The following is a 71504-nucleotide window of genomic DNA, read 5'->3' as shown; positions in this document are numbered from 1 at the left end:
CCTTTGGTGATCGCGCCTTTGCTCATTCTGGGCCATCACTGTGAAACGATTTGCCTTTTGACATACGATCAAGCCCAAATATTACTATTTTTAAATCTATTAAAGCTAAAGACATATTTTTTTAAGAAAGCATATGACTTGTTTTAATATTTTTAATCATTTATCGTTGTAAATATTATTTTAATACTTTTAATAGTTTGCCTTTTTTATATTTTAACTTATACGATTTTATCTTACCTGTAAAGCGCTTTAGAATAATTTTTTTATAATTTTAGCGCTATATAAATTAGATTATTAATCCGGTGGATAGCGTTATCCACCTTTTGAACAACTGGGCCCTGCTGGTCACTGTTCCGTCGGAAACTCAACGAGAAATGAATGGAATGTTCTCCTCTGACTCGAAGAAATTTATTTACATTGCTCCTTCGAATTCGTGCCGACTGAAAACTTCTCATTGCGCTAGTCACGATTACTAGAAAAGCTAAATGGGTGCATCTGAAGGTGCAGTGTAAGCTCTCGTAAGCTCTCTTTATCAGTCTCAGGGTAACACTATTTCTCCAGCTGTAAATCATCTTGAACTTTTATTTCGGAGACTTTTATCAACCAACATCATTAGAAAATCTTGGACTACGGTGAATATGATCAAGTTGTGCACAACCTTAGTAAAGTGTTTTTACTGATACAAATCAGACTCGTTAACTGGTCGATTACAAGAACTTAAAAGAATGGAAAATCCCCATCATAACCGAGAGCTTTCAATTACAAAGTTTGTGCTGCCTCGTCCCCAGGCGTCCTCCTCCTTGGTCGTGCACGTTTCGCTTGGCGTTGTGGGCCTGATGAGGAAGGGAAATCGGCTCGCTCTTGGCCATCAATCCCCGCGCTTCCTGCCTAGGCCTGTTTTCCCGCCTTACCGTATTAACCGGCCGGCGCCTGGGGATGAGGCAAGAGCTTGAGTGACAATTCAAACGGGGTTTTACAATGGTGGTCTTAACGTGGTGGTGGTGGGGGGGGGGGGGTGGGGGGTAAGAGGCATTGTTCCTGTTGTTTGCTCTATTTCTCTGCAAGGGTAGCCGAACCATTTCTGTGAGACCTTGAAAGAGCTGCTATCCGACCCACGTTGAGAAAGAGTAACAATTACAGGACAACTGACAGAAATTATTGAGACAATTGGCAAGAAAAAGTTTATTTGAAACATGCTGGCGAATTTACACAGCTATGTTGCGTTAAACAAATCAGTCTTGTCCGGCATAGCCCTGTTCATCCAGTACACAGTTGCACCAGCTTCCAGCCTGCCCTCCAATAGGACACACACTAAAAAGAAGAGAAAATCATATTAGAATCATTAAGGTCAGGGGTCCGAATCCCGAATTGGAACCTGAATACTTTTTGGGCTTTTCTTTTTAAGCCGCTTAATTTGACGTGTACCTGGACCATGCTATTCCATTTCAAAAGACAATTTTTCCATTTTGTACTTGCCTGTCACTGTTCTTTGCATTTGCATGAGTCTTAAGCATTCCCCTTTAACGTAAACGTGTAGTTTAGCCTGTCAATGAATGCGCTAGGGTATGCGCCAGATTTCTTTCTCTGAAATTATTTCGTACCCATAAATTGCATCAAATTAGCGATATATTTGGAATTATTTTGGATTATAACTCTTAAATTGTCTTAATTTTTTGAATATCTTTCAGGGATGTTTAAATGAAATGCTTTTAGGGAAAGTGGAAAGCGAAACGTTACCGTATGTTAAATTGGTTTTCTTGTTTGTGATGCATTTCTTTACGCATTTCAAACGATTTTAATACACTTCTCCTGAAATATTTTTTAAAATTGGAGTTGCTGATAGCAAGTTAAGTGCTGCGAAGTAAGTTATAAGAATAATAATAATAATAATAATAGTAGGAACGGACGGAAGGTCAAAGGAATGTTTCGGATGTTCACATTTTCAGATGTGAAAGATATGATTTTCTCTGGTACTTAAATGTTTGTAATTCGCTTAGTTTATAAAAAAATTAGTGAAATTGACGAATGGAAGCAATGTAACCTAACATTCAAACCTAACATAGCACGTTCAATTCGGTTGCAAAGCCATCAGAAACACCCATTTATGACGTCAAAAAGCTCAAAGCTCGTTCCATTCCAGCGCGCGGTCGTTATGAAACGTTTTCGTGGAGCCGTCGCAGATAATCTTCGTAGTGCTTTTGCTGTACATATTCCCCGCTTAAGGCTCAGAAAGTAAAATTTCTCCTTAAATTTAATTGGTAATGAATAATTATGAAAGCGAATTATAAGAAGGCCTCGTAGGAGAGATTTCTTGAGAAGCATTTACAAAGTACTGAACAGAAGCGCAAGCGGCAACGCTTTAAAATTTAACTTCTTACTCTTTAGCGAAAAGGACATCGCAAACGACAAACGCAACTTCAACATTGTAAATGCCGCTGATCATACGTACTGCATGTACTTAAAATCATTGCCAGTGAAAAAGTCGAATCGAGTGTGTCGCCTATATAAAGCGCCCAGGCCCCGCGCGGACAGTCAAAAATAGTTCTGCTGCTACGCTAAGGCTTCGCAGCAATTATTTCCATTACCATCTTCCACCGCAACATGCCTGCCCAGGGCTGCAGAGGTCATGCACACAACCACGTTTCTATGGGAGAGAAAATAAGATAATCGACCTTGAACATGTCATCGACAGTGAATACCAGGAATTATTAAAAACAAGCAATGGTATATTGCAATTCCTGAGTTTTGATTGGTTAACAGTCAATGGCATATGAGCTCATATACCATTGATCACAAATATGGTAGCCGATACGCGTTAACGAGAACAGCCGGGGAGCTCAAATATTGCAATTCTTTGGGTGTTTTTAATAAAACAATTATTCCACCGTGCTTGTTGGATATGAGATAGTTATAGCCAACGAAGAGCGTAGCGCCGAGTTGGCTATCTACCATCTCATATCCAACGCGCGCTCATAGAATAGCTGTTAAATATAATGCATCATACCATAGTTACTAACTATGATCATATCTGTAAACACAGCATAAATACATGGGGAAAATATGGCTAGGAGCCTAGGAAGGTAGGAAAGAAGGAAGGAAGGAAGGAAGACCGAGGGATGGTTTCTGTTTAAAAAACGATGAAAACGGCTTCAAAGAAATTTTTCCATATATTGCTGCACTTTGTATAGTAAAATCACGAGAATGAAAGAGATAAGAGGGTTGTTTCCAAACACTTTTGGCATGTTATAAAAATGCAACAATACAAATTATTAGACCTCTGGTACCTGATTGTTCAGCTAGTAGTCCCTGAATCCAGTGTCGTACAAGTTTTTGCCAAACTTCTTCTGGGAAGAGAAGACGCAAATGATCAACAACAAGGTGACGCACAAATTGACAAGTTAAGTAAGTAATTAAAGTATATCTTGAAAGTATATCTTCTTTTAAAATGTGCCGACACAAAAAAAATACCTCCTCTAAGTTCTCGTAAACGCGGTTTCCTTTCCACTCGGCATAGGTGGTTGTTATGGCAACCAAAAGAAGGATGGCGACCAGTGCTGCTTTCATTTTTATCTGAAAACTGCAAACATCAAAAAAGCCAACTCGTTAGAAAGTAGACATAACGGCAAATCTACGATAAGATCATTGTGTTTAATAATAATCGATTTTCACAACAAGATTAAGAAGGTAAAAGAAATAGGCAGGAAAATGAAACAAAATCTTTATTCGTAAGCAAATAAAACCCTTTAAATACAGTTGCAAAATACATGAATGTTTAATAAAGAGCTTGTTTAATGAGAAGCGCTAGTAGTTTTCATTGCTTTCTTTCGAGCTTTCTCTCTTTTTGAAGACTTTTTTAAAGGCGTATTGCAAGCAACGTCTGCCATGTTTGTGACAAAAAACCTTTGGGGGTGCGTCAACGTAGGTCAGTTGTCACCCTCCAACGGAAAAATCGCCGGTAAATCGCGTCTAAATTCGAGCAAGTTCGAAATAGCGGCGATTTCGTGGAGACCAATCGCCACGAAATCGCCATGGAATCGCCGCTAGTTTACGCGCGTGATTTGGAATCGTCGTTTAAATCGCCGCGAAAATCGCCTGCGTAAACGGGCCTTATGCTGGACTTCCACTGATGCGTAATTTTTTTACGTGTGTTTACGTGCGTGAAAAAATTTAGAGACAATGTAGGAACGACTAGCGTAAATGTGTACGCAAGTCGTTCACTTTCCTCTAATCTTTTTCACGCACGTAAACGCACGTGAAAAATTACGCGTCAGTGGAAATCCAACTTTAAACATGTTTAAAGAAGACGCATATCAGTACACGTTCACGAAGCTACAAATTTTTCGTAAACGGAAAAGAAATACATTAATGACGCTTTCCCTGGCTTCGTTTCCCGGCAAGGGAGCCTTTTTTACAAGTTGCCATGGATGTTTTGGTCGTTTTACTGGTTACAATTTAATCACTGATCTTTTTGGCTTCTCCTTGAAATAAATCACTTCAAGCTACAAACATTGCATGTGTATGCGCAAAATTAGATTGAACTTTGTCACCATTTATTCGACCATCATACTGTGTAGAAAGCAAGACGCCAGCAATTTGCCTCTCAAATGAACTTCTGCTTCGATCATTGCGCTGACAAGAAATCATTATTTAACAAAAGAGGCGAAAACCGTAACCAATTAGAACTCAAATAAAGTAGGGGCTAAGTGACGTAATTTTAGGCAATTTCGGCACTGATTTATTTACGGACGATTTATTTAAATATCATCAGTCACCATTTCGCTTGGAAGGATAATTTGCTGGCCGCTTAATGGAGGTAAAAAACCATATAAATAATACACTTGTGACAGCAAAAAGGTGGCCGTTGAATAGAGGTATCAAATACAGAGGTTTACTGACAAATAAATCGGGACTTTGGAAAGTGGCCGCTTAATGGAGGGGCCGCTTAATAGGTGGCCGCTTAATAGAGGTCGGACTGTACCATGTTTCCCTGCAGGCGCGCGTCATAGAGGGAATCGGGCATTTACTGCAGCTGTGCGTAGCATGACGTCGACCTTGCTATTCGTAACTTCAAACTCCGTGCACGGCTCTAGCGACTACAGAGTGTACAGGAAGCCTTCGCCAGGTGCTGCTGGAACTGCGTAGACGCATGGTTTCGACATGGTTTACTACGCTCCCTGATTCACTTACGCCGTTAAATTTGATTCACTTATCAAATTACTCTGCCCAAGCAAACTTCATCCGTTCTCATGGTCTTATCCTTGCGGTAACGTTATGTAATAACATTATTCAGCATTATTAAAGGATAAGAATTTTGAGACACTTGAAACGGGTGGATATACATCCAGATAGAAGTTAATGGGTGTGATTGATGGGTGATGGTCGTTTTGTTGGGTTCAGTGATTTTCAAAGAAACCTCCGTTGTAGGTCGATAGGTACTAAGGGGAGTGATTTTTCAAGGATAGCGACAGAGAAAGCTTTTAGGTTGTAAAGAAACCCTCGTTCTGCTTCGGCAAGCAAGTGAAACACTAATTAATTATCGACTGTGAGTTAGCAAAAGTAAATTAGCGCCGACAAAAGGGCTAACACGCTCGAAATTTTAGCTTTCCAAAAATGACGGCACACGAACGGCACTTGGAAGGGAAATATTTCGCTTGCTAAATTAAGTTAGTAATGTTGCTGGTTGGTTCCTCTGCACTAATTGATTTATAAATCACGTTCATCTTTTATTTTGGTTAATTCATATGCCTCTAGGATAATTTCTTCCATTTTAGAAGATAAAATGTTTTGTTTGGTTGTCTTAAATTAAACCCTCGAAGTCAGTTCCCGCTCAGTCAGTAATATTTTTAGCAAAGCGTTACGTTTTACCAACATAGCTGGCCTGGGAGAAAGATGGGAACAAGACACTCAGTCAATGTTGTGCTTTGAGAGTCCCACCTCTTCCCAAGCACTACTAAATTGCACTAAAAAAACTCTTAAGTGTACTTCAAAAGAGGAGACTTCTTGCAATCACCCAACCAAAACTAAGCAGGGTACGTATACATTCTTTCGAATGAAAGAGACATACCCAACCTTGTCGGTTTATGTAGAAATTATTTCCTTTCCTTCGGGTTAATCACGACACACCAAGTGATGGGGAACACGGACTGCTTACTCATTTAATATCCGTGATGTGATTTGATTGGTTAAAAGAGAGAGTGATTGACGTGTGCGCTCTGTTATTGTTTGAAAGAAAATCTAATTGGCTTAAAGACACATGATGTGACACATGATGTGAATTGAGAAGTTAGCAACCTCGTCCTCAGGGTCTTCTCAGCGACGAGTTTTCAAAATGGTGGCTCGTCCAGCCGCCATCTCGAAAGCGGAGTAGGCACTGGGGACGAGGTTGCGCTTCAGAGGGAAGTACATTCGCGTCCCCATAGCCCTTTCGTTTCTCTTAGCCGGCTTGGCACGAGAAAACGAAGGGCTCTGGGGACATAGGATTTTTGAATTTATTCGAATTTTTTTTATCGGCCTTTTGGAACAAAGAATTCTCAAAAGGAAGTCGAAAACGTAACGACTCTCTCATACATTCTTTTGAAACATCATGACTGTTTACATGAAGACCGGAAGTCCTAGAATCTAGGTCTGGAAATCCCCAGAGCCCTTCGTTTTCTCGTGCCAAGGACCAGCCGGCTAAGAGAAACGAAAGGGCTATAGGGACGAGAATTAGGGAAGTATTAAAGGCAAGTGTATCATGTTTGGCTGTGTCGTTCGAAGAGAGATCTCTTTTGTTAGAAATAGTCCTTTTTCAAGTTGCTTTTTGCCCGATCTGTTACAAAATGATCCCTTTTGCAAAACTTTTCATCTGAAAATGAGTCAACGTGCGAGAAACACACATTTTCGTACGAATGGTTTGGCAAGGCTCGTTTTGACGCTGAGGTAAACTCAGAAGTGATCTGTTGGAACGTGTTTCCGAAACCCTTTTTTGTTTTATGTAAACCAAGCCCCTCGGCAAAAACAAACGAACAAACAAATCAGAGACTATGAGACCTCGTACCAAAAAGTTCGAGACTCGGAGATCGAAACAAATACACAAACACAAGACTTCGTGACGGAACCGTAATGGCTTCCAAGATTTGGAGATCAGATAGACGAGTACTGAATGTGCCTGTTTGTTCCTGTTTGGCAAAAACGTTCATGTACTGCAAGTAGTGTAAATCAAAAAAAGGTTGCACAAGCATTTCTAAGACTGAAAGGAAAAAAGTTTCAGCCCTTGATTTGCGTTAAACAAACTAATAGACTGTCCACAGCCTCTCTATTTTTCAACGCAAAAAAAGGCGAAAAAATCGGCGAGCGAAGCGAGCGTGAGCGCGAAGCGCGGGGGAGAGAGAGGAGAAGGGGGCGGGAGCGAGCGCCTCCCGTTTTGCGCTGGCGTCCAGTTCTCTCGCTGTTCTTTCCCCGCGGTCATCAATCGAAAAAATACGAAAAAATAGAGGGCTGTGAACAGTCTAACAAACTTAGTATATCAGTGATAATTTTAAAATGCTATCAGGCACGTGTTTAAACCTAGGACAGAAAGATGTGACAAAAAGGTAGATAAACAACCGGCAAAGAAAGTTGTAATTTTGTCTTTCTTCATCGCACGCGACGCATGGCGTCACCTAAGCGCGCGCTCAAATAAAAGGCATGCGGTGTAATCTGATGGAAAGTTACAAGGGCATTTATATTATCAAGAATCTGAAAACGTAGCCAGGGTAGCTTTTTCCATTCAAACCTGTTAAATTCAAATGAGTCACAAATTGTAATAAACCAAAACCTGAGTGAAACTTCTCAGAGCATTATATTTTCCACTAATTTTAAGTCTACATGTTGGTACGAAAAAATAAAAGTATTAAGTTACATCGGGAGTAATGGGCTCCTGGTTACATCCCTTAAATAAATAAAAAAAACTATCTTCCAACTGCACGTAAACAGAAGTATTAAGTTTGCAAGGAAACCAAAAGTATTTTACGCGAAAAACGAAAGTATCATGCGACATCCTTTGCACGAGAGAGCAACATCCTTTGCTTTCGATTTGCTCGAAAAAAAAATTGCTTTCGTTTGTTATAAAAAAAAAAACAAAAGTTTCATGTTTCATGCCTCAGCGAAATTGAGAAAGTACAGTCAACTCTCTCTTAACGGACACCTCTATAAGACGGACACCTCCATAAGACGGACACCTGGTGTTGGTCCCGTCCCTGCCGTTTTTCAGTCATTTTACTGTAACTAAACTCTCTATAAGACGGACACCTTTCTAAGACGGACAGTTGGTGCCGGTCCCGAAGGTGTCCGTTTTAGAGAGAGTTGACTTTAAATTCAAAATTTAGCACGCAAGCAGCAGCAAATATTAAAAGATCGGGCGCTCCAAAGACCGCACTTTGACCGCGCTCAATCTCGAGCCCAGAGTGTTCCCCGGCTCCTCGGTCCGTCAACGGTGGGTCAGCGGTAGGGTCGCCGGGACACACTCTGGGAAACTGAAATGTATTTCTCTTTCTCTATTGGCCCTCACAGAACAATAGAAATCAACACGGAAGTCTGAAAAGCTTCCCGGAAGTAAACCAAACCGGAAACCCTGGAAAAACATTTTTTTGTTTTCCATGGTCAAATGTTCAGAAGTATCAGCTTAATTTTGTAAAAACCATAGGCGTACGGGCAATTTTTTGCCAGGGGGGGCGGTGAGACATTTGCCCAAAAAATTCTCGCAAGTTGCCCAAATTTTTACGAAACAGTCGAGAAGAAACGAGGGTCATACGATGCATTAACGTAACATGGATTTACAGTTTTGGCCTCAGATTGTATTAAAACGCAGACAAAAGCCATGTCTTACTCCGTACAAAGTGAAAGTAAACATTGTTGGTTTTTGTTCGTTCTAACTTTTCCAAAAACAAATAATAAAAAGAGAGAGGCGGCCCCAAAAAATGAAGCGGGCTGGGACGAGAAATATTTGTATGTTTTTTTTATTTGGCTTTTATGACACGTTGTCGCCCCATCAGGTGCTGCGGAGGTAAGTTTTCAAACTGCGCAACGCACTGAATGATCGTTCTTCAGAACACGATGTAGCAGGTATCACTGCATAGATATGAACCACGTAAGGAAACTCTGAAAACTTATCAAATAGATCATTCTCTTGCATTGTCTCCAGCATTTCTGAAACAGTCATGTAGCGTAATCCGCACACACGACGAAAAACTCGCGCACATTTTCTGCTCGGCTTCAGAATCGCCGTCGATTTAGTAAAATTTAGCAACGCGGAGAAGCTTTCTTTATCAGTTGTTTAACTGTGACAGATATTTGACGACAGTGCCCAACAGTAAAAAAAAATTACAAATATGTATATCAACAAATGATCCCCTCTCTCATCAGGTGCTAAGCAACCACTTTTTCATGTGTATTTAATTGGCTTTAACACGCCGACTTCAGGTTAAAATACAAAAAAAAATCTATCTCTTCGAAAAAATAACTTCTTTAAAAACTGGCTTTGCCCAAATTTCTCTTGCTGCCCAAAAAATCTGAGTTGCCCAAAATTTGGGGGGGGGGGGCTGCAGCCCCCCTGCCCCCCCCGGCCCGTACGCCTATGGAAAAAACACCTAAGAAATCGTGATATGGCTCTAAATAAATGAAGTATTTTCTAATTCTACCCTTCTCTTTGAACGTAAAAGATACCATGAATAAAAAAAGGACTTCCTTTAAACGTCGATTCTGAACGGAGTTTTAAAACAACAAACGACGGCGTCACCAAGGACAAGGTTGATTGAAAACTCAATTTATAGTTGACTTACAAATCTCGCTAGAACTACTGTTTTCATTCAAATCTCCGTTCCGGTTGAAAAACTGAATATGACAGACAGTGCACGATTCAAAATAATTACTAATGACGCAGAATTTGAACATTACGCGTTGTTGTTTTGATGAAGAAAATGAATTGTACAAAAATTATAACACACGTGTGCACGTGCTGAGTGGCCAAAATGCTAATTACGCCTTTTGAATAGCGTTGACCGGTGTGCATGTGGCCTTCAACGTCTTTATTAATATCACCGCCATTCAACGAGAAGCAAATTGTTTGCTCGAAAACATGCAACCTATCCTGAAAAGATGCGCTGTCAGCGAGAAGCCCTTCCAATATACAAAAGTCGCCAAACAAAAATATGCGAAAGTCGCCAAACAAAATTTTTTTATGAACAGAACAATAGCTTGTCTGTGCGTTGTGTATTATGTAAATTTCTTAGCTGTCCTCTGCAAAACAACAACGAACACACGCACGCAGTCTTCACGGACGGAATCCTGGAAGGCTAACAACACCTTTGATTTAAAACAAACATAGCAGAATGCTCAAGAAAGAGACTAAAGGAAATCAAAACACCAAAGGCTCTTTTGTTAACTCTCTCTTTTGTTAACTGCAGGAGGTTATTGTTACTTTTGTTGAATCAATAAACACCAGTAATACTGTAGTTCAACTTTCTCGATTTACTTCCGTTCTGGGAAATTTACTTCCGCTTGGAACTATCAATCAATCAATCAATTTTATTTCCATTTTGGTCACTACATGTTACATAAATTTAGGAACATATAAAAGAATGGAGGAGGACTAAAGAAACCCTTACAGGCTTTTTAGATAGTCCCCCTTTAACTAAGACCTTAATTACAAAGTATTTAATCAATTTGGTATCAGGATTCAGCTAGCGAGAAGTGTATTCATTACATCATTCAAAATCAACAAGTGTGATTGAAAAACCTAGTACTAATATTAAATTGAATAGGCACAACAATTTGACAGTAAAAACTGTTTCATCTTTCTTTTAAATACATGTATTGAGACAGAACATTTTATTTCATTTGGAATAGTGTTCCATATATTAATTACTTTATTTCTTGTCGAGTACACACCCAAATTTGTCCTATTGAACTTTTTGTGTAAATCATTGGATTTTCTTGTAGAATGATTATGAATTCGAGAATTTTCTGTACAGAAATCATTGAAGTACGCTGGTAGAGAGTTCGACTTATGACTATAACAGAAGATGCTTATTAGAAAATCATTGATTTGGTTAATGTCTAATAAATTCAGTCTTTCAAAAATTGGACGAGAGGGAGCTTTATATGACGAGAATGTTATGACTCGCAATGCCTTCTTCTGGAGTTTGAGCAACTTGTCAAGCCTGGTAGGATAATTATTTGCCCAAATAGTATTACCATAAAAGAGATACGGATAAATTAAACTATTATATAACATTTTCAGAAGTGATTGATTAACATAGAAGCGGATTCTACAAAGAATACCTATAGTTTTAGAGATTTTTGTCGCAATATATTCAATATGACTTTTCCATGTTAAGTGCTGATCAATTATAATTCCAAGGAATTTCGTCTGATCTACTTTTTGGATTTCTTGGTTATTTAAGTTAATACACAAATTTGTTTTTATTTGTTTCATATGAGATTTGAATACAATAAAATTGCATTTTTTGACATTTAGTGTAAGTTGATTTAGTTTAAGCCATTCTTGAACATGGGTTAACTCGTCATTTACTGTAGATTCAAGTTTCTTAATATCTTTTCCTGAGCAAAAGAGATTAGTATCATCAGCAAATAGAATAAATGATAGCTTATTAGTTGACTTTATTAAATCATTAATATAAATTAAAAAAAGCAAAGGACCAAGGACAGATCCTTGTGGAACGCCACAAGTGATACTCATTTCCACTGATCTTGTGTTATTATATTTAACAATTTGCTTTCTGTTTGTGAGGTAGTCCTTTAACCAGTCATGACATTTACCACGTATACCATAAAAATATAACTTTTGCAAGAGAATGTCATGATTGACAGTGTCAAATGCCTTTGACAAATCGAGAAATATGCCAATTGTATATTCATTGTTTTCAATAGCCTTTGTTATTTTATCAACAAGTCCAATTATAGCATGATTAGTAGAGCTTTTACTTCGAAACCCATATTGATTACTTGCTAGAATGTTATGCTATCAATATAATTAATAAGTCTTTTATACATTAACTTTTCAAGAATCTTAGAAAAACACGGAAGAACAGATATTGGCCTATAATTTGAAAATACATCTTTGTCTGATGACTTATAAACTGGCGTTACTAAAGCCACTTTTAATTTACTTGGAATTTTACCTGTGTTAAAGGTAAGATTAAAAATATGAGAAAGTGGTAATGCTATGTATGGAGCAACATATTTAATAATTCTGCTGTTTATTTCATCTATTCCAGAGCTAGATTTAGTCTTTATTTTATTGATTTCACTTACAACCTCACTACATGTTGTTTCATATAAGAACATGGAATTATTGAAATCACCTTTTAAGTATTTACTAAATCCATTTGATCTTTGATCAAAATCTTTAGCTAAATTAGGCCCAATATTAACAAAAAAGTCATTGAAATTGTTTGCAATTACGTCTGGATCCGATACATAATTATTGTTATGTATAAAAGAACTTGGTAAATTTCTGTTTGTTTGCTTTTTCCTAATTAGTTCATTTATTGTATTCCACGTGGAGTTTAAATCAGTTCCAGCTTGTTCCAATTTTTTACTATAGTAATTCTTTTTAGCAATCCTCACTATGTGATTTAGTTTATTTCGGTATGATTTATATTTTTCTTTATTTACATTTGTTGGTTTTTTTTAAGAATTTTTTATACAAACTTTCTTTCGTGGTTGAAGATTTTTTAATACCTTTAGATATCCATAAATTTCTTAGATTTCGTTTATTTCTAGTTTTAATTATTTTTTTCGGAAAGTGTTTATCATATAAATCATAAAATGCATCATAAAATGCATTGAGAGACTCTTTTGGATCATGCGCAATAATAAACGGAAGACCAAGGTTCTTCCTGAAATCGACCTGAAATTGATCTGATCAATTCCAGTTTCCCAGAGTCCGTCCCGTACCGCTGACCGACTAGACGGACTCTGGGCTCGAGATTGGACCGCGCTAGGCTCGAGGAGACTGAGAGACGACTGGGGACGAGTCAGCGATTGATAGCTATAGGTAAATAACGCGGGCTCATGATCAGAAACGGCTGGCACTTTATAAAGGTTGAACCGGGCGCGCGAGGAAAAAATATTTTTAGAGCTGTTAGAGGATTTTAAAAGCTCATTGTCATTAGGAACAATATCCTGTTCTTTAGCTAATAATGCCCTAAAACAACCCTTCAAACTCCTTTCGTATTTAATATCGTTGCGGAAAAGATGCAAGTTTGTTCGCTCACCACTCCTCCACGTTTATAGCAAAAGAGAGACCCTGGAAACGAGGTTGCCTGCTTCCGACTTCTGGCGACTGACGACATTTTGTCCGCTCTTCAATACTCTTTCTGTTTGAATAATACATATGTAAAAACCTCAGGTTACTTAAACGCGCAAAAACAGCATTTATTTCTAGTAAAAGTTCAAAAAGAATGGCAAAATATCGCAATAGAATTCACTTTTTAGCCAGGCACGTTTCACGCACACTTTGAACTTTGAGATTTCCTTTTTTGGAGGCCCATTGAAATGAAATTATAACGGCCTCTCTGATTGGTTCATTCACATCCGTCTTCCAAATATGGCGAGGCCGTGAAAAAATTGCGCCAGTGTGATTTTTGTAAACATCGAGCTCCATCATTTCTAAATTTCGTACTTTCCTCACAATTCTTGCGTAAGATTCAGCCTTCTGGGTGCTTTACTAACCATAAATTTGTATAGTCGGTGGAGTATAAGTTAAAAGAGTTTCTTGGATATTTATCTTCAATATGTCGGAGGCCAATGTACCAGAGACGAGCGACTTGCTAGATTTGTCAACGGGTTTTGAAGACGAGGATGTGTCTTCTACAACACCAGCTTTTGATGAGCCAGCAAAAGACGAAGAACCTTCTCCAGAAAGCGAACAAGTGCCCGACGAAAAGGAAGAGACTCCAGCCGTAGAAGACTTACCGACAGAGAAAACAGAATCGGAAGAAAAATCTGAAGAAACGACCTCGAAAGGTAGAGATTGTCTGCTGGCGCGTGTGCACGTTAATATAAACGCGTTAAAATACCACTACTTTGTCTGTAGATTACATTGTGAATGCAGGGTAGCCCGTCTGATATTGTAATGCCTTATGAAATGCTGGATTTAGCTTGTGAAGGAAGAAATAATTAACGTTTAATTCTGTGAATGTGTGCTTGTAAGATACGAACAGGAGCTTGTATTCAGATTTTGTTTGAAGTAGATTTCATCATTTCATCGTTGGATTTCGCTCTAAAAGTTGCTGTTTGTAAATATTTAGAGCTGACAAGCCGGCCAGCGAGATGGATGAAAGAAAATGGAGTTGATCAAAGAGGTAACGTTTAGTTATTGTGCATTTTGAAGTGAAACTACAATTTCCCTGCTTTGGTTACCTGCAAAAGCAAGCGAGGTTCTTGACTGCGCGTGTACAATTTCACTTGTAATGGATGTTTCACAGTGGCTTAAATTTTTTTTAATATTTCAACTTCACTTCAAAAATTTCGAAACAGGAAAAAAATCATAGATATGGAGAAAAAGAATTTTTATTGACTGCGAATTCGAACGAACGGCGTTCGAAAACTCCATTAGTAATTATTCTCTTTAGGGGCGCTGCCTTACAAAATGAAAACATGGACGCACCCTGCTCATCGATACGATTGGAAACTTTCATTTGCTTATTAAATCGGAAACCGAGGCTAGAATATAGGGTGCAATTGCAGTTAAATAAAATAATTATGGTTTGAAGATTTCTCTCCTCGTGTCCTAGATGATGTACAGTTGCTATTGAACTCTATATTGAGTAGGCCATTTTACTTGCAGGCGAAAATAAATAATTCCCTTTTCCTATTCACAATTGTTCCTATTGTAGATTTATCCCTGATATTCAGAAAGTGCTCTCCAGTTGACTGAAATAATTATTTTCTATGATTCTGTCAAACTGAATTATTTATTACTAACCAGCATATATTTTGTTTTTGACTTAAATTTGGGGTGGGGCCTACAAAATAACTTCAATCTTTTTTTATCTCTTTTAATGAAAAAATTCTCTCATTTTATTAAGAAGTAAAATCAAACGTGTATATGAAATATTTTCCTGATCTTTCCATGAAAATGCAATATAATTGAGGCTTCATGGAGTACATGCTTTGAGAAGCTACTTTTTCCAATACACCTGCTGATTTATTTACAATATTTCTTTCAAAGCTGTTGTCTGTGTACATTCAAATTTTTATTCCTACATTGAAGAAGAATCATACTTGGGTTTTGCTAAATAGCACGCCTTGTGGGTGTGTAAAATTTAAGATGCTTGCCGTGTAGCCTGTTCCTTTTGTTATTTTAGTTTCCAGTGTGCAGGAAATTGAATGTCAAGGTTTTTGACTTTTATATGCTATTTCTCCAGTTAGGTATAATAAATATTGCACTTAATCTCTGGCAAAATTAAATGCGGATTTAGAAATCAAATTAGTTGCTTCTCACAACTGCTGTCAGCAAGTTTCTTGTCTCTTGTGTCGGTTGGCTCTATTTTGAGAAACATTGCTCGTGGCATATTTTTAGTTGCTATTTTTGATATACACAACATTCTGTTATAAGCGACAAAAAGAGCTCTGATTTTGTTGTCTTTTGGCCTGTTTAGAGCACAAAATTTCACTTCATTTTCTAAATAAAAAAAATTGACTAGTGTTAAAGCTGGTTCCTTTTGTTACAGAGCTGAGAAAATAACTACAGAGATTATGAAAGAAAACAGTGAAACTTATTTTGTTGTTTGTGTTTTTCTATAAATAATCTTTTGAACTTCTGAGCAAATTTGCATATTAGACATGCTACTTAAATAGATAAAAAATAAAAACATACCAATGTTGGAAATTTTATGTTTTCACTTACAACCTTGTTGTAATTCTCTGCATTCTTGAAATTATGACTCAGACAAAATAAAAACGAAATAATGTGTCTCTATTGCACATAAGGCAGTATTAAAGGTGAATCAAAATTGGAAAAGCTTTTCTGCTGTTTACACCAGAAGGTCATGTAGATTAAAAGCATGAAACAAAAAGAAATCTGACATACATCAATATCACAATTTTAATTTTCTGAAGGTCAACTTTTAGGTCAAATTTTGATCAATTTGTACAATGTAGGTGTCTTTCAGGGATGTAGCTAAGAAATAACTAAGCCGGCTTGCTCAAAAGCCCAGCTGGCTCTTTTGGTATCTATACCTTTAACCCTTTCACCGCACTAAACCGGAAAACCGGGATTCTATTTTCCCACTGGAACGTACTAAACCGCTTTTCTGGGAATTTGACCGCTTAAGATTTGAGATCAGAGACCTAGGAACTAGGCTCCAAGAGGGGGGTCTAATATATTGTAAATTGAAAGCACATGGTTAGACTTCAAAATGGGGTCCTTGAATTGTGAAGTGAAGTAAAAGAACTCGATAAAAACATGAAGTGAAGATGCGCAAATCAACATTTTCCGCCATATTTGTCAATGGTGAATGGCTCGAGTTATTGAAGACCTCTTCGAACCTCGAATGCCAAGATCAAAGCCGTATGGACTCAAACTGTCCTACCGTTTTCTACACGTTTTCCGTGCGGTTGAACAATGCCGTAAGAGTTGTACAAACTTTCCATTAATTTTCCGCTCTTTTTTGAATGAAATAAATGTTCTAATTCATCACAATGTTTTTGTCTTGGATTTTCTTGCTTGTGTTGTAATTTTTGGAATACAAAAGTTTATTTGAAGTGCACAAACCCTGTTTAAAAAATGAAATCATGCTATTTTAGACAGAAAGTTTGACATAGCTAGAAATTCGCTGTTCGGGGGGTTTTGTGTACTGGAAATAGAATGGTGAAATGGTTAAAATTACCCCAAATCTTTGTTTCCTTGTGAAATTTCAGCAGTGAAAAGCTCTCTTTCAATAGGTGAAATTAGCTGGTAGCCGGCTCTAAGCTACATTCCTGGTCTTTTCTTTCGTAGTAATTGACCTGATCTACTGGCGCTGTCTGAAGAAGACTGGTATTGTGGTTGCCACCGGGCTGGTACTGTTGATTTCGCTGACCATGTATACGTTACTGAGTGTTGTGACGTTCTTCTCCATGGCATTGTTAACAGTGTCGCTGCTGTACAGGGTCGGCATGACTGTCATGGGTGCTATCCAGAAAACTGGCACTGAAAATCCATTCAAGTAAGTACTACAACAGGTCGACAAGAGTTCTGTCTATCTATTGTCTATCTATGGGGATAGTTGTAATACTTGTATACTGTAGTATGATTGTCCTGGTAAGAATAATTTTGAGTGGTTGTAAAAAGTATAACTTAGGCAAATAATGGGTCTTAATTCTATTACAGGACAATTCTTGAGAAAGATGTGGACATACCGAAAGAAAAGGTACAATTTTGTCTGTTGCATTTCTTTTAATTTTGAGTATGTTTGCGCAGGGCTGCAAATATTAGTCGGACATCGGACTTTGGCCGACCACAATTTGCCAATGTTCAATGAAATTCCAATTGTGGAGGGACAGAATGTCCGGACAACTTTTTTTGGCTTTCCAGTGCAAACACCAATGTTCTGCATTGACAACGCATTAGAAAAGCAGGTTCACATATGGAGCAGTACTGTAGTATGATCTCCGACCTCCAGGGCTGCAAATAACAGTCGGTCATTGGACATTGGCCGACCAAACTTTGCTCATGTCCGACGAAATCCCAAGTTTTGTTGGACATGATGTCCGGACAATTTTTTGATCATAAATCATTTTTCAGCAATGAATAAAAATCTGTCCCGGGCTGAGATTTCAGCCTGGCTTCCTGAACAAATCTTCTTAAAAAGACATTTGCGATTACATGAGGATAGTTTCATCCCAGGCCGAATTATAGCCCAGGCTGAAATTGATATCTCAGCCCCGGCAAACAAGCTGAAAAACCTCATGTTATTTTAATCACGTTTTCAATTTCAGCCCGGGCTGAAAGTGAGCTTATGGATGCGCAGTGGTGGTTTTCAACGAAATAAAATGGCAGCCACAATGATTATTCAGTTTTAAAAGTGTTCAGCCCGGGCTGAAGTTCGCCATGTATTAGCAACAAAATTCCAGCCCAGCAGACCAGGCTGAAATTCTCCATGTAATCAGGCCCTTAGTAGGACATATGTCCTTTCAAGTGAAAAAAATTATTTGCAGCCCTGAACCTCACTTTTGTTTTGTCTGATCAAAATGGTAAATAAATCGGATGCATGTCCTTTTAAGGAAAAAAAAATCAGCCCTGGTTGCGTGTATAAATGTGCTTGCAACAGTTTATCTGGTACGTGCAAGTACTGTGGTGTTAAACAGGGAATCCCTTGTGATCCAATTTATACTTTTACCAAGTGTGATCTCACTAGTTTACCTAACACTGGTGATTACATAAACGTAATATATTTCTGTCCACAACAGAAATGTCCTCTATCCTCTTCAGAACATTAGATGAAATTGTCCTGTACTGTGCAAGATGATAATAAAAAAAAATTGTACAATTTTTTAAGTCTCTCTTTTCTTTTTTGTAACAGGCTGTGGAGTTTGTGGAGGCCAGCATCGACCACATCAATGCTCATTCCAAGCAACTGAGACGACTTTTCTTAGTGGAGGATATTGTTGACTCCATCAAGGTATATGTCATGGTGTGCGTTTCTCAAAAGTCCCAAAAACTGTTCGAGCCCGAAAACGGTCCCTTACCACCGTTTGCATTGATACGCTATTTTTCAAATCGAGTTGCCTGTGGAAATGTTTCCAAAATTTCCGTCAATCAAAGTTTGAAAGGATTTCCGACAAGGTTTCTGCCCATTTCTGGCTAGCGATCACAAAAGTGAACTGGCGATAAATAAATTTTTTTATCCGCGTCCAAAACTCCTTAAACTGTTTTAAGCAGGTGCAGTTTAAACCATTTTGTAGCTTAGTTGTCAAAAAGGGCTTTGTCTCGCTAAACTGTCAAAATAAACACAATAAAAATAAAAGGTACAGAACTTTCATGTTCAGCGAGCCGGGAACGTATCGTGACATTCCTTCTGCCACTGTCTCTGAACTGTCGGCTTTGAATAAAATTAATTTTTCGTAAAGATCTGTAAACCGTTTACTCATTTAGTTTCTTTCGGTTTCCAAACGCAAAAAGCCTTGAAATTGAAGGTAAAGTCTTGAAAAAATGTCTGCTGTATAATAAAGTTGAATTTGATCACGTTTCTGTAGTCTTCTGTCGGCTTAAAATATATTGGTCCAAGAGAATTCGAAATTTATATTAACTCTACCTCTGTAATACAGACACCTTAAAAATAAGGACACTTTTCTTTGTCCCTCTGGTGTCTGTATTGAAGACGTTTGACTGTATTTCAGTACATTTTAAAATTATACAAACACATTAATTCCAGTTAGGGTTTGAGAAGTAACAGTGTTTATGTGTCATTTGTTTCTTGTAGTTTGGACTCCTGTTGTGGGTTTTGTCGTACGTTGGAGCTTGGTTCAGTGCACTAACTCTTATTATTGTTGGTGAGTATGCAATTGCATTTAGTTGTTACATGTAAATGAAAATGCTGAATGTGTTTGTTGTCAAAGTCTGGTTTATGCCAACAATGTTTAATACTTGAGATGTTAAGATTTGGAACTTACTGCCTGCTTGTAAATGTACCTTATGAATTTATTTCATGATAATTACCTGATTGGAGCAAAACAGTCTCTTTAGAATTCTATAGAAACGATGCTTAATTGTACTTAACAATGGACAGCCACAAGTCATCTGTATTGTGCTGTCATATAGACTGCATTTAGAAGTGAAAGACTACATTTGGAAATGGTGTAAACCATAACAAGTTTTGGTTTAGACTTGCTATTTTTGAACTTTGTTTTATCTTTAACTTTATTTTATATAATTTTATTATTTGCATGTTTCCTGGGTAACATTTACTTGAGTCAGTGTAAAAGTAGTTGTAACTAAAAGTTTATAATCATTGTTTCTTGACGAACTGGTATTATTGTTGTTTTAATAACTAATTAATAATTTCATTTTGCACATTTCAGAGGCAGCTTTAAATGAGGCAATGCAGGGGTCAGTAAATTGTAGGACAAACTTTGTGTTGTTTTAATTTATTCCTTGTCTTTTCTTTGACAGCTTTTATTATCCTGTTCTCCTTGCCTCGCTTGTATGAAGATCATCAGGTATGTACTATCGTCCAAGCAGTGATATTTGAAATTTCCCATCCATTTACACATCAGTAATTTTCTAACTTGGTGGTGAGGGTGTCTAATAAGTTTGGGGTTGCCTGTATGCTTAAAAATGGGTTTATGTCTGTGTATCCTATTGTCAACTAGAACATTTTTCCTAGATAATTTAAAAACTAATTCACTACAGTTTTAAGAATGTTATTTTAATTCAGTTAAAAAAATGAACAGAAGACATACAGTAAGAAAACCTTGGCTTACCAATCAGCTTCAGCAGACCAGACCTACAACATCATTGACTAAGAACAACTTTCTACTTGACTCTGAAGATGACTTCCACTCAGGTTGTCCAAACCTCACCAACAACAGTTCTTAAGGGCCCACTGACGGATTTCTCGCGCGTTGCTAAGGTGCTAAAAGAGCGCGCGCTGTATTGCGTGTACGGGTTACTCCCGCTATCTGTACGCGCCAGATGTGCAAAAAAATTTCCTTTCGAGCACTTCTTCAAACTCGCCAAATAAGATGAAACAATAAGAACTACCGAAAAACTTCCTGACTAATAGTTGACTTCACATCTGAGAATCAGTCAGATTAAATTGAACCAGGAAAAGCAGTTTTTTTACGCATGCAAATAATCTCAAAAGCGTACGCATACAACTAGCGCGCGCACTGTTCTCTTGTCAGATGAATTACGCATGCGTTAACAAAATGATTTCTGGTTTGCAGAAAAAATCTAAATACTTGGCGGTCTTTAATTTGATTCACTTTTTTTCGACGTTATATTTTTCCGACCTGGGTCGGGAACATAACTAAGTATTCATTTGCTGAAATCATTTTTAATAAAAATTTTATGGACAAATCAATATTTTAAATCTCTCTAAAAAAATTATTTTCCATAATGAAATGAAACCCATAAACCAAGATACAAAAACAAATAAAGATCATGACACCATGAATGATTTTCTGATAACATGCAAAACATCAAAAATTTTAGACTTTTTCTTTATTGGTCACGTGATCATGGGCGTGGCCCGATGACGTCATATTTACGTTATGGACTGAGTAAAAGATTCAACCATAACTAAACAAGAAAAATTGCTAAAACTATATAACCGTGAATGTCCTTAGCAACGGGTCCAAATATATACGTCAGTGGGCCCTTAAAGCAACTACTCAAACCTGGACAATCACACTATACAAACTACAGTATAAGAATATAAGAAACCTTACTTGGCAAGTTCATTACCTTTTTGTTTTTATTTACAGGATAAGGTTGATGAATACCTGTCAGTGGCTCGTACCCAAATTTCCTCAATAATCAAACAGTAAGTCATTGTTGGAATGTATTTTGTCACTTTACCTTGCACCATTGTCGCCCTGGCCTTCCCAGAGACACCAGACCATAGAAATTTCAGAAAATTGCAACAAGGGCAATGTGCAAAGAAACCAAAGGTAGTATCATTTTATCAGAAATGTGACTTCTCTTATTAAAATGTACATTATTATATTAGTCTTCGGAGACTGTCAAAATTTTTTGATGACTTTCAGATGTAGCTCTTCCAGTTAACTTTGGAAACCTTTAGGTCAAATTAAATTATCAATAATTTTATGTCAATTTTGCCCTTGCTGTTGACGAATAAAAGTTCATAAAATGTGCTTTCTATTCTTAAATTTGTATTTTTATAAAAAAAGGTTAAAATGTCATGTTTTTTCCTTTTTACTTGTAGGGCAAAGTCAAAGTTGCCAGCCAAGCTGCAAAAGCAGAAGTCACAGTAAACCACTGATCATGACATCAAGGAATTTTAATTCCGCGTGGCTCTGATTTGAAGTGTACTCTCTTTGTTATCCCTGCCTGTTGCTTAATTTGTATGTGGATGTGACTTGAATCTCGGAGATAGTTGAAATTTGTCGGAAATTTTGTTTGATGCGTTTTTACTTCGGCACTGGTGATGGACAATGGTTTTCTTTGTATGGAAATCGTTTAAAGAGATACTCTAGATGATAACTCTGAATTATTTTTAATCAAGACATTGTGATGTGACTCCTTCCTTGTAAGCTAAAGTTGTAATGGCTCATTGTGGTTCAGAGTGTTATAAGGCCACCCCCGTTTAAACCCCAACCTCCCCCCCCCCTTACCAAAAGGGGTTACAGCCAACTCCCACTATAACAGACACCTTCGGGACCACAATTTTTTGTCTGCAATAGAGAAAGTCCGTAGTAGCAGGAGTTATTTTCAGTAATTCTTATTCGCCAGGACTTCAGCTCCTGTCCGTAAACACAGAGTGTCCGTTATAGCGAGGTGTCTGCAAGGCGGTAGTTGACTGTATTGAGTATTAATGGGTCCATACTTACGAATGATAACAATATCCAAGGTATTCCGCCCCTCAAAATGTAGATAGTAATGCTGTGCTAGTGTTTTGGATAGCTTTTGTTATGTGTAACAGATCAATCAAACACGTAAACTCGAACTTGTAGAAGAAGAAAAAAGGGTGGTAGGTGTGGAAAATTTCTTGTTTTGTGACTGTCATTTTGCGGCATGTGTATGCAGAGCTTGATAAAAACTTGAATTTTAAAATTTGCTTTTTTGCCAGAGACAGTCAAAAGCCTGCATAATTGGTTTCTTTTGAAATCATATTTCAGTCGGCAGATGGCTGGCTTGGTTGCTTTCCTGATCGAGTTAGAATGAAAAGTTACTTGCCCAGCACAAAAGGTGACCAGGTGGGACTTTTAAAAAAGAAAAAATAATGAATGGCATTAAACTTATGGGTTATTGCTTTCAGTGAACAATTTACCAAGCAAGAAATCAGAGGGTAACAACAAGCACAAATCTGTCTGTGTTCGGGCTAGGGTACTGTAGCAATGCTGGGTCAGTTAAAGACAAAAATTTTTCCATGCCCTATGGAGGCGTGTTGGGGGGGGGGGGGGTGGGGAGTGTCTGTGTTGTGGTCTACTTGAGCAGGAAGCAAAAGAATAGGCCATTTTCAAAAATACCATAATACTATTTGTTGTCCCTCCAAAATTTTGCATAAGCATTGTTTTGCTGTCCCAAGAGAAAATGAAAACAATGCTTATGCAAAATTTTGGAGGGACAACAAAGAGTAATGTATTATGGTTTTTTTGAAAATAACCTAAAACAGAATCCAACTTTTACACGCATTTTAGCAGTTATAATACCTTAGACGTGTATTAATAATAATTATTTAATGACTAGTAATGAGATGTTAAATAATTTAGTGCGTTCCCAATTAGCCTTGTATGCGTGTTTTTAGCAGTTTTGCAATCTTCGTGGCTTGGTTCTCTAACTTAATAAAAACTGGAGAATACCGTATCAGGCCTGATAAAAACGTTCGTCTTTTTAATCTGCATTGTTTAAAAGCGAACGGTCGAGTGGATCGAAAGCACATTCCTGACTGTTTTTAGTTAGAAATACACTTTATCCTATGTGTTTAGTTACTATCTCCCTTGAAATTCTTAATCTTGTACTGAAAAGTAACTAAAAACTAGTTAAAAAAATAAAACAAGTCGTCGCCCATTCTCTTTCAATCGTGTGTTTGGTAGCACCATCTTTTTTTTTTGTTTGTTAAGGAATATCTACTTCACTGGTATTTTTCTTGACGTGCTTCCCGAATACACTCAACTCTTGCGCTTTTAGAAACCTTGTAGTTACCTTGTATGCAGTGAATAAAAAACGTCAAACGTATATCATTGATTGAAATTTTTTAATAACTACTATGCTTATTGTGTGTGGTAAAAGAAAGACTTGAGACAACCCGTAAAAATGTTGACTTAGATGAAATGTGTTTTCTTTAGCCCTTTCTTTTAGCAGTCCAGCAATATGATTACCCTAGAAAACTCTGGCTAGTTGTCTTATTGTTTATTTCAGAAGACACTGGAAAAGATAACAGTTCAAAACCTACAATTTTAGGGATTTTCAAGCCAATTTCCTTTCAAAGGCAACAGTTACGGACAAGCTTAAAATTTCTATCGCCTTGTAGTGAAGTGGGCGAGGAGCGAATCCCCAAGATTTTCGCGAGTAAATCTCCCCCCCCCCCCCCCCCCCCCGAACTTTTCGCTCACAATGGCCGAGCGCAAACGTTTGAGCAAACTTAAAAAAGTGTGCGCTCTGATTGGTTAATTTAACGTCTACAATTTGCCCATGGGTGTGCGCTGACGTAGGTGCTTGTGTAGCCAATTAGATTGTGAGTTTTCCAATGTATAGTCGGTCACTGGTTTATACTAAGAGCAATTATAGTTCACCACTAAATTTTCTCCGATTCTGATTGGTTTAAATTGAACACGTGACGCGATAGTGCCCGTCCGCCGGAGGGCACTATCAGCCCATAGTGCCCTCCCGTGAAAAAATGCCCGGATCGATAGTGCCCGCCCGTGACTGTTTTTTGTAAACAAGCCGCCTGCAGACAAAAAAACCCAACCAAATTCACTGCATTTAGTGGGTTTCTCGTCTGGTTTTGTTTCGTTTGTTAAATTTCGGCTTTCAATTGAGTTTTTTATCCTCAAAAGTAAAAATAATTTACGATGCTTGTTTTTGTATGTGCGCGCGGAAGAAAATTTAGTGGTGAACAATAAAAACAATAGAGTGTTTCTGTCTCGGAACTATCGGACTGATAGTTGCCCCTTGGAAATTTGATGTTCTTAAAACTAGCATATTTGCCCTCGAAGCTTCGCTTCTCGGGCTAATATTTGTTTTAAGAACATCAAATTTCCGCGGGGCAACTATCAGCCGATAGTTCCTCGACAGAAACACTCTATTGTTAAAATAGAGAACGACAAGAGAACCAATCTGGTTCGCGAATTTGCAATAATAGACCACGACGACTGCCTACTAGTAGTTCCAGACTTGTACCCAGTCGTTGCTCGTTTTTTCGTTTTTCGCTACGTTCGAAGAGGTTGATGGGAAGGACAGAAAAAGTAAGTTCGTCCTTCCCTTGATGCCTTGCGCGCCGCTCAAAAAGCAAGAGAAGCGACTGGGTACGAGTCTGAAGGTCGTCTGAAGTAGTTCCGTGAACGTTCAACTTCAAAGGGGCAACTCGCTTTTTCAACAAAAACCCGTCCTTGCAATCTTGAAAAGATAAGGATAACATTTTGCCTCACTGGCATCTGCCTCGTCCCCAGGCGCCGATCGGCTGGTTGGTTAAGGGGGGAAAACCGGGAGCGCGGGGGTTGATGGTTAGGGTGTCTTCGCCCTCCCGCCCGCATCAGTCCCACAACGCCAAGCGAACCGTGCACGGCCAAGAAGGAGGACGCCTGGGGACGAGGCAGCCCTGCCAAAATAACTACTCTCAATTTTCCTGAAAACTGCTGCAATTTAACGTTGCTCTGCTGATCATAGCAAGCTACTTTCATTTCGAGTTCCAAACAGCCCAGCTCCTGTTACTCGTTTAGTCCCTCAGGAAATATAGAACTCGGAACAAGCGATTCACCAGACTCCTTCCACATAGAAGAACTCCAATGAATATACTTTCCGGAGATCTGTAGAAATGTATCTTAACTTTCTCGCTCGCTTTTTCCATTTCTGATCGTATTTTAATAGCAAATGTATTCACCAATTTAAAGATAGCTCGAGAGTTGCAGCTGAGATTGCCAAATCCAGTCTAAACAGCGAAGAAGCCGCTAAACCGGACAAATTTGGTTGTTGCTTAAAATAGGAAACGTCTTCCTTTATAAGAAAAGGTCAGCCAATACACCTTTTGATAACAATTCATCTCAGTAAAGCAGATATTCTTATAAGGGAAGGTAAAACAGCACAGGAAACCAAAAGAATTAAGTGAAATTGCGACTTCTCTCTGTCGACCTTTTATGGTAGTCAATTTTAAAATGACAAAGACGAACGATTACCAAAAAGGAAGTATCGCCAGTATCACCAATATACTTATAAGAATTATCGGAAAATTATATTCTTACTTCAAGTGGCCACAACGGCCACTCAATCTGCAGTCCAGCGCTTCCGTGCTCTCACAATCCAGTGACCATCAAACAAGAGAGAATAAGTTGTGTTTGTCCACTCTCATTAAATTATGCCCGTTAATTAAAGCCCGTTAGGGGTGGGGGTAGGGAGAGGGGGGGGGGGGGTAAATTGCGATGGACGATAACCTAATCTAGGTGAAGTAGCAATCCATACACCTTATTCGATGGTTTCACATATAATACCGCGGATATTTTGCGAGTTGTAATATAAGCAAAATGTCCGCGCGTAATATATGTTAAACCATCGAATAAGACTTTACCATGCTCCACTGGTGTACATGTGTGGGCCATTTCAGTTGTCGCGAGCACGAGAAGAGTTTACTTTGTTAGCTGGGCGGCTAAACAAAATGGCCGCTTTTTTCTATGCGGCTTTGCTCACGAGGCGAGATAAATCATCGTTTTTTCATAAACGAGTACGGTGACCTGTCATTTTTTCCTCTTAGTTCGAGAGTAGCGATCAAATTCTTTCTATGAAATGAATACAGATCAATTTCTATGGCAGAATAATACATTATCACCGAAAACGTGTATACTTTGCCAGTACTCGCAAACCCCCCCCGGAATTATTTAATAAGGAATTATGTGGTTTATACAAGGTCTTCCTGCTCCTTAACGAATACGGTGACCCCCTTTTTTTTCAAAATTTAAGTTCTCTCAAGGTAAACAGCCAACCAGCAAAGTTTGATTGAAAATCTATGAGCAGTTCTATTTCACGTGAATTACTTTAAGTATTGGTATTCGCCGCATTTACAAGGAACTGAAAATGATGTGAAATTGCGACTTCTCTCTCTTTTCCTTTTAGGGTGGTCAATTTTAATATTGCAGTTGGTTATAAACGATTGACAAAAAGGAAGTGACGACCGGGTCACCAATATCCTTATCGGAAACGATTATCGAAGAATTAAATCCTTACTTTATAAGTGGCCACGAAAACTACTTCCTTAAAGAGAGTCGAACGCTTTAATTTCTGAATTTTTGTCCATTTTCCCATAAAAAAGGACATGACAACTGTTTTCAATTATTATAGGCTATTTATTTCCCGAAATAAATAATTTTATGCAGCTTGTGACGTATGCATCACCCAGCTTCCCTCGTTCGAACATACGGGATTTTTTTCATGTCCTTATATAGAATCGAGGCAACTGTATCCAACGAGTTTCTCCTCACCTTTGTTGGGTTGATAATTTTTATGTTTTTGTAATGTGATCTTTTAGTCATTGTTATGTTAATAAACGGCCACACCCGTGGCCAAAAGATCCCAAAATGGGTATTCTTGATTTGTCCCAGCAAACAGAGCTTAGCCAAAGCAACACACACTGGTGCTTCGAATAAGTAGCAGTTAATTATGAAGAAACAAAGATGCATAAATAATATTTCTGTTAAAAGGACGCTGTCACGAGCTTCACATAAAAATTCAAGAGCCTAAAGATGTATGAAAACCTTTAAGTAGTGGTCCAGTTTTGTTAAAAATTACTATGCCAGCGTACTGATTCTATAAACAAAGATATTAAATGGGATACCATAAGGAAATTTAGATCTCAATTTGAAAAAGTTAGGCTGACTTTTTCAAGTTCTTCCCTGGTGGCCTGGAAAAAAAGCTTTAAACTAAAAATACCCCCCTCTTCCTTCAACAACAATTTGCTTTTTATCTTCATCTTGATGTTCTAGGCGCATTTCATGTACGAGCAAGAGTACTTCGCCAATTTTAGTATTTTTCACTGGACTGCCACTGACCGTCTTTCAATATTAACCACCGTGATCTGGCCTTTTACTTGCTGAATTTGGTAACACTTGAAATGTTGTACTCGAAAGTCCAGCAGTCTCACTTGACGGACGGCGCATACGCATTTTGCCTTATCCGGCCTTGTCTTTTTTTTTCTCGTCATTTTTTTATTTTTACTTCCTTGGACGGTGTTCTTTTTTTACCTTAGAAAATTATTATTTTTTAGGCTTCCTTTGATTTGAAAGTAATTTTGAGCATGAGAAAAATGACTTAAATATCGTGACATACAACAAGATGTAACACTACAAACAATAATTCCAAAAAAAATGCAAGGCTGATCAAACACCTCGAAAAACGTGTTCAAATATTTGACCTACATCTCACAAGACATTTCAAGGTGTACAGTACCGCTGTATAGTTTTACGAGTCGCCTCGTATTTTTGACGAAATCGTAGGGTGGTCAAAATACAAATAATTAGTAAAAAAAATCGTTAAACGATACTAGACACTAAAATGTCTAACAAGAGATTTCCCAGATTTAATATCAGAACGTTTTTTCTTCTCGAGGAAACCAGACTTGAACTGTTTTGTATTGCGCGCGGTCAGGAGAACTGCGAGAACTAGAACTAACCTGATCAGGTAGATTTCTAAATGTGGGAAATTTGTGCTCGTTTCAAACGTTATTTGTTCTCCACCAAGTTGAATAAGACAAGACAAATATTCATCAGCCGAGAGACTGGGAAGATAAATGCAATATCATATTTCTCTTCCGGATTTTGGTAAGCTGATACCATTTTACGTAAATTGTTGTTAAAATATACCCTGTCTTCTTGTCCCATTCCTATATATCTGAAGGGCCAGGGGAATACCCCCTCCCCAAACCTCGCGGGCCAACCAACCCGTGCTCAGAGGTTCGATTTGTACTTTTGCGTCGCTTTGTTATTTTCATTAACTTACAAACTTCCAATAATTAACCAAAGGCGAGTAGCCTAAGCCACATATCAGGATTTTTTCGCGTTTAATTTCGGCGCGCGCCATCGAAATAAATTCGCAGCCGTAACCCTAAACTGCTCTGTTTACAAGTAACTAACAAACAGATCTAATGTCTCCAGCCGACCAGAAGCTTGTAATCTATTTTTAAAAGGAATTCTGACGTCAAATAGTTAATTAGTTTTGCTATGACGGTCGCTGTGACGTATTGCAAACATAAGCAGTTCATTTGCGTCATCAGATTTAATTGTTTACAAAGCAGATTTGTCACGGTGCTTAAATGAAATTTAACAAGACTAAAACATATTATGCGAAATAGCTTGAATAGCGCAGTGCGACAGCTGCCTTATTTTCGCTTGTAAATTTGCGTGCCAGTCCAAATTTACAGCAGTTGACTGCTCAGTTGACTAATATATGAAGTATTTATTGCGCAATCGTTCTGAAAAATCACGCTTGTCCCAAGGATCCACCCGCCATTGCGGAAAAAGTGCGTGTCTTCCTGTTAGTTAATCAGATGCGAATCAGAGAGTGGTTGCAAGCAAATTTGACTGCATTTTCCCAGTTCAGTGTCTTCGATATTATTGCGAACGTTTAGAATTTTTGCAATTTATTTCCGTTGAATGCTTTCGTAAATTTTACCTCCAAAAAATGGCTCTAATCGCGTTTTTTCTCCACCGGAAGTTATCGTCACCGGAAACACGTCTTATTCGCTTATTCGGCTCGCTTTTGCCGGGCAATATGTATTTGTCACGTGACAATGTTGTCGCCCATATTGTTAGGGAAATATTTCCAGTAGCGACAGTATCGAGTAATAATTCTTTGGTCAGCGAAATTTATCGCCTTTTCAAGTTGTATTTGATTGATGTTCAAGGCAAATTCTTTGATGATTTGTGTGTAGAGTCATGACTGAGGACTGTCCGAGGAGAGGAATTACTTTCCAGTGCGGTTTGGCAAGGGAAACTTATGGATTTGAAGGAAAGGATCTCTCGGCCTTGAAAGAGTTGGCTTGTTCCTTCCTCGATCAAAAGGTATAATTAAGCTTATTTAACTACCAGCCTATCTGGTCTAACCACAGTTGCTCTCTTTAGCGTTAAAATATCACAAAGTCGAATTGCTTCCTCGTAATTCGTCGGTCATTGGTGTGCCTATTTGTTAATTCGAACGAAGCGACAACTTTACTCGACCATTCTTTATTTTTCTTCCGATTGCAGCACGCATAAACGTCGATCTCTGCTCGTAAAGTTAGTTTTTGTTGTTATCTCACCGATGGTCTTTTAAGTTCTTGAGTTTACCGCCAACTTATGAAAATATTACCACGAGAGTACTGTATGTTGATGTTGTTTTTTCTTTTAAGTTTATTTAACGGTTGTGCGCTCATAGGCCGTAAAGTGACAGTTCGTGTCTTTAACACGGTCAGTTTTAGTCAAATCATGCCATGTTTAATAGCTAGCAAGACAGACCACATGTTCGTTTCGACTGATTTTAGTGGTCGCATATCTGAATTTTTCTTGACCGCCTTGGGTGTCTACGAACCACAGCAGATAGCGAATTCAAAAACAACGTGCGCTAGGATAAAAAAAAGATGGATCGTTAGCTATCGTTTGATGTCACGCGGTTCTACTCATTCATGCAAATCTTCCGTGCGTTCAACATGATCTTTAAGCTGTTTTTCAAGACTAAAAACCTTCAGCTATAAGTTGAACATGGGCAATTAAGTCTGCTATCGAACATTCCGTCAATTTACACCGATGTTATCTGAAACAGACACACAAAAAACGCGCTGTTTTCGAATGTACTCGTGTGTTTATCGGCGAACGCCCATATTAGGCCCTTTAGAGTAACATAGCAAGGAGTATTGTAGTCTGAAATCGCTCGTATAGACCATGTTGTTAGCCTATTTTCCTGTAAAATGTTCATTTAGCGAGTACGATGTTGTTTAGCATTGGTTACTACCAACTTCATTCAAGAACATTTGAAAAATAGTACATGGAAGCGAACTGCGACAGATTTATACTGGGTATAAGCTTAACACTTCCTGTTATTTCGTACGATCTACACACTGTTGAACAATTATTTAAATATAAATGTATTTAAGCTTATTGCTAGAAATAAAAAAAAAGTCCAATTTGCTAATTCTTCGGCCATTTAGTAATAATACAGCTGTACTGAAATTAAGCAAAAGACAAAACGCGATTTAGTTGTGAATTATATCGCAAACATTGCCTTATTTTACATGTTGTAATTCTCAATTTTATTACCGAGCTCCACGTAGATTAATTTGGCAAGCGCTCAGAAAATGAGATAAGTTCTAAATGTACCTATTTTTGTTTTCTTTGCCGTAAGAATATGCTAATAGCTTTATTGAGTTGCCCAATTATTTTATTTTTCGTTTAAGACAATGCTCTTTCACCCCAAGTGGCAAAATTCTGGCCTATTTTCTATGGGGGCTTGACTAGACTTTAAGAATTTAATTATTCGTTGCCTACATTCATCTATTTGTTTATTTATTCATTGATTTGTTTAATTGTAGGTAATATCACGTTTCAGAACCAGCTGGTTAAATTGAACCTTGTAATAGCAATTTCTAAGGAGTGGAGATATGAATTTGAAATTCTAATATTTTTAATTTGTCCTCATACACTTGTTTTGAATGAGAGTAAATATTTGAAAGGGCGTAAACAATATTTGTAAATGACGAATGCTTTGTATGTATATTCTTGAAGTTTTAGTGGATCAGTACACTTATCTGTATTGCACGCACAGTGGAATATTCTTTACATTGACAGAAAGTTAGCCTGCAAGTAGGCTTGCCTTTATTTGATCACACGTGTGAGTCAGACAAAGCGCTGCCATGAAAACGAGGCGAGTCGCGCAACAGCCAAACGACTCGTTACATTTTAGTGGCTCGATCGTGTGTGTTAGGCAAAGGTGAGCCTGCTCGCAGGCTATAAAGAAAGTTGTAAAATTTTTCCTCCTTCCCTTACCTTCAAAATTTTTCCTTTTTCCTTCCTAATCCCTGGTTGTATAACATGGCTGGGCATTTTTTGCTTGTCAGTTTTTATTTTTTCACACCTAAAAGGCTAAAAAAGAATTAAAACTGATCAGCTGTTGTTATAATCTATAGCCTTGATTTTAATGCCTCTTTTTTGACGAGTTTTTGTCTATTCAGCAATGAATCTGTCTACTTTTACACCGTCCTGAATTTTAAGCCCTTTAATCCTAACTTCAATACAGTGGAGCCCAACCCCTTTATAGCAAAGACCCCTGTATAACGAACAATGTTCTTCAGCCCGGCCAAATTAAGTTGAAACATTTAAATGTATGGAGGGAGCGGTGGCCTAATGGTTAGCGCGCTCGGCTCCGAGTCGAACGGCCCGGGTTCGAGACCTGGCCGGGGCGCTGTGTTGTGTTCTTGGGCAAGACACTTTACTCTCACAGTGCTTCTCTCCACCCAGGTGTATAAATGGGTACCAGCGAACTTACTGCTGGGGGGTAACCCTGCGATGGACTAGCATCCCATCCAGGGGGAGTAGCAATACTCCTAGTCGCTTAATGCTACAGAAACCGGGATAAGCTCCGGCTGTATGGGCCACTTAGGCTCGGACACAGACTTTTTTACCTTTTTTATTTAAATGTATGGAGAAAAATCCTGATATAACGAACCCCTGTTACATATAAAGAGCACATTCTCCAGATCCTTGGCATTTCCCTATAATTCTGGTTTCTACTACAGTTGTATATCAGTTTGACAAAACCTGCAGGAATTTGGAAGAAAAGCTAGCCCGACAGAAAAATCCACCAACCTTGGGCTATCGGACAGGACTTCCTTTCCTCACTGGTTTTAAAATTTTTCAAACCAGTTTCCTTTTTACTTTTCATTGTCTCATATAATATTCATTACTATAATCTGAAACCAAGGAAATAAAAATCAATTGAAACTGGTTTAAAAAAGTTTGAACCAAAACAATTTCTTCAGAAATTGAAGGGTGGTGAATGGTCCTTCAAAAAATGCATGTCTCGCAAAATTTTAGGCAAAATTCAGGGGTCTTTAAAACCCAGTACCCGATGACAGTTTCAGGACATAAAGGACGAAGGATAACCCGAATAAGTTCATTGTGTCCAACAATTCAGACAACAAATGAGGATCTTGATAAATAGATTGTTATATTTCGGTATAAGCTATACCATCATCAGACTAATAAAATTAACATACAAGCTAGATCTTAAATACTGTGAGTGAGGAGACGGAAACAATAAGTTTACTCAGGAAAATAGATAGAGTTCTCTGCTGGATTTTAGTCCATTGTTCAGGGAAGGTGCTAGGCGTTTGATATAATAAGCCTCTTTGTATAGAAGAAGATTCCAGGTATTAGACTGTGATCACAGTCATCCTGGAATCTTCTTCTATACAAAGAGGCTTATTATATCAAACGCCTAGCACCTTCCCTGAACAATGGACTAAAATCCAGCAGAGAACTCTATCTATTTTCCTGAGTAAACTTATTGTTTCCGTCTCCTCACTCACAGTATTTAAGATCTAGCTTGTATGTTAATTTTATTAGTCTGATGATGGTATAGCTTATACCGAAATATACATGTAACAATCTATTTATCAAGATCCTCATTTGTTGTCTGAATTGTTGGACACAATGAACTTATTCGGGTTATCCTTCGTCCTTTATGTTCAGGGGTCTTGTCGTCTCAAAGTTTTCTTTGACACCTTCTCGGTTCTCAATTTCTTTTGCAAGGCTTTAAAGGTCTCAGGCTCTCAGAAAAGATATCATTTTTGCTGTCTCGTATTAAGCATTGAACACTCCTGTATAGAATCCCGATTTCTCAAACCCTCAATTTCTCAAACCAATTTTTGTTTCCCTTGGTTAGTACTTCCCTGTAATTTTACCCCCCGATTTCTTGAAGCAATTTTTATTTCCGCAACACTTCATCAATGGTTTAAAGTTAATGATTTCTTGCTTATTTTGGTCTAGTTTCCAGATCACTCCTGCATTGGCATAGCAGATAAAGTCATCTTGTTCATGCATAACTACTCCACGACAAACATTTTGGAAAAGTTAACAAGTGTTGAGCAGTTAAAAGAGGGATCTGTTATTGAAGTCGTTGTTTCAGGTAAGGAATGAAATAAGCCTTATCACTTATTTATTTGCTCCTTACATTAACAGTACATCATTAAGCAGAAAGGTAACAAGAATATAGAAAATCATCAACTAAGTTATAATTAGCCAGGAAAATTTTTATTTTCTTGATTAAGGTACTGCCAAAACTCTTTGCCAACTGATCTTTTTGATTTTGCGTAAATGAGCAGGGGTTTCAATAAAATTTGAAGTAGGCAGGTAGTTTGAGTAGAGTAGCCTCGGACTGTTTGAAAGAATCTTTCTATAATAACTTCAATTTAGGGAAAAAAGAAGCTGACTTTTCTGAGCGAAGTAGCCAACGCTTTTTGTTGGCCATTGGTTCTTATTGAAAGCACTGAATAGGGAACTAGTAGTTGTAGACCCCGGGGGGGGGGGGGCCTCCCATATATGAGCTATATGGTATGTGCCGCTGTGAGGGTAGGGTTTTCGCAGTGTCTGGGATGGGTTAGAAATCGAGTTTGGTCTGGGGTAGCATTTGCGGCTCTTGTTTGGTTGTCCAGTGGATGAAACTCAGAAGAGGGGCGAAAAACGCGCGTTGTTGACGTGGTTTTCCATTAAAAACTGTGTGTCAGTTCTAATGAGTCTGGGAGGGTGGGTCGTGTCTGTCTGGTTGGGTTGCAAAATCAGCTGTGGTTGGTTAGGGCAGGGCTTCATTCCCGCGGCACACCCCCACCCAAAAATATACAGGGTGCCCCCCCCCCCCCCCCGGGTTGTAGACTTAATGCTATACAGAGTTGGTAACTGTTGGTACACTGTATTACATTTTATGATGAAGAAATTAAAGGACAGTACAAAACTCGGCATAGGGGTTTGGTACCAACTCAAGCTAAAGCTGAATATACTGCGGATGTCCCAGACTGCGATGGTTGTTTTTTATCCCCTATATATTCCATATTATTACATTGTACTGGCCACATGTACATATCATTGCTTTTTAACAAGTCTGGGCAACAACAAATTGGCTAATAAATAGTTTGAGGTTTTCCCTGCATAATTATACAATTTATGTGAAAAAAAGAGTTTTACATTGCACATTATTCTGTGATGCCCTACACTGTATGTGACTGCAGTTGATGGCCCCAATCCACATGTCTGTCTGGATTTTCAGGTTCAACTGCAGTTCTATACCAAGTTGTTCTTTTATTACTGATTGCATTCTAGTCTAAGTAGTATTAACCAAACCAAGGTATTTTTGGTATTTTATAAAATAATATTAAAATTTCTCTTGTTGTGCTCATCTAACGTGTTTTGTTGATTTTTTTTTAGCAAAAGTTCCAGAGGATGAGACCATTATTCGACCTCACCAGTTAACAGTTCACTCCTATAGATCTCCAACATTCTGCGACTTTTGTGGTCAGATGCTGTTTGGACTTGTAAGACAGGGACTCAAATGCGATGGTACAGTGTCTGAAGTGAAAACACACACTACGAAGATGAATCGTTCAACAATGACTTGAGCATAAAACAAAGAAAAAATCTGAGTCCCTGAGGGGAATCTGGGAGGCCATGGGTCTTCCATCAGGGGCTCATATTTTTTCTTTGTCCCATGTTCCTGTCATTGTTGAACTATTTATCTTTATTATTTATCACCAAGCTTAAAATTTACCATCTTTAAACTCACATTTATTTAGTTAACTAAAGGTGACAGACATATGACATTAAATTATGAATGTGTTCCAATAGGAATGATTTTAAAATTAATGCAAGTTTATCACAGGTCTTCAATGGCAGGGGTGTACATGTAGCTAAAAGCCAATGTAGCTAATCTCACCAAATGAAATTTCACTAGAAAACAAATTTGTTAGGTAATAATTATTGTGAACTCAAGGTGCAATTTAGGTTAGAAAAGCCGGCTGGGCTTGTTAATGAACTGGCTTTATAGTTTTTTAACCCGGAAAGTAGTATTCTTAGCAGTATCTCTGTAACAGTACAATTTTGTACACGTACCTCTGTTCACTGTTTTTATTGTAAGCAACCATTAGAGCCACCTGTAAATGAACTAGTATCTGATCACCGTACATGGAGCTCATCTTGATTTCTGAAGCATTAAGTGACTAGAAGTCTTTCTACTCTTTGTCTGCATGGGGCGCTTGGTCCATCCCAGGGTTATCCCTAGCATTTAATTGCCAGTACCCATTTAATATTCACCTGGGTGGAGAGAGGCACCTCAAGGGATCCCCACCAGGGCTCAAACTTGGATTGTTCAATCCGGAGTCCAGTGCACTAACCTTTAGGTCACTGGTCTCTCACTCCAAACAAGAGCAGTAGTAACATACTATTCCAGTCGCTACATGCTGAAGAAGCTGCATCAATGAGTCATCTGGCTTCTTCAATCCTGAAATTTCATGTGTTAAACTTAATTTTCTCATGTTTTGCAATCAGTAATTACTTTCTGTTTTTTTTTTCCTAGGATGTGGTGGTAATTATCACAAGAAATGCGCATACAAGATACCCAATAATTGTTCAGATTCAAGGCATCGTTCCAGCACGGCAGGATTAAATATTTCCCCTCATTCAAATACTCTGCCAAGGCCTGCTTCTCAAGCTGGAGGCTGGAATGATGCATCATTCTTAATCCAGCTGCAATCAAATTCTTTTTCTGAAAGCATTCCTTCAAATAGAGACAGAAGAGCAACTTGGAGTGGGCGTCCAATATGGATAGACAGAGCGCTGTCTGGCAGAATCCAAGTTCCACACACATTTGCCGTTCATTCGTACAAGAAGCCTACAGTCTGTCAGATCTGCAAGCGACTAGTAAGTAGACATTTTAGGTAAATTTTTCCCCCCCCCCCCCTTATAGCCCCCATTAAAAAAAAAAAAAAAAAAAAAACCCCCCCAAAAACCCCCCCTCCAAAAAAAAAAAAAAATTTTTTTTTTTAACTTTTTTATATAAAAAAAAATATTTATAAACACCCCCCCGGCCTCCAAAAAAAATTTTTTTTTCCCCTTAATACCCCCCCCCGAAAAAACCCCCCCCCTATAAAACCCCCCCCAAAACCCCTTATGAAGTTGTATAAGCCCAGGGCTTATAACCGGAATTCTACGGTATGTGATGTACATGTCAATTCTCAATACTGGTTACTTGGACTTCAATGCCCCTTTTTATACTAGAGACGTGTTGCCCGTCTGCATGAGTTTCGGCAAACTATTTGTTCTTTGTCTGGTTATGCGTTTGCAGTAAGTATAAAGATGAAACCCGTTACCCGTCTAGACAAGCTTCTTTTGGGAAATGCATCTCAAAAGACGAATTACGAAAGGTAGCTCATCTAGACGTGTTACTGGTCTTGTGCCCGTCTTTATACTAGAGACGAATACCAGTGCTCGACACTAACGCTAGTACACTAGCCCAGGACTAGTAAAATTTCATGCTTGGCTAGTAAAAGTACTTTCCTACTAGCCCATAGACTAGTAAGATTCGTGGAAAAATAAGTCAACTACGTATACAACTCTATAACTTGGGAAGTTTTTCTCCCAGACACCTTCATCAGGATCTAGTTTCCATAGCTTGAGTAATTTAAACCAGAGCGCTTGTGACCCACATCGCATACGGATTTATATCGTACGATCAACTCGCAAACCTGACGCCATCTTGGAAAAGACCCTCTGTCCTCGCTTCCATGACACCCAAAAGGGACCTGGGAGAGAGCCATAATAAGTCGGCCATCTTGGGGTTTTCGCGCGAGCGACCGCACGAGCATGATTTCAAGCTTTTGTAACACTTTACCTACAAGAAAACCGCCTTCAAGGGCCGATAATCGTGAGCCAGATTTACATTGTTCACCAGAGGACCACACACAGAATGAAGAGAAAAAGAAGTGTGATCCACGGTCAAGAAATTTTTAACCGAGTTGGATGATAGCATCGTTGCTATCAGTGAAGGAAAGATGTACTTGTGTGGACTCAAACAAATATAGTGTTAAGAGATTAGCTGATTCAAACTTGACTGTTTTTATTTTTTTTTAAGGGGGGGGGGGGGTGGGGCTAGTGACTTGTCCTTGTGGGCTAGTGATTATTGATACCTACTAGCCAATTGCCTAGTATCCAAAAAAGTTAGTGTCAAGCACTGCATAACCAGATGAACAACAAAATGTTTGCCGAAGCTCGTCCAGACGGGTAACACGTCTTTAGTATAAAAACAGCCAATTATTCTGTAATTCGAAGTAGGACCTTGGAAGAATTTGTTTGTGAATCAAGGAAGTTTTTGAGAAGGATATGCACATAAATTTGTCAGTGACACAAGATTTTGAAGAAAATTTGAAATTCAAAGATGCATAATATTTTGTTTAGTACTATTTGCTCGTTCAATTAATTTATTAAATGTTAAGTAATGCAACATATTACCCCTTTCTTTTCACAGTTAAAAGGCTTGTTTCGTCAAGGTGTACAATGCAAAGGTATTTAATATTTCTTTTTTTCGTTTGCGTGTTCAAGCTTGGATTCCATTTCTTTATGCAAAGCATCTCATAGACGAGGCAATCAAATTTCCCTTGGCACTTTCGTAGAATACAAAACTGGCTTCTACTGTGGGCTTCCGGCTTCCAAAAGGAGTTTTCCAATCGCCGAGTTTTTATGTTCAGCAATACGTTGGTGAAGGTGTCGGGCTGTGAAGCCAACATAATCTGCATCACAAAGATCACATGAAAATAAATAAACCACGCATTGTGGATTTACAATCGGAGGCTTGATTTCTTTGGGCTTGAGATCTTGCTCCAATTTCTTGCTAATAATTATACTGGTTGCAGGGTAGTGCATTAAGTAGACATTTAATTATAACACAGTATAAATGAACTGTTTTGTAAGTGAATGATGTAATTATTAGTTTTGTTCCCTTGCAGATTGTAAGTTTAATTGCCATCGCAAAGGGTGTGCTGAAAAAGCACCAAAGAACTGCTTGGGTGAAGTGGCAATGCTAGAGACAGGTAAGTTGAATGTTACCCCTATTCTTCTTTATTTTCGCGGGACTTGAATTTCGCGAAAATTCTCTCAGCTCATCTGTGAGTCTTTAATTTTGCGATCAGGGAGAAAAATTGTGTTTGCAGGGAATTTTATTTCGCAGAATTGACGATTCAAAGTGTTTTCTTTACTTTTTTTTACAAAAATTGTATGTTAATCAACAACTGCAACAAAACTAATGTGCTGCCCCTACTCGAAAGCTGTATTCCTCTACACGAAGATGATTACTCGGATGCCGAAGAAGAACTTGAGGATGAATCTTGATGTACTGATTTACATCTTAAGTTGATAGATGATACATGTAGCTCCTTTTAACACCATGTGGTACAAATGTTTAGGACCCTTGAAAACAGAGTTACATGGTTTTTCTACTGTCCATTAAATTTCGCAACATCAATGTTCACAGTGTTGAACTCTTGTTCCTTCCCATTTCTTTTATTCCTGGCTGCAAGATCCACTCTGTTTAACAATCATGGTAATTTCAATTGCATTTTTTATTACAGTCGAAGCTCTCTCAACGGACACTCTCGTGCGGACGCTCTCTTCGGCCGCCTGTGCCCCGTTGTCTCCCATCCTCTGTTTTTTACACTCTCGTAGCGGACATTCCTGTGCGGCCGCCTCGGCGTGCTTTTTCTTTGTTTTTGCTCCCGTGCGGACACCCCAAGTGTCCTCTGTAATTTTTTTTCGTCCTTCAGTCCCCGTGACATGATTTTACGTAGGACCACATTTGGTGCTTGTTGTCGTCATCCACGTCGCCTGTTGCTGGGGCTCTCGTGGGCCTTCCCCTACACCTCTAGTGGCTGCTTACGGACATGGCGGCTCGGGACTTTTCCGTCCCAAGGGTGTCCACGGGCTTCGACTGTATATACAATGTAATTTGTTAACATAATGTCTACTTCCTGTTGCAGGCTCATTATGCTCAACTGACTCCAGTGCCATATCAGAAAGTTTATCAGAAATGGATTTAACAAATGACATTCAAGACGAGCACGAGTACTGCGAGAATGAAACAGAGGCGGAGTCGACAAGCCGCAGTAGCCAGGAAGACTTTGAACCTGCTAGTCCTTCGTCTCCAGACTGTGAATTGCCGCAGTTGACGCCAACAATGAGTAACAACATTCCCCTGCAGAGGATAGTTGTATCTGTGAAACACACCAAGAGAAAAGGATCAAAGGTGCTCAAGCAAGGATGGATGGTGCATTTTACCAGCAAGGATACACAGGTGAGGGCTAACACTGTTCTTTTGATTCTGCTGATCTACATGTTTTGTCACAATGCATGCTTTTAACTCTAAATCCTAAATGCTAAAAGCAGAGCAGGGGAAAAAATTGAAATCCACTTGCCCAGTGGGCCAGTAAATTTCGGTTTTTACTTCCCCATGCCATCATTTAGACTTTTGTGACCACTGAGAGGCTAATTTCATATGCCCATTTTTGGGCCACCAAACTTCTATTAAATTCACTTGCCCTAGAGCAAAATTTTACTGGCCCTGGGCAATCGGAGCTAGATTTTTTACTGCTGTGCCTACAAGTCCTAAATCAAAGCTCGACCAGTGAGAAAAATTTGTTAAATAATATTCCTTTTTCCTCTCCAGGAATCTTTCAGTTTGTACAGTACATGTGTGTGACTGTGTACATTTTTTTGTAGCAGCTGATTTTCCCTCCAAATTTTGGAAGTTTTATATTAATTGGATTGCTAATCTGACATGTATGTTTTTTTATCTTTCAGAGGAAAAGACACTACTGGAGGCTGGACACAAAGTGTTTGACACTTTTCCAAGACTCAACAAGCAATAGATATTACAAGGTTTGCTTCATGGCATATCAAATATAACAAATTATTACATAACTGTAACTACCAGAAAGGACTGGAATGAAAAATCTAAGTCATGGTGGCATCGCACAACCACTGAGAAACAATATTAGGAATGTCCAAATTATTCAGTTTCATGCATTTCATCCAATGCCCTGTTAAGTGAAAACCACCTACTCTTGATGGTTCTCCAATTCCTGTGTATGCATGATTTACTATTTCTATGGTTATGGGGCTCCACTCCGTTGCCCTTCAGGCCACTGGGGAGCTCCACTAGATACAAATCATTTAATAGTTTAGCCTGGCCAGCTTACAGCAACTCCTCTAATTCTGCTTCCATCAGCTCTATTTCCCATTGTAATTGAGGGGGACTGCATGTCCGAGTAGTTTAGGGTGTTGAATTTGAAATCTGAAGGTCCCTGCTTTAAATCCTCCATTCTGCTAAAAAAAAATTGCGGTTTCAAGAAATCAGGATTCCACTATATTTGTTTGTCATTCATAAGACCATTTTTAGATATTAATGTACTTATATCTTTTTATATCATATAGGAAATTCAGCTGTCTGAAATACTGTCAGTTGATTCCAACATTGACCCTCTAGCAACAGATGCCACGCGAGCTCCACACTGCTTTGAAATGAAGACGAGGGACATGGTGTACTACGTGGGACAAGTTGAAGATGAGAATGAGACAACAGACCCAGACAGTGGCATTGGGGCAGTGGCTGGCCAGGCGTGGGCTGGCATCACCCGCTCTGCACTGATGCCAGGCTGCGTCACTCCAACAACAAGTGTTACCCCAGCGAGTAACAGTGGTGAGTCCACTCTACCCACCCCACCTCAAAGAAACAAGAATGACAGTAGTTTCCTTGTGTAACCTTATAAGGGAGCAGACAATCACCAAAGTCCCCATTTTTGATAGTCACTCAGAGTGATTTTCTATTGAGTGTCGTGAAACCAAAACCAAAGTAATCATTCTGGCCAGTCACAAAAGACACAGACAATCCAGTGAACCAATCAAAACTCGAAGCAAACACAGTCATGTAGCTGGCACAAAGTGCGATAAAATGTTTGTGAGTGAGTCGGAATCGGTTTGATTTTACTTTGATTGGTCAAAAAACTGGAAGGAAGGTGCTTTTATGATTAATTGTGCTATCACAAAGGGTTAATGCTCGACAAATCTAGTAGAACATTGTAAATCCCCAAGTTAAAAACAAACTAAGTGCTGAACCTTTTTTCCGTTTAGCTGTAAGTAATTCTGATGTAGAAATGGAAGTAACACACGAAGAGGAGAAGGCTAAAGATGGTCCACTGGTGAGTAAACTGGTAAACTGTGTTCATACCATGTATTGTCGGTTTACACCTTCATGTACGACGATACTTTGAAGTGTAGCCATGCCATATAGCCTGGTATATCAGTCATCTCTCCAGACCTTAAGGGTTTGGTTTGGGGGATAAAAAGGAGGAGCTACATGGCATGTTAACCTGAGTATGTTGTTGTAATGCAAACTCTGCACCAAGTCACATTTCAGCAATACATACTAAAGCACTTGGTACAGGCGAACTGGCTACTGCTCGCTCTTTCATTTTAGCGTGCCTCATCTCATTGTCGCTATTTCATTATTTCTGAAGGATATTAGTCAGCTCTATCAAGTATTCCCTGATGAAATTCTTGGATCAGGACAGTTTGGAATTGTCTATGGAGGTTAGTGTGATATAGTTGTCAATGCCTTCCCAGACCATGGAGAATAACGTGATCCACTTACTTACTAAAAAATTTTCTAAATTGGAAGTTGCACAAATGTACAAGTCAATCAAGTGCTATACAAGTGTAGTCTATAGTAAGTAATTATTGGTGGGTTTTCAACGTAAAGCATTCAGAACTCCATGTAAAAACAACCAGTGTTAGCAAGAATGGGACTAACTATCCTGCACGCAGCATGTAGTAAGACAATAGCGAGACACCTCGTGACATATTTACACCACGTAACACTCAGTTCATGTAGAATACTACGGACTTAACAGTACTGCAGTTAGCCTAACTAGCACTGCGGTTGGCGCACCCCGGTTAGCCTAAATAGCACTGCGGCTAGCCTAAATAGCAATCCGGTTAGCTTAACTAGCACTCCGGTTAGCTTACTATAGCTTGGGTTGCTTGCGGTTAGCTTTTATAATAGGGTTAGGATTTCTATTTAAAAAATCAGGGTTCACATATAAACCTAGTAAATGGCCCAGCGCTAGCTCAACAACGTGTCTCTCGTAGCTCAGTTAGTTAGAGCGCCCAACCGGTATCTGGGAGGCCATAGGTTCGATTCCCGTTGGGGACTCAGATTTTTTCTTTGTCCCACGCTCGTGTCATGTTGAATAATTTCTTCACTAAAATCAGGGTTCTTGGCAGCTGGTCGTCGGTGGCCTAGTGGTATCGCTCCCGCTTGACATGCCAGCGACCCGAGTTCATGTATGAAAAAATAGGAAGTCTCACTACATCAACCGAGTGCTAAATAGTCACTCCCTAGCGAGAATCTAAGCGCGGGAAAACTTGTAGCCGCGGCAAGCGCGGGGAAAGTCCTGTAAGCTTAGCCTCGGTTCGTTTTTATTGATACCCAATTGGTTGAGAGAAAGACATCTCAGCTCTGATTGGTTAGGAGGAGATGTTGGGCGCAAAATCACAAATTCCACTCACGCGCGTTACGGACAGAACGCGAAAGCTGTGTACTGAAAACTTTTTTCAAACTTGGCAGGGGTTCATCGTGAAAGTGGACGAGATGTGGCTATTAAAGTTATCGATAAACAACGCTTCCCCACCAAACAAGAAGCACAGTTAAAAAATGAAGTTGGAATTCTCCAGGTGTGTAATATAAACAGTACAGAGAACCTTGTTATGAATAGCACGCTATTATTTTAGATACCTGCCAACTTTTTCTAAGTCAAAGGTGTGAGATTTTTATCCTGAGAGTGCCAGGATTTCTTCAGGGCATGTCTGGAGTTTTCCGAAGATGTCCGAAGTATTCCGAAGATGTTCCAAACGTATCCCGATCTCAGTGCGTGGACGTGTTTTGCTAAACACAGCCTCGTTCCCAATGCTTTTCTTGTCATAATTCTGAGATTTCGGGGAAACTATCTTTATTTACCCATTTTACTTGGAGTTTTCGTTTCCCACATTGGTTTGAGTTCACATATTTTTGGAAAGTGCTCCATTTATGGTTGTAATAGCTCACATTTTTCGACCGCCTTGGTGTGAGGAATTGGTTCGTAAGCGTGAGTTGGCGTGAGATCGGAGTTTTTAACTTGCAGGCGTGAGAGTTGGCTGGTATACGCGGCTAATGCGTTTTGTGTGCTCCCCTTTTAAGAATTTACACAATTCTTTCTGCTTTTCAGCCGATAACTAAACGTAGGTAGTGTCTATAGTCTTCTGTGCTGAAAACATTTTGCACACTCACGGCTTTACATCTTATCATGCGATGTGTCCATTTACCTTATTTTTGCTCAAAATGATAATGAAGAAAATCCTTTTACAGTTTTCATTAGCGAATAATTTTGAAACTCAGACTCCATTGTTTCAGTCTGAATGTTTTCGTTCTCGTCGACAAAGATCGCACAATTCGTGAGCGCGTTCAAGTTAGTTTTGGCGGGAAAGTTTTTACTCCTTTTACGACCGGTAAACACCAGCTAAACTTAAACTACGAGGTCGGTTTTATTAGTAAAACCTCTTTTCAATTCGTCGTACGGTAACACTACTGAATTTGAAAGTGACCATGATATCGCGGCATATCAGGTCAGTGACTTGATATCGTATGATATCAGGATAGTAGATCGCGGTTTTGAATGGCTACTTGCTAATTTGGGTACGGTAATAGAGCGGTTTTCAATTGAGTGTTGTAAAACCAAAACCAAAGCAATCATTCTGGCCAGTCACAAACAGACAATCCAGTGAACCAATCAAAACTCGAAGTAAATACATGTAGCCGACGCGAAGCGCGGGAAAACGTGTGTGAGCAAGTCACAATTGGGTTTGGTTTCACTTCTGATTGGTTAAGAAAGTGGCGCGAGATTTTTAAACCAATCACTGAGCGAAGTAATGCAAAACCAAAGCAAATACGAATTACTTTTGGCACTGAAGTTAAAACCGCTCTAGCTGACATTATTATATCGATTTAGTAATGAAGTGTATTTTATTTCTTTCAGCACGTCAATCATCCTGGCGTTGTGAATTTAGAAGAGATGTTTGAAACTCCAGAAAGGGTAAGTATACAACGCTCTCTTCTGATTGGCTCCTTAGAGTGGCCCGTTCAGTTTAAGGGGGAATTGTAGCTAGTTACCAGGAATTGTCGCAATTCTTTCAACTTCCCACCCCACTTAGTACCAGGTTTTTGCTTAAATCCATGGAAGTACATTTGTAAAATAGATGTAACTCATGTAATGACTTGGAAGCAATGACAACTACGTGACCTGGAAGCAAAGGCACATTGTTCATTTGGTACACTCACGGTTTATCTCGTCTTCTTACCATTTTTTGATGTTGTTTACAAATAAAACGGACTGGACATAAAGTGCGCGTTTATTGCAACATTGGGAGGGGAAAAGGGGAGGGTGGTGTATAATGCTTTCTGAATTCCAGCAAATAGTTTCGTGATGTATAGATAGATAGATAGTTTTATTCAAGTTTTATATTTGTATACTTTACAAGTATACAAATGTTAATCGCTAAATATTATCTAAAAGGTAATCTATTTACGTAAAAACAAGTTAAGGGCTCATTTTTATGCTGGGTTCAAGTTTTAATTTCCTTTGTTCTTGTGTATGAATTTGGAACAAACGGGAAAAGAAAATTAAGCTTGCGCTATTTTGTAGGTGTTTGTTGTCATGGAGAAAATGAGAGGTGACATGCTGGAACTTATTTTGTCAAGCGCCAAGGGAAGACTGGACGAAAGGTGCACGAAGTTCCTCATAACGCAGGTAAAATACTTATACCGCCTCACTGTAACTGAAGTGGTGCCGTTTCCACTAAATCTTAATAAATTATGTTTTTCGGTGTATTGGATGTGTTTAATCTCTCACCCGCGGTTCAAATACATACTAGTCATGCAACGCTTTCGAGTGGTATACTATGGAATATCCCACGAGTCACTTGTATTTTCTCGGTATACACACGAGCCTTTAGGCGAGTGTGTATGCCAAGAAAAGACAAGTGACAAGTGGGATATTCCATAGTATACCACGAGAAAGTGTTGTGTAACTATTTTATACCATGCCATAGAAAATACGCTTACTAAATTTCGTCGAGAATACAGTCGCAGCGCACTATGGGAAGGTTGGGTTGAATACCGTCGAATATACAACGGCTTTCCTGTATTCTGATTGGCTGTATTTTCTATGGCATGGTATAAATGATAATATGATATTTCTTGAAGTATTTGCTTTTTTTTCACGTTGCATTTCCTAGCTATTTGACTGATAGAATTCACTTTCGCTCTCACTTGGGACCTCTGAGATCTGTCACCAATGAACTTTTAGATCAGCCGATGTCTTTCACAAAGACGTATGGTGATAGGGCATTTAGTGCATGCGCCGCAAAGTTGTGGAACGAGCTTCCACTTGCATTACGAAAGTCAAACTCAACTAGTGCAAAACGTGTAGATAGCTATTCATTGTTTTTGTAAATATTGTAAACTTTTTGAACACTTTCAACACTTTATGTATAGATTTTACTACCGTTTTTATTGTTTTTCCGCTTTATTTTGTAAAGCGCCATGAGCATTTAAAGAATGGCGCTAGGCTGTTTAGACGATGCCTGTTTTTTTTTTTTTTTTTCACGAAAAATAAAAGGAAATTTAAAAAAAACTTAAACTGGAACCTTCTAGTGGTGAATTGTAGCACGGTATAGTAAAACAACCCTTGGTTTGAATCGTTTCCATTAGTTTAATGCTACTTTTTTGAATTTATGTTGACAATGTTGCATGCATGTATTGTATTGAGCTTCTGTTAAAACGGAGAGAGTTTTCACATTGATGTCTAACTGATCGGTTAGACATGCTTCGGCTCAGCTGAGGACCTCAAAGCTTGTTATTAATCAGTTTTGTATTATTTCTTTGTAGATTCTAGTAGCTCTGAGAGATCTTCACATCAGAAATATTGTCCATTGTGACTTGAAACCTGAGAACGTTCTATTGTCGTCACTTGCATCCGAATGCGGCTTTCCGCAGGTAAGAGTTTTCTTTGTTTCCTTTTGCACTGAAACGACAGCCTTGCAAATTCAGCCACGTGCGTTTCAGTTTGACCGTTACGTGTCAGAATTTTAAATGAATTACAAGCAGATTTTACAGCTTTCCCTTACAAAGGGGAGCGGAAATGTTGAGGGCGACTACCCCGGGCCTCCCTCACAATTTGCACGGCCGTTTTCCAGCTCGCGTTTTTCGCTTCGTCCGCCCATCTAAAGGCCCCGCCCACACTGACCCGGGTAATTTGAAAACGCATCCTTTTTTACCCAGATAGGCCAAACGTCCACACTGAAACGGAGTATTTGGTCACCGAAAACGCCATCCAAAGTGGGTAAATTTGAAAACGCCGGCTAGGTGGTGTAGTGTGGACGGCGAACAAAACAAAATGTTTAGTTAGCTTAACAATAGCTCTGTGCATGCGTTGTAACTCTGCGTGCGATGAAGCGTATTGTTTTCAAATTGACCCGGGTTAATGTGGACGGAAAACATTTGACACGGCGTTTTCAAATTTCTCCGGTTTTAAATTTACCCGGGTTAATGTGGACGGGGCCTTATTTCATCGCACGCATCGGGACTGCTGGTAGTCTAAATGTCAAATGCATCGCGCCGTTTTGATAGAAATGTTCCAGAAAAAATATATCCTCTTTTCGTTCATACATTTACGTTTAGATCAAATAATCATGTTGCTTTTAACAAAAAATTCCAATCCAACCAAGTCTCCGTCGCTAAAACAAAGTTGAACGTAACGTTTCAGGCCTAGAAAGCTGGGAAGACACGTCTATGTAGTTACAGTCGGTTTGTTAAAAACATTTTTTGCTTCCATTTGGTGTCGACATTTTCCAACAGAACAGCTCGCTTGCCAGTTTATATTCAAGAGTTTTGTGAGAAGTCGACCTCCAAAAAGACTACTTTCTTTATGCGCTGCAAAATGTCCGTTACACGCAATCTTTATTCAAATGACAAATTATGACAAATTCCCATTTTAACCTAGCCACAATAATTCTTTCTTAAGGGGACATTATACCTGAATTTGAATGAAACTTTAACAGGTTTAAAGAAGGGATTGCAGAGAGAAAAAAAAAAAACATTGAAACACCACCAAACAGTTGTCCCGCACGCAAGAGCACTGCAGGTTGTCAGGGGACTGCCTGGTGTCCGTCTACCAAGTTTCAACTAAAAAATTCTAATTTTAAAAACTCAATAAACCTCCAATATTTCTTATTTCTCTAAATTTAACTTATCCTTTTCGAAAAAAAAATATCTTCTCCCAACATCCCCAAAAATGTACAAAACACCGTTACACATAGATTTTTGAGATAATGAGAGCGTTTTTGGATTCCTTGAAACGCAAACGGGTTATTTCCGTTAAACTTGTGTTAAGCTGTAAAAAAACGACCTTCGGGTATAATTCCCCCTTAAGTTATCGTGCTGTAGAATGTTTTTTTTTTTAACTGATATTTATTGTCTCTGACAGATCAAACTGTGTGACTTTGGCTTTGCTCGGATAATCGAAGAGAAATCGTTCCGTCGCTCTGTGGTCGGAACCCCAGCGTACCTCGCCCCCGAGGTCCTGCTCAATAAAGGATATAACAGATCGCTTGATATGTGGTCGGTTGGTGTCGTCGTGTATGTAAGGTAAGAATCGATTACAGTTCGGTTATCTCAGTGGAAACAGCATGGCCCAGTGGTTTAGTGCGCTGGGCTTGGAATCTGGAGACCCCCCGCATTAAATCCCTTTCGTTTTTTGATTGATTTTTGTTCTTCGACAGTTTGAGTGGTACGTTCCCGTTCAACGAGGAAGAAGATATTCAAGATCAAATTCACAATGCTGCCTTCATGTATCCGCCTGATCCTTGGCAGGAGATTTCACCGGAAGGTTGGTGTCACTATACTAACGTAGAGCGTTTCACTTGTCTCTTATAGTTTTTCACTGAGTCTGTCATTAGTAAGGAAAACCTGTTCATTAACCAATCAGAGCAGACATGCTTATTTTTCAACCAATCAGGAGCCGAAAGCAAAAACCGATCGCGTATTTCCCCGCGCTTCGTACTGGCTACATCATGATGTTTTCCCGCGCTTGGTACCGGTTACATGTTTTCCCGCATGTGGCACCAGTTGCGTGTTTTCCCGCGCTTCGCTGTGGTTACATTGCTTTGCTCCGAGTCCCGGTTTGTTTCATAATTACGTTACATGCATTTGTTTTGATTGCACAGAAGTGATTATCTTGGTTTTACAACATCGGGGGTGGAAGAGGAATTATTGGAAGTGACTTATTCATTATTCCTTCACATTTTTCACGACTTATTCATTATTCATTTTCACTTTTCTTGTTATTCATTATTCCCTATTCCTAATAGTCCTCCATTTTGTAGGGGATGGGGGTGGAATTTGATCGACGCGCCTGATGCTTGCCCTCCTCAGATTTCCCCCACCCTTCGTACTAATTTTTATACGACCCCCTCCCCCCAAAAAACAACGTATCAGCTAAAGTCGACAGCAGTGTGAACAAAATCGTGTGTTTGATGGGACGTGATTGTCACTGTGTCGATACTGTGGGTCAGCTAGTTTGCAACCAGATAGGTAGTGGGATGGACTTGATGCTGCCTGCCTGATACCAGTAACAAAGTAGGGGGATCCGGGGGCTGCTCCCCCGGGATTTTCTTTTTTGCCTCAGACGCTATTTTGCTTCTGGTGAAGTGTTGCACATTTTGTGCCTCTACAATTATTTCTTGAGTGTCCCACCCTCTCTTTGGCCTGAGATGAGAAGATAATGTTTGAGCATGGTGAATAACCACTTTCATTCCTCTACTGGAAATGACTTATTCATTATTCCAAGCATGAACCTTAAAATTCCTTATTCATTTTCTGTTTTAGCCCGTTATTCATTATTCATTATTCCTCTTCCACCCCCGATACAACAGACATTAGTGAACCACTTTGTGTTGCGTTACTGAATTTAAATGAAAATTTCAATTGCCCAGCGTGATTTCCTTTTCTATTTTCCAGCCATTGACCTTATAAACAACCTCTTACAAGTTAAACAACGCTGTCGTTACACGTGCGATAAGTCGCTTATTCACCCGTGGCTTCAGGTAAGTGTACGAAATGTAATACTGAAGTCATCTAGTACTGATATTAAATATCGCAGCTTCGTGCGAGAATATTTCATTCTTTTGTGAGTCTGGAATTGCCTCATTAATGATATTTAATTCCAAGTGTTCTCAAATGTTGTTTACTTGAACAAGACACTTCACTCTCGCAGTACTTCTTCCCACACCCACAGTTTACGTGACAACAGGCAAATTACTTTTTCATCCCAGACTGTTAGCTTTTTACAACAATGGAAATAAATTTTTCACTTTTTAAAACAATGGAAATTAATTTTAACACTTCTGTTAACCGTTACGGAAAGAAATTAACCGTTAGTCGTAATTAAGCCAAAAAATTAACAATTAACCTTAAGAGCCACCACCCCATTAAGACCCTCTGATAAGGCAACTTGACAAAAATGCTGGGGGTAACCCTGCGATAGACTAGTATCCCATCCAGGGGAGTAGTGCTATTCGCTTCATTCCACGCAGACTGGAGTGAAGCACCGGCCTTAAAAGCCACCTAACTTAAAGCCACACCTTATTTTTCTCCTACCCAGGACTACCAGACCTGGTTGGACCTTAGGAGTCTGGAGGCGGCCGTAGGCCAACGTTACCTTACTCACGAAAGCGATGACGCCAGATGGCAGGCGTATGGCGAGCAACTAAAAGCGCGCCAACCCAGAGAACCGCCGCGGGAACCCACGCGGCCGAGCAATAACAGATTTTTCCCACCAATGTCACCAACGGAACGTAAATTACAAACTAGTATTAGCTTCTTGTGAGAAAGAACTAATTAAAAATAATTGTCATTAATTACCATTTACTAGCTATCTAATTGTCATTAATGGAACGCTTAGCGTCAAAAGTTTGACCGCTCGGAAGAAAAACTGTGAGAAAGTTCAAATGTCTGCGTTGTTTTCAATTTCCCTTCTAGACTGAAAACACATGAACGCAATTCGAGCAATTTTCACGAGATCCCAATTTTTGAGCTAAAACGTTGGGGAGGGGTGGGTGGGGTAAGATTTTATCTATGTAATTTCATATTTTGCCCAAATTTCATTCAAAAAATGTCAATGTTGCAATTGTAATAAGCGGTAAATAAGTAACAGAATTCAATGCACACGGTTGCTTATATTGTATTTTATCAAGAATTGTCAGTGAATAATTTTAAAAACAGCAACGCTTTAGGTCGTAAGTTATTTGTAGGTTTGTTGTTAAAGATCACGTGCAAATCATGCGCAGTTCATGTGGCGTGCATGGTTTACGAAATGCCAAAGGAAACAAAGAGGCTATTATAATTATTGGAAGGTTTTGAATGTTTTTAAAAGGAGGCAATTGGTCATGTCTGTAAGCTATGGACTATGGGAGGATTTTACACGGGGCCCTAACAATTAAAATTAGAACGATTGAAAATTAGTTTTGGGGGTCTCTATTCCGTCATCTTGAATTGCTTGGACGTGGTCAGTCAACAATTGCGAGGTCTGGGACTCGTAAAGTCTCATGATTGGTTTAAGAAACACGTGCAACGTCCATTTACCAACAAAATTATGATAGCTTTCAATTGGCTTCTCCCGCGCTAGCCACAGTTGAGTAATTGTCTCTCCTAGCATAACAGAGAAGATACCGAGAGTTTTCAAAAAAGCGTTTGATGCAGCTGTCTGACAGCAGGTTTGCTGGTATCAAGGCCACAATGACGAGACTTGTTCAATCTTCTATAGCCGAGTTCCTCGCGAATATTTAACTTTTGTATCTTACTGTGTGTGAGTGTTATGCTTGCAAAATACACCCGATTGAAAAATCTTTGACCCATGAAATCCATAAACCATGAACGATGCGGCCCAAATGTTTACTGGGAAATGGGAAAATAATCGTCGTCTGTGACAGAATAATGACAGGATCGTGCTCTTAAGGCTTTTAAAGCAAAGAAAATATCTTGATTATCGATAAAATGAATATTTCTAAGCTTACCAAGGCTGTTTACCCAGAATATCATTGGGTCATATCGTTCATGGTTTGTGCTTTTCACATGGTCAACGTTTCTTCAGTGAGGTATATGTGCGTTACTGCGCTTACACACAGTAGTTTAAGTAAACAGCAGTGTTTCTTAGTCTTGAGCACACGAAAACGGATGTTCGTTTACTCAGAATACAACTTATTTTATGACAGAGAAAGCTATGAAGTTACAAGGTTTTCGAAAGTGAAACTGCGCGTTATGCAACAAACTGGGATTATTACGACACGAAACAAGAGAAGGTCATGTACAGTGTATTCCTTAAAATGCGCGGAATGTCGAGAAGTTTTTTTAGAAGAGCATACTATTGCAAAATAAACTAGTTTTCAGTCACTATTTGTGGAATAATGTTTGTCTTCTGAGCAAGGGAAAGTGCCCCCCTCCCCTTCCCCTCCCAAGTTTGGAACTGTGTAAGCGTCCCCTAGAAACGAGTTGCCTTTATAGCCACTATCACTTTCTTTGCCCCTCTCGGCCGGGTTGTTTTAAAGCCGACTAACCCAGGATTAAAAGTTGATCGAGGGTTCAGTTTTTCTTGTTTTAAAGTGTTTTAAAAATTCCTTATGTTTTGTGAAGTTTGAGATTAGTCGTCAAAACCGGCGGACAGTTTGAAAACCTCAAAGTTGAAAAGTTAAAAAACAGAAATCTAAATTATCACGATTATCCTGGATTAGATTTTAAGCCAAGGCATGATGATTAAAACATTGCTTTAAACAGCCCGGGCCAGTACTGTAGAGACAGGTACCTTAGCGTTCAGTAAAAGCAGCAAATTACAATTAAATCGCCCAAAGAACAAATTCTATCGGACATACATGAGCTCTTGAAGTACGACAAACGAATCATTCTCGTAAAAAAGCACTGCTTGTATTAACTCGAGCTCACAAGAAGTGACTGGGTTGTACGGTCCACTCTGCAACCCCGGTTGAAAACCACGCGGTGACGATTACGAGTGCAAAGCAGTGATACATTTTACTGTTTGAAACCGTGATAAATGAGATCTCTGTATAGGTGAGGGGTGGGTCTGGAGCCCAAAGCTTTTTTTAATGGAGTCAAGACAAAAAACGTCGATTCTCTTTTCTTGGCGCCCTCAGAAACGCGCGCATTTCCGAGCCGACGGGATAATAGCCGGTGTAATAGTACAAATGTAGGCAAGACTACCCAGGTAGGTTGGCAAAATGCACTGCAATAGAGCCCTGGTGGGTTGGTTAGAAGCGGTAACAAAAAGAGTCAATTACGCGAGGTAACACATTCTCGTCCCCGGTTTTCTTAGCCGGCGGGGCCTTGGCAGGAGAAACGAAGGGGATTTACAGTCCTAGATTCTAGGACTTCCGTCTTTGATGTATGCAGTTGTAATTCTGTGTGAAAGAGACATGGTGGTTATGATTACCGTTCAAGATTTCTTTGTTTTCAAACAGCCAATCCAAAAACAGAACCTTGTGTTTCTCGTGCCAAGGCCCCACCGGCTCGGAAAACTGAAAGGGCGATGGGGGGGAGAAAAAAAAAAAAAAGGGGGGGGGGGGGGGTAAGAAAGTCGGCACTTTTCCTTGGAGACATAGCAGTACCTGGAAACGGTGCGAGTCTATATCAATCAAGCCGTTGCTAAGAAAGACGTCACCCAAAGTTTTGTTTTCTCAGAAAGATTTAAATATCAATGATTGCATGCGTGTGAAATGCGAATAGTGGCGGTGTTTGCGTTTGATGTTTCACGCCACTGATTTCTCACCTGATGTTTCACGTGACTGAGAATGTTTTAGCGGCGTGGAATACCAAGCGAAAAATTGGTCACGGTTGACATTTAACAACCAAAAAATGGTAAATCATTTCAGAACCATTAGAGTTATTTTTAATTGGTGTAATTCGCAAGCTCTACTTTTGCCAGACTGGACACCGTTATCACTATTTGTTGTTGTGATGTCCGTGCTGGATTACTTTGTCTTACTTGAGTGGTGAGTTCCTAATGTAACTCACGGTATCAGAGGGCAGCATATTGTCCTCGTGCTGGATTATTTTGTCTTACTTTGGTGGTTAGTTCCTTATGGAACTCACAGTATCTGAGGAAAGCATATTGTCCTACCTACCTGTACCTACCTATTGTCGTCTTACCTGGGTGGTGAGTTCCTTATTTAATTCACAGAAGCTGAGGGAAGCATATTGCCCTCGTGCTGGATTATTCTGTGTTACTTGGGTGGTGGGTTCCTTATTTAATTCACAGAAGCTGAGGGAAGCATATTGCCCTCGTGCTGGATTATTCTGTGTTACTTGGGTGGTGAGTTCCTCATGGAACTCACGTTATCAGAGGGAAGCATATTGTCTTTGTGCTGGATTATTCCGTCTTACTTTGGTGGTGAGTTCCTTATGTAACTCACGGTATCTAAGGGCAACATATTTTCCTTGTGCCTTGTGTTCCTTGTATTCTGTCTTACTTGGGAGGTGGGTTCCTGATGGTACTCGTGTTATCCGAGGGCAGTATATTGTTCTCGTGCTAGATTATTCCGTCTTAGGTGAGTGGTAAGTTCCTTATGGAACTCACGGTATCTGAGGGCAGCAAATTGTTCTCGTGCTGGATTATTCTGTCTTACTTTGGTGGTAAGTTCCTTATGGAACTCATGCTATCTAAGGGCAGCATTTCCTTGTGCTGGATTATTCTTTCTCACTTGGGTTGTGAGTCCATTATCGAACTCATGTTATCTGAGGGCAGCATATTGACCTCGTGCTGGTTATTCTGTCTTACTTGGGTGGTGGGTTCCTCTGCTCACGTTATGTGATGGCAGCATATTTACCTCGTGCTAAATTATTCTGTGTAACTAACTTAGGTGGTGGGTTCCTTATGGAACTCAAGTTATCTGAGAGCAGCAAATTGTTCTCGTGCTGGATTATTCTGTCTTACTTTGGTGGTAAGTTCCTTATGGAACTCATGCTATCTAAGGGCAGCATATTGTCCTCGTGCAGGATTCTTCTGTCCTCCTTGGGCGGTGAGTTCCTTATGGAACTCATGCTATCTAAGGGCAGTATATTGTCCTCATTCTGGATTATTCTATCTTACTTGAGAGAGGCGCAGGGAAATCTGGAACGAGTGTTTTAATTGGGCAGACACGGCCAGACGTCGTAAATTTCCTTGTGCTATTGATCTCGTGTTAGATTATTCTGTCTTACTTGGGCGGTGAGTTCCTTATGGAACTCACGTTATGTGAGGGCAGCATATTGACCTCGTGCTAAATTATTCTGTGTAACCAACTTGGGTGGTGGATTCCTTATGGAACACAACTTATCTGAGAGCAGCATATTGTCCTCGTGCTGGATTATTCTGTCTTACTTTGGTGGTGAGTTCCTTATGGAACTTATGCTATCTAAGTGCAGCATTTTGTCCTCGTGCAGGATTCATCTGTCTTACATAGGCGGTGAGTTCGTTATGGAACTCATGCTTTCTAAGGGCAGCATATTGTCCTCATGCTGGATTATTCTGTCTTACTTGGGTTGTGGGTTCCTTATGGAACTCACGATTTCAGAGGGCAGGATATTGACTTCGTGCAGGATTCTTCCGTCTTATTGGGTGGTGATTTCCTTATCTAACTCACGGTATCTGAGGGCAGCATATTGTCCTTGTGCTGGATTATTCTGCCATACTTGGGTTATGACTCCATTATGGAACTCACGGTATCTGAGGGCAGCATATTGACCTCGTGCTGGATTATTCTGTCTAACTTGGGTGCTTAAGTGTTGGCTTACGCATGCGAATGTACACATAACTTGAAATACCCAAAGCCACTGGTTGAAACTACAATCAAATGGTTCGTTGAGAGAAGGGTCTCAATTCAAGAGCCCTGCCCACCACCAGATGTACCATCGGAAACTGTGAGAGTAGTGCTACCCTTTAAGGACCAGTCTTCAGCTAATTATGTTAAACAACAACTGAACAATCTAAGTTCGAAATTGAACGTGACTGTCCAACCAGTGTTTGTAAGCCCTAAGCTCGAGCAACAACTTAAGCGACACGAAATTAAGCCCCCTATTGTTAACCAACAATGTATCGTCTATCAATTCCAATGTAACCTGTGTGATGCAGGATATGTGGGGTATACACGTGGCCACTTACACGAGCGCGTAGAAGGGCACACCAGAAAGGCATCATCGGTTTACAAACATTACAACCTGCAACACAATTGCGAAATACCTGAACGCTTCATCGAACAATTTCGCGTCATCACAAAATGTAGCGGCAAATTTGATTGCCTCGTGAAAGAAATGTTGTACATTCGCATGCGTAAGCCAACACTTAACGTGCAAACGGATTCCATCCGCGCTAAGGTGTTCGTTTAGGCCGTTCATTGTTTTATGCTTATTTTGTAGCGTTCATTATTTGCATACTGTACAAGTCTCTTGATAATGGAGTCAAGATGACTCCGAAACGTCGAGCAGTATTAAATCTTTCTTGGTTCTTCTTATGTATTTGCTGTAGCAAAACTTGGGTGGTAAGTTCCTTATGAAACGCATGTTATCTGAGAGCAGCATATTGATCCCGTGCTAGATTATTCTGTCTTCCTTACGTGGATGGTGCCTTCAGATAATATGCGGGCAGCATATTGTCCTTGTGCTGGATTATTCTTTCTTACTTGGGTTGTGAGTCCATTACAGAACTTACGGTATCTGAGGGCAGCATATTGACCTCATCCTGGAGTATTCTGTCTTCCTTGGGTGGTGAGTTCCTTATGGAACTCATTTTATCTGAGGGCGGCATATTGATCTCGTGCTGGATTATTCTGTCTTCCTTGGGTTGTGAGTCCATTATGGAACTAATGTTATCTGAGGGCAGCATATTGATCTCGTGCTAGATTATTCTGTCTTCCTTACGTGGGTGGTGCCCTCAGATAATATGAGGACAGCATATTGTCCTTGTGCTGGATTATTCTGTCATACTTGGGTGTTAAGTTCCTTATGGATCTCATGTTATCTGACGGCAGCATATTCATCCCGTGCTGGATTATTCTGTCTGATCATTCTGTCTTTGTTGGGTGGTGAGTTCCTCATGGAACTCACGTTATGCGAGGGCAGCATATTGATCTCGTACTGGATTGTTCTGTCTTGCCGAGGTGGTGAGTTCCGTATGGAACTCACGTTATTTGAGTGCAGGATATTAACCTCCTTCTAGATTATTTTGTCTTACTTGGGAGGTGAGTTCCTTATGGAACTCATGTTATCTGATGGTAGCATATTGACCTCTTGCTAAATTATTCTGTGTTACTAACTTGATTGGCGGGATCCTCATGGAATCCACGATATCTGAGAGCAGCATATTGTCCTCGTGCTGGATTATTCTTTCTTCCTTGGGTGGTGAGTTCCTTATGGTACCCACGTTATCTGAGAGCAGCATATTGTCCTCGTGCTGGATTATTCTTTCTTCCTTGGGTGGTGAGTTCCTCATGGAACTCATGTTATCTGAGGGCAGCATATTGATCTTGTTCTAGATTATTGTCTTCCTTACGTGGGTGTTCCTTCAGATAATACGAGGGCAGCATGTTGGGCTCGTGCTGCATTTTTCTGTGTTACTTGGGTGATGAGTTACTTGGGTGATGAGTTGGTTATTGACCTCGTGCTAGATTATTCTTAGATACTTCCGCTGACCAAGTTACTTTTTCTATTGTATTGCGAGCTCAAATCTTACTTTTTGTCTAGGGTAATGACATGATTTTGTAAGCGCAATTTCTGCGATTGGAGGTGAGATTTATTTCGGCTATGGATCTTTTTTTGAGCAGTATTCGTTTCATAACTTTAATAACAGTTTCTTTAATTAAAGTATTTTCGCAAAATGTAAGAACCAGAAAATAAGTGAGGAGCTCCGCTTTTAGGTTTGGCTAAATCTATATTTTACATAAATATTACATTTAAAAAATATGAGTTTTTGAAAATCTTTGCAACCTTATAGCTTAAAAGATTAGCCTGTGTAACAGGCGTAACCCCTCCCCCTTTTTACGCCTGCTACGCAGGCAATTCTTGGTTTCTACGTGATGTCATCAAAATTCTAACTCCAAATTCGCTAGCCCCCTGACCTATTATCCTTCACTGGCTATTAGTCGTCCTTAATATATATCTTGTTGAAGGTTTTCAGCACGATAGCATCCGTTGTCTTTAAGAAATAACATTTTGAATTTCGGAGTTTTGCGTCACAGGACATCAAAATGGCCGCCTGAAGGCTGTCACGTTTGCTTAAAAAAATGCCTCATCCTGTTACTTTAAACGATCTGAACAATTGAGGTTTACAAGAAGTGTTTATGTGAATGTTTAGGTGTTCACGAAGGTGAACTGCCGTGGTTTTATAGCAGAAGTGAATGCCAGATGTTTTCATTGGTTTCCGGCGGCCATCTATCGTTCATCTTGGTGCCCCTTCACATGGACTCCAACATGGCGTTTCCATACTGCTCTCTCTAAATTTGTGTTCAAAGTTTTGACGGATATCTTGAGTATGCAATACCGTACAGACCTGAGCCTCGGACACGTAGACTATCTTTTAATTTTCTACAACCTGGAGTTATTTTGTGCAGCGCGTGACATTATTGTTACTTACGTGACAGTGAAAACCAGTAATTAAAAGATAAAAGCTTCTTTCTCTTACTTACATCCTTTTATTCAGAGCACGTTGTATCATTAGTTCATCGTCATTCGGTAGATCGTCTCCGAACAGTCTTTTCTTCAACACCCTCGCTCTTCTTCTACGAGCGGCTGTTTCATCCACAGCTTGACAAACTCCCTGGCGTCGCATCGGCTGTCCTTGTCTTACCTCTGATTCATCAGTAGTAGGAGAGGCCCGGGGCAGATTATCCCTCTCCTTGTCTGTTGCCTCATCCTCGGCTTCACAACCTCCCTGACATTGCATCTGCTGTCTTTGTCTTTCTTTTGATTCTACATTAGTGTAACTGGCCGAGTGTTCCTTTTCTTTGCCCCTTGCCTCATCCAGGTCCTTTGTAATGACGGCTTCTCCGTGAAAAATCTTAGGCGAAGGTGGCGTATGCAAAGCTGTGGAGACATCTTGATTACATGCTTCGGCCATACTCGCTGCCGTATTTTCTTGATGTGATTGAAAGGGAACATGTCGTTTTCCAGTCGCGTCAAACTGTTCGCATTCAGTTGTCTCTTTGAATTCCTTCTTTGGAACAGGCGAATTTTTAAAATGAGCTGCTCTTGCCACTTTTTCGCAAATCTCTTCTTTTCCAAACAATGAAGACGAAAAGTCAGTTTCTGAGACATTGTAGTAAACACGCCGGGACAAAATATCACCACAGTGACGGATTCCTCTCAATCCGTTTGATTCATCACTTCTTGTTGCTCGCAGCGCTGGATGGCCGCAGATCCCTGGCCTTCTCGACGTGTGTGTCATGGAAACTGTGCTTTTGCTCCGAGGAAGGAGATAAATCTCTTCTATGATAACGTTTTCGCTCGCGGGACAAAACAGTAGGCTACTTCTTCTTTCCAAGGCCGTCTTCCCATTCATTCGTCCCTTGGTATCTGAGCTTGTTCGCGGATAAGGCACGTGTTCTGTTTGCTGACCGGTCGATACTAATGCTACATCACTTCTCTCAAATCGTTGACTCATCATCTCTCTTCGATTTGATACTACTTCCCCGTCTATAACGGACATAGTACGCTGGTCTTGGCGAAATCCTCCTTTTCTACCACGGTCTTTTAACCTCTCATCCCGCTCATTTGGTTGTCTTCTTCGCTGAGACACTCCATCTTGTCCAACTATTGGCGGAAAAAGACATTCCTTTGCTGTTTCACTCCGTGTCGCCATCACAGCACCAAAAGTTGAAGAAATTCCTGGCAAGCCTTCGTGATTTGAACTTCGCTTTTCCATATCGCTGAGTTTGTAATTTGAACTTAACTAAACGCTTTTAACGAAAACTTGACGAACAGTTTAAGCCTGACTGTGGAGGTTTTTAAGTTTTCTCCCAGTTATGTATTGCGTACTTTATGCCAATCAATGGCATTGGGTGTTGCTGCACCCATGCTGCACCCAGTTTAAAAATATCTGGCATATTGTAAAATAGGGAATGGTCTGGATTGGTCAGGACTTGATGGCCATATATGGATTTGTAAAAGGTGGTTCTAAAGGCTCACATCAAAGATAAATCTCTTACATCTAACACAAATCGCTCACTTAAAAAACAAACTTCTTTACATCAAACACAAATTCCTCACATCGAAATCCTTCCAATAAAAAAAAATCCCTTCGTATCAAACACAAATCACTTCACATCAAAAACAAATCTCTTCACATCAAACACAAATTCCTCACATATTATCAAAAACAAATTCCTTCGCACAAAAAACAAATTCATTCGCATCAAACACAAACGTCTTCACATAAAAACAAATCTCTTGGCATCGAACGAAAATAAAAAAGAAAACACTTCAAAAGCATATCGCAGCCACAAAAAATCTCTTCAAATCAAACACAAATCTCTTTACATGAAAAACAAATCGCTTGCATAAAAAGCAAATCCCTCACATCAAAAAGAGAAAAATGCCGTCTTCTTGAGCTTCAAGAGTGTGTATCTTTCTGTCGTAGGTCGAGGGTACTATGGGTGTAAATCGCTCACATCAAAAACAAATCTTTTACATCTAAAACAAATCGCTCACATTAAAAAGGAACTTCTTTACATCAAACACAAAACTCTTTACATCAAAAACAAATAGCTCACATCAAAAACAATATAAATACCTTCACAACATGGCAAAAACAAATCGGTAACATCTCAAGCAAATCTCTTTACGTCAAAAACAATTCGCTTCCATCAAAAACAAAATAAATATCTTCACAACAGGGCAAAAACAAATCGGTAACATGAAAAAGAAATCCCTTCATAACAAACACAAATCGCTCACATCTAAATCAAATCTCTTCGCATCAAAAACAAATCCCTTTAGGCCAAGAAAAATCACAATGGCTAATTAGGCAAATAATTAACTTAATTCGGCGAGTGATAACACAAAATGACTGGTAGTTATGTGTTTCTTTTTGTCAAGGGTTTTAGGGCCGTGGGTCGAGGGTTGGAGGTACTATGGGTGTAAACGCTCACGTCAAAAGACAAATCCCTCACATCTAACATAAATTGGTCACATAAAAAACAAACTTCTTCACGTATCCACCAAAAAAAACCCTTCACATCAAAAACGAATTCCTTCCCATAAAAAACAATCCCCTCGTATCAAACACAAATCACTTGACATCAAAAACAAATCTCTTCACATCAAACACAAATTCCTCACATCAAAAACAAATTACTTCACACAAAAATCAAATCTCTTCGCTTCAAACACAAATCATTTCACATAAAAACAAATCTCTTGACATCGAACGAAAATCAAAACCAAAACACATCAAAAACATATCGCTGCAACAAAAAATCTCTTCACATCAAACACAAATCTCTTTACATGAAAAGCAAATCGCTTACATAAAAAGCAAATCCCTTACATTAAAAACAGAAAAATGGCGTCGTTTTGAGCTCCAAGAAAGCTTAAACCACGCCCAGATTGCTTTCCTATAGGTGTTTAACTCATATTTTGTTCGACAAGCATCATCGTCCCTTTGACATGAGAGCTCCAGTCTCCTATCCCCACTCCCCCGAGCCACAGATAACAAACTACGTCAAATGCCGTCAGAAACATCAAACTGAGTACAAGAACTCAAAATAAAAGGCCAAAACAGAATTTCAATAAATAAACTTTATTCCACCAAGAAATTCTTTTAACAATCACTTAGTTATTACTTGGGTCAGTTCACTCACACCCCTTACTTCGAACACGGTGAAACTGATAAAGAGATTTCATACATCGAGTTCCCAGGACTTACAAAGCTAAACACTCGATAACGCTGTACTTGTTGGGAAATTTTCAAGTTCTACTCGATCTTATTAACGATATATAACAGTTAGCCTATGAGCGTTTTGTAATTTTTGTCGAAATAAAGTTCTCTCGCCTTGAGGACGAAAGTAACGAGCTCTGTCGAGAAACTGAGGCATGCACTAAGTGCTCATTTTAACTTCAACGCTTGTTCGCATGATAAAAAGTGGGCCTTTTATCCTTTCTTTCTCCGAAGGATACGACGGACCAGAGAAATATGGTAAACGATAAACTGTGCAGCATCATCAGCATAACGCTGTGCTTTGTCGCAAACGAACACGTCAAACTATTTTCAGTTTGTTTTGTCGTAGTTCTGTTCAGCTTCATTGCATGTAAAATGTGGATATGTGAAATAAAAATCCGATCTGTAGCGCCCATTCTGAGACTACCTGTTCGTTAATACGGATTAGCATTAGACATATTTTCGCGAAATTTAGTTATACCTCTGGACATAGGCACTTTTGAACCACTCCTCCAGTCCCACTGGACTGAAACAGATCTAGACTTAAAGTTATTACATAAATATTATTTTAAAAAAAGATATTCTGCTATTTTCTCTTACTTACATTCTTTTATTCAGAGCACGTTGTACCGTTAGTTCATCGTCATTCGGTAGATCGTCTCCGAACAGTCTTTTCTTCAACACCCTCGCTCTTCTCCTACGAGCGGCTGTTTCATCCACAGCTTGACAAACTCCTTGGCGTCGCATCTGCTCCCTTTGTCTTACCCCTGATTCATTAGTAGTAGGAGAGGCTCGGGTCAGGTTATCCCCCTCCTTGTCTGCTGCTTCATCTTTAGCTTCACAAACTACCTGGCGTCGCATCTGCTGTCTTTGTTTTTCTTTTGATTCTTCAGTAGTATAACTGGCCGAATTTTCCTCTTCTTTGTCCCTTGCCTCATATTTTGCTTTGCAGACTCCATGGCGTCGCATCCGTTGTGTTGGTCGTTCTTCTGATTCATCAGTAACATGACAGGCTGAATGTGTCTTTTCTTTGTCCTTTGCCTTATCCAGGTCCTTTGCAATGACAGCTTCTCCGTGAAAAATCATAAGCGAGGGGGACGTATGCAAAGCTGTGGAGATATCTTGAATATTTGCTTCGGTCACACTCTCTGCTGTATTTTCTTGATGTAATTGAGAGGGATCATGTTTTGCCGTTGCGCCTAACATTTCGCATTCAGTTGTCTTCTGTTGGCATTCCTTATGCTGAACAGGCGAATTTCTAAAATGAGTCGTTCTTGCCCTTTCTGCCATGACCACTTCTGCACCAATCTCCTCTTTTCCAAACAATGAAATGGACAAGTCATTTTCTGAGCCACTGTAGTAAATACGCCGGCGACAGAATTTCGCCGCAGTGACGGATTCTTCTCAATTCGTTTGATTCATCGCTTCTCGTTTCTCGCGCCCTTGGATGACCGCTGGTCCCTTGCCTTCGCGACCTGTGTGTCATGGAAACTGTGCTTTTGCTCCGAGGTAGGAGATAAATCTCTTCTATAATCACGTTTTCGTTTTCGCTCGCGGGAAAAGACAATGGGCTGTTTCTTTTCTGTACTGTTTGGTGAGCAGTCGAGGCTAATGCGGCATCGCTTCTGACCATCTTCTCTCTTCGATTTGGAACTCTCCCGTCAAAATTAAACATGGTTCCTCGGTCGTAGCAAATTCCTCTTGGTCTACGATCACACTGCGCCGATTCTCTCCCGTTGTTTAAGGAGCTTGACAATTTTTCTACTTCCTTAACTCTCGCTTCACTTGGCTCTTGTGTTCGTTGGAATGCTCGATCTTGTCCAACTATTGGTGGGAAACGGCATTCCCTTTCTGTTTCATTCTGGGCCGCCACCACACCACCATAAGTTGAAGAAATTCCTGGCAAGTTATCTGAATTGTAATGACGCCGAATAGTTGGCTTAAATAGTCCTTCGTGTTTAAAACTTCGCTTTTCCATCTCTCTGAGTTTGTAACGGAAATTTTATTCGATACAGCACATTGATCCGATCTGTTAGCGCCAGAGTAAATCCTTCAAATATCTCCCAAGCTAATTACCTTTAATCAATTAAGCATATTTATGCTAATCAAAGTTTATAGACATCATCACTCGAGGTAACAGCAGGCTAATTGGGGCTGATAATGACCGTTATTCGATGAGGAAGAGCACTAATGACTGGATGTCAGTATAGGTGATATGGTAATTTTCGATTGAGAGTCGAAAGTAATTCGGAATTACTTTGGTTTTGGTTTACTACACAATGTGATTGGTATAAGGATTTAACAACTGGATTGCCTTTTTCTTTTAGGATTGGCCAGGGTGATTACTTTGGTTTTAGTTTAATGACACTCGATCTTAAACCGCTCCATTAAAAAATGATTTATCAATTAACTAATTAATACGAGTGTTTTTATTTAACCCGTGAAACAATATCTAACAATTTGACTAAAATAGTCAAAGATAAAATAAAGAAAACAATGCATCTAATAGTATCTAACTGGTAATAATTATTTCGTCGTTCAAGTAAAGTTATAGCCTTCATGTTGCATTCGACAATTTTTTGGTGGGGCGATGCTTTCAATCCCGGCCTAGACCTGTGAGTTCGAATACCGAACAATGAAACGGGAATCGACCGTAAAATGCGATGGATTGAGTTCGATTGATCTCGGAAATCGAACATAACCGAATAAAACCCATATTATGTCATGTGATGTGTACGAGTGATGGTTCAAATATTGAACGCAAATTCTGGTACAACTACATACAAAGCCATCCCATTGGAATTGGGAACATCAAATTATGGTGTCCTAGTCTCTATCGCAGCATTCATCCATTTATCCACCAAGGATGCTTGCGTTTCAACTAGGTTTTGCTAGGATACGCCTTTATAGAAAAACATGTTACGTGTGGATTGCAGCCATAAGACTGACATTGTAACCTGGTAAACCAACAACCCTTCGCAGATTAAGTGTTAGCAGAGCTAGAAAGAGCGAAGCAGAATTCTCTGCTCTTGGAACACGCGTTGACGGACGACGGCCACTGCTTTCCACTACTTGAGCTTCAAGAAACTAGCCATCTTTTTTTTTCAATATAGGTTTCATTTTACCAATCTCGAGTTAAGCTTGATTTTCACTAGCGACGCAAGCACAAGCGCAAGCATAATAGTGAAAACGAACGTCGACACAAGCACAAGAACACAATGTTCAGGCTCGTTTAGACGCGGAGGAATCTGTAACGTTAACGTATGTTTTAGTTGGGCAAACACCGCCAGACGTAGTAAATGTCCTTGTGCTTATGCGGTGTTTTGTTGTCACACGGCACAACACTAACGCAAGCGCAAGAAAAGGAAACAAAATTGATCCTTGTGCTTGTGTCGAGGCCGTTTTCAGATGAATTAAGGCGCATTGAAGTGTTAACATGTTACCAGGGTAATTCGACAGGCACTCTTATTGCCTTGAGATCACCCCTGGTTTTAACTAAAATGTGAATTTGGTGATACGCTACATCGCACGCAACGTTGCAACGCACGAGCAGAGCTATTGTAAAGCTAATAAACCTTTTGTTTTTGACAGAGATCACATGACTATTTGACGTCAACGTTTTCGAAAAACTCCGTTTTCGCCGTCTACACTACACCACCTAGCCGGCGTTTTCAAATTTCTCCACTTGGAGACCGTTTTCGAAAAGCTCCGTTTTCGGTGACCGAAAACGCCGTTTCAGTGTGGACGGTTGGCCTATCCGCGGGAGGAAAAAAGATGCGTTTTCAAAATTATTCCGATTAGTGTGGACGGGGCCTTATACTTCACTCAACCGGGAAAAGAATTTAAGCACACGAATAAAGACGTCATTGTGGGACCTAAGTACAAACGCCATTGTGAGGAGTGAACTGCTTACAATCTACTTGGTACTTGGATCAAATGGCGATGAATCCTTTGTGTGTCAATTATTCTGCACTACAGTTCAGTTGCTTGTCATTTTCAAATAATTTTTGTGCGACCTCCACAAGCGTAACATATATTTAAAGGAGCTACGTCACGTGTATTTCGCAGATTTTTTGAATAAACTGTTTTGAAATTACTGGTAGGCAACTTAATCGAACATCTAAAGGAAAATATAACCTTAATTTGCGGATATAAATCAAACTACGGCCATAAATATCGATCTTTTGAAGACGCGCGAAAAAAGAAAAAAAGTTTAGCCTCAATTTTTCAAGTTGCAATCTATTTGCATCCTAGCCACCCGCAGCCAAAGACCTCTGTTAACAGTTTCAGTGCTATAATGTTACAATTGCTAATAAATATGGATCATTATATTTAGGTTTTCTACGACACAAATATAAATTTTCGTTGTTCAAAAATCTGTTTAAATCCGCGACAAAGCCCCTTAAAAAGAACACATACCCAACTGATCCGTGTCAACAGTCTTAGAAGTTTTTCCTCGCGAAGCGAGGCCGAAGGCCGAGCGTAGCGGGGTGTATAATTTTGTCCCTCAAAGGGCTCAGGCGGGATGAAATCTCGTGTGGAGTTTACGGTCATATATATTTGTGAGCTTGGTGTGTGGCGGAAATGACGTCACACGGCCGCGCGCTGGTGGCCTAATGGTGTGAGGCGTCGAACTTGAAATCAGATCTTCGGGACTGAGGGCGGGGGTTCGAATCCGGCTAGGGTTTTTTTTATTATTATTATTATTATTTTTTGTGGGTTCGAATCCTGAGCCTTTCATTTTTATCGTTTTTCTTTTCGGATTAAAATAACACTGATTTCCACATAATACTCCCTCAACGCCTATTCAGGCTATAAACCTTTCATCGCCATCAGGGGCGCGCGGGCGGAGGGTTCGAATCCTCCTGCCGTTCGTTCTTCTTTTTTTTTTAATGCCCTCAAATAAATGTCCAAAATGCGACTATCCAATAATTTGTCGATGATTTTGAAAATAGCCTGCGCTTCCCAACGCTTTATACCTCTTTACGAACCCGTTACTAGGCAACAATAACAAATCACCGGTTAAAACCGGAGCTTCGCGAGGCCCTGCGAGTCACGTATTACTAGTTATTAAATGATTGCATATTAAATGGTGGTATATAGTTAAGTTGATGCATAATGCACGGAATAGTTCGGCTTCTCATCTTTTGCACAACACAATTTTTGCGTGACCTCTACAAGCGGAGTATGTGAACAGCACTTTCTTTTTAAGCCAGTCCGTGAACTGTTTCGTATCAACAGTATTAGAAGGGGAACAACAATTAAAAGGATCACACACACTGTGAGAATGATAGTTACTGAAAGAAGAAACAAAGAAAACAAAATAAAAATCTAGTGAGCACAATATTAATATTTAAGATATTAATATTTTATTAGGTTTTACAAAATATTCGCTAGCGAAGAAACAATTTCTATGGAACTAACTGATAAAACCATAGCTTCATTACAAACAAATATCTCTCCCTGCGTTATAATTAACCGTCAATTATTGTCCTTCCGTATCTTCTCAGTTTTGTATTTGCTGTGTCATATTTTGCTCGTATTGGATTATTTTGTCTTACTTGGGTGGTGTGTTCCTTATGTAACTCGTGTTATCTGAGGGCACATATTAACCTCGTGCTGGATTATTTTATCTAACTTGGGTGGTGAGTTCCTTATGGAACTCACGTTATTTGAGGGCAGCAGATTGACCTTGTGCTGGATTATTCCGTGTTACTTGCTTGCATAGGGTGCTGGACTATTCTGTCTTACTTGGTGGTGATTCTGTCTTACGGTGACTTACTTGAGTGGTGGAACTCACGGTATCTGAGGGCAGCATATTGTCCTCGTGCTGGATTAATCTGTCTTACTTGGGTGATGAGATCCTTTTGGAACCCATGTTCTCTGAGGGCAGCATATTGTCCTCGTGCTGGAATATTCTGTCTTACTTACTTGAGTGGTGAGTTCCTTATGGAACTCACGCTATCTTAGGGCAGCATGTTGACCTTGTGCTGGATTATTCCGGGTTTCTTGCTTGCATAGGGTTCTGGAATATTCTGTCTTACTTGGGTGATGAGTTCTTTATGGAACTCATGTCATCTAAGGGCAGCATATTGATCTCGTGCTAGATTATTCTGTCTTACTTGGGTGGTGAGTTCCTTTTGGAACTCACGTTATCTGTAGGCAGTATTTTGGCCTCGTGCTGCATTATTCTGTCTTACTTGGGTGATGATGGAGCTCATGTTATCTGTGTGTGGGGGGGGGGGGCATATTGACCTCGTGCTGGATTATTCTGTCTTACTTGAGTAGTGAATTCTTTATGGAATTCGTGTTTTCTGAAGGCAGCTTATTGACTTTGGGCTAGATTATTCTGTCTAAATTGGGCGGTTAGCTCTTTACGGAACTTTTGTTAACTGCGGGCAAAATATTTCAATGTCTTGATTTTCCTGACTAAGTTGGGTTGCGAGTTCCTTAAGGAACTTTTGTTATCTGAGGGCAGCATGTTAACCTCGTGCTACATTAATATGTCTTACTTGGTGGTGTGTTCCCTATGGAAATCATGTTAGTTGAGAGCAGTATATTGTTCTCGTGCTAAATTATTTTAATAGAAAAAGTCTTACTTGGAAGGTGAGTTCCTTATGGAACTCACGTGTTTTGATGGCAACATATTGACCTCGTACTGGATTATTCTGTCTTACTTGGGTGATGAGTTCCTTATGGAATTTATGTTATCTTAGGGCAGCATACAGACCTCGTGCTAGATTATTCTGTCTAACTTGAATGATGAATTCCAAATGAAAGTCATGTTTTATACAATAACCGAGCTATTGCGCGTGTTGTGATTGGTTGATTCCTGTCAGCAATTAGAGTACAGACGCAGAGATGACGTCACGCGGTGGTGTGATTCGTGCGCGTGATCAGAGTTCATAGTCAAAATCAGAGTTGTCGGCAAAGTTTTTTAAACTCGCGGCGCCACAACAAAGCAAAAAAAGTTCAGCTCAATTACAAATCTACAGTGAGAAATAATACGCCAAGCATCGTTCACCTTTCGAAGCATTTAACTGGGCTAAACAAGCTTGAAGAAGACAGTGAATTATTCGAGAAAGTATCAAAATCAGTATGAAAGTGCGACCGATGTTGTACGGTTGGACGACGCCACGGGAAACAAATGAATAGCGGTTAAACGCTTAGGTTAATGCTTACAGATTTTAACAACTTTCCAAATGGAATCAAGGTTAGGTTTTTTCATTGACTTTCAATTTTCCATTTTTCTGTTTATTTAATCGGTTTAACAGTGTTTCGTGGTTACGGAAACTAGGCTCGTGGGCCACTTCTTTGTTCATACCACATTTTGACGTCATCTGTGATCTATAACTGAACAGACGCACGGCAAAATGGAATCTATTTGTTAAGCTGACGGCAGCATATTTACTTCGTGCTGGATTATTCCGTGTTACTTGCTTGCATATTAACCTCCTGCTAGATTACTGCCTTTCTTGGGTTGTGAGTTCTTTATTGAACTCGTGCTAAATTATTCTTTATTATTAATTACTCATAACTCATGTTATCTGAGAGCTGCAACAAAAGCCGAGCCTGCATCACAGCTGTAACAAGTAGCTGCAAACAGCTTTTACTCGGGCCATCGTTAACGAAGAGAGCGTTTCGAACGCAAACTCAGCAAAAGAAATGAGATCGTGAGCTTTCGCTTGTAAATGCGTGCGTTGCAGCCAGACGTGTCACAAAATCCTCGATATAGACTAAAGCACTGTTCACATTAACCCGGCTGAATTTGAAAACGGAGAAATTTGAAAACGTCGTATAAAGTGTTTTCCGTCCACATTAACCCGGGTAAATTTGAAAACGAGACGTTTCATCGCATGCAGAGTTACAACGCATGTACAGAGCTTAAAAGAAGCGATGCTTCTTCTCTTCACGCTTTCAAATAAACAGATCGACAATGACTTTTTGAAAGAAATATACATATATTGGATTGCAATCGTAACGCAAAACGCAAGGGAAATGCCGCGATTAGATCAGATCGAGGGCTTGTCTATGTGTACAATCAGGTAATGACATTTTAAGACAAACCTCTTCAAATCCAAAACAAATCCCTTCGCATCAAACACAAATCTCTTCACATCAAAAACAAATCCCGTCACACCAAAAATAACCGTCCCCCTCCAATCAAAACTATTTTTGAGGGGAGGGGGACAGTAGTACACAGGCTACACCAAAAACAAATCCCTTCACATCAAAACAAACTCCTTCACATCAAACACCAATCCTTTCACATTAAAAACAAATCGCTCACATCCAAAAGAAAAAGTGCTATATATTAAACTTCCCGGGGTCGAACGGGGAATACTACCCTCGGTCTAGTATTTCTCTTACCAGACAGACTTATGGGGATGTACTCCCAGTACGCCCCTGGAATATTTTTGCGAAATTTAGTTTCCTTTGAAAACGATTTTAACAGATAGCTGGGGGACCTTATGAGCCATTCCTCCTGTCTCACTGAACTGGAACAGACAAATTAATTACATAAATATTACATTTTTTTAAAAAAATGTTAGGTTTGCAAAATCTTCGCAACCTTGTAGCTTAAAAGATTAGCCTGCGTAGCAGCCGTAAAAAGGGGAATGGGGAGAGGAGAAGGGAGAAAGCAACCACCCCCAACCCAGCTCTGTTTTCACTTCTCGAATTCCCTCAATCCTCCTACTACCACTCCCCCTTTTTAGGCCTGCTACGCAGGCTATTAAAAGATAAAAGCTTCTTCCTGTTACTTACATTCTTTTATTTAGAGCACGTTGTATCATTAGTTCATCGTCATTCGGTAGATCGTCTCCGAACAGTCTTTTCTTCAACACCCTCGCTCTTCTTCTACGAGCGGCTGTTTCATCCACAGCTTGACAAACTCCTTGGCGACGCATCTGCTGATCTTGTCTTTCCTCTGATTCCAGTTCAGTTGTAAGACAGGCCCGGGGCGGATTTTCCCTCTCCTCGTCTGTTGCCTCTTCCTTAGCTCCACAACCTCCCTGGCTTCGTATCTGCTCTCCTTGTCTTTCGTCAAATTCATCTGTAGTATGACCCAGTGATTGTTCCTCGTCTTTGTCCCTTGACTCATATTTAGCTTCGCAGACTCCATGGCATTGCATCTGCTGTCTTTGTCTTTCTTTTGATTCTTTAGTAGTCTGACCTTCTGAATTTTCCTCTTCCTTGACCCTTGCCTCATATTTAGCTTCACAGACTCCATGGCGTCGCTTCCGTTGTTCTTGTCTTTCTTCTGATTCATCAGTAACATGACAGGCAGAATAATTCTTTTCTTTGTCCCTTGCCATAACCAGGTGCTTGGCAATGACGGCTTCTCCGTGAAAAATCATAAGCGAGGGGGATGTATGAAAAGCTGTGGAGTCATCTTGATTACTTGCTTCGGTCGTGCTCTCTGTCGTATTTTCTTGATGTAATTGAGAGAGAACATGTTGTTTTGCCGTTGCGCCAAACTGTTCGTATTCAGTTGTCTTCTGTTGGTATTCCTTCTGCTGAACAGGC

At 39.5% G+C, this 71504-nt stretch overlaps 3 protein-coding genes and 1 long non-coding RNA gene across 6 annotated transcripts; 3 read left to right on the top strand and 1 right to left on the bottom strand.

Annotated features, from left to right (window-relative positions):
* Window positions 1-1173: 1173 nt before the first annotated feature.
* LOC144636742 (uncharacterized) lies at window positions 1174-6349 on the bottom strand. 3 transcript variants are annotated; one of them, XR_013567613.1, is made up of 4 exons: window positions 6065-6349; window positions 3469-3570; window positions 3285-3344; window positions 1174-2644 (listed from the first exon to the last, which is right to left on the bottom strand). It is a non-coding gene; the product is annotated as an uncharacterized LOC144636742 (long non-coding RNA). The 3 variants fall into 3 exon arrangements; XR_013567612.1 differs by lacking the exon at window positions 6065-6349 and having other exon boundaries at window positions 1174-1311; window positions 2586-2644; window positions 3469-3617; XR_013567611.1 differs by lacking the exon at window positions 6065-6349 and having other exon boundaries at window positions 3469-3617.
* Window positions 6350-13542: 7193 nt separating this feature from the next.
* Window positions 13543-23887, top strand: LOC144636724 (reticulon-1-A-like). The gene is made up of 9 exons (XM_078495923.1): window positions 13543-14007; window positions 14292-14345; window positions 16985-17192; window positions 17357-17396; window positions 18549-18647; window positions 19449-19518; window positions 20138-20184; window positions 21454-21512; window positions 21915-23887. Exons 1-9 carry the CDS (start codon window positions 13776-13778, stop codon window positions 21961-21963), a joined length of 858 nt encoding a protein of 285 aa, XP_078352049.1. The 5' UTR covers window positions 13543-13775; the 3' UTR covers window positions 21964-23887.
* A 5316-nt stretch (window positions 23888-29203) lies between these two features.
* Window positions 29204-52456, top strand: LOC144636699 (serine/threonine-protein kinase D3-like). Its single transcript, XM_078495887.1, has 19 exons — window positions 29204-29913; window positions 33871-34009; window positions 35302-35433; window positions 36446-36789; window positions 38393-38429; window positions 38871-38954; window positions 39897-40210; window positions 40717-40794; window positions 41350-41614; window positions 42046-42113; window positions 42432-42504; window positions 43541-43647; window positions 44985-45041; window positions 45651-45755; window positions 46895-47002; window positions 48492-48652; window positions 48787-48893; window positions 50024-50109; window positions 50667-52456. Exons 1-19 carry the CDS (start codon window positions 29788-29790, stop codon window positions 50889-50891), a joined length of 2616 nt encoding a protein of 871 aa, XP_078352013.1. The 5' UTR covers window positions 29204-29787; the 3' UTR covers window positions 50892-52456.
* A 2992-nt stretch (window positions 52457-55448) lies between these two features.
* LOC144636931 (uncharacterized) lies at window positions 55449-56567 on the top strand. Its single transcript, XM_078496128.1, has 2 exons — window positions 55449-55515; window positions 55833-56567. The coding sequence occupies exons 1-2, from the start codon at window positions 55449-55451 to the stop codon at window positions 56432-56434; spliced, it is 669 nt and encodes a 222-aa protein (XP_078352254.1). The 3' UTR covers window positions 56435-56567.
* The last annotated feature ends 14937 nt before the right edge of the window (window positions 56568-71504 follow it).

Source organism: Oculina patagonica, chromosome 13 (genome assembly GCF_052425735.1).
Source record: "Oculina patagonica isolate OP01 chromosome 13, crgOcupat, whole genome shotgun sequence".
Classification (NCBI taxonomy): Eukaryota; Metazoa; Cnidaria; class Anthozoa; order Scleractinia; family Oculinidae; genus Oculina; species Oculina patagonica.
Note: the sequence above shows the minus strand (reverse complement) of the source record. Positions and strands in the feature narration are given on the sequence as shown.

Excerpts from the sequence above, each read along its gene's own strand:
- LOC144636724 (XM_078495923.1), top strand. The coding sequence starts at position 13,776 with ATGTCGGAGGCCAATGTACCAGAGACGAGCGACTTGCTAGATTTGTCA. Across the intron at positions 17,397-18,548 it reads TGGACATACCGAAAGAAAAG|GCTGTGGAGTTTGTGGAGGC; the intron begins GTACAATTTTGT and ends TTTTTGTAACAG. Across the intron at positions 20,185-21,453 it reads GCTTGTATGAAGATCATCAG|GATAAGGTTGATGAATACCT; the intron begins GTATGTACTATC and ends TTTTATTTACAG.
- LOC144636699 (XM_078495887.1), top strand. The coding sequence starts at position 29,788 with ATGACTGAGGACTGTCCGAGGAGAGGAATTACTTTCCAGTGCGGTTTG. Across the intron at positions 40,211-40,716 it reads TTACCAGCAAGGATACACAG|AGGAAAAGACACTACTGGAG; the intron begins GTGAGGGCTAAC and ends TTTATCTTTCAG. Across the intron at positions 48,894-50,023 it reads GCAGGAGATTTCACCGGAAG|CCATTGACCTTATAAACAAC; the intron begins GTTGGTGTCACT and ends TCTATTTTCCAG.
- LOC144636931 (XM_078496128.1), top strand. The coding sequence starts at position 55,449 with ATGGAACTTATGCTATCTAAGTGCAGCATTTTGTCCTCGTGCAGGATT. Across the intron at positions 55,516-55,832 it reads TCATCTGTCTTACATAGGCG|TGTTGGCTTACGCATGCGAA; the intron begins GTGAGTTCGTTA and ends TGGGTGCTTAAG.